The 60,948-nt window shown below is 41.2% G+C and overlaps 2 protein-coding genes across 8 annotated transcripts; one reads left to right on the forward strand and one right to left on the reverse strand.

Moving 5' to 3' along the window:
* Positions 1-25,737: 25,737 nt before the first annotated feature.
* Positions 25,738-42,100, forward strand: snphb (syntaphilin b). Of its 5 annotated transcripts, XM_035381734.1 has the most exons (7): positions 25,739-25,889; positions 33,550-33,659; positions 34,797-34,868; positions 36,732-36,848; positions 37,263-37,370; positions 37,679-37,828; positions 38,132-42,100. In XM_035381734.1, exons 2-7 carry the CDS (start codon positions 33,619-33,621, stop codon positions 39,471-39,473), a joined length of 1,830 nt encoding a protein of 609 aa, XP_035237625.1. In that variant the 5' UTR covers positions 25,739-25,889; positions 33,550-33,618; the 3' UTR covers positions 39,474-42,100. The 5 variants fall into 5 exon arrangements, with proteins under 5 accessions (XP_035237627.1, XP_035237625.1, XP_035237628.1 ...); XM_035381736.1 differs by lacking the exon at positions 34,797-34,868 and having other exon boundaries at positions 25,738-25,889; XM_035381737.1 differs by lacking the exon at positions 36,732-36,848.
* A 2,699-nt stretch (positions 42,101-44,799) lies between these two features.
* On the reverse strand, positions 44,800-60,307 carry sdcbp2 (syndecan binding protein (syntenin) 2). Of its 3 annotated transcripts, none has more exons than XM_035381742.1 (9): positions 60,006-60,307; positions 52,953-53,004; positions 52,610-52,706; positions 49,623-49,723; positions 48,626-48,784; positions 48,347-48,522; positions 46,924-47,095; positions 46,475-46,566; positions 44,800-45,748 (listed from the first exon to the last, which is right to left on the reverse strand). In XM_035381742.1, exons 2-9 carry the CDS (start codon positions 53,001-53,003, stop codon positions 45,694-45,696), a joined length of 903 nt encoding a protein of 300 aa, XP_035237633.1. In that variant the 5' UTR covers position 53,004; positions 60,006-60,307; the 3' UTR covers positions 44,800-45,693. The 3 variants fall into 3 exon arrangements, with proteins under 3 accessions (XP_035237633.1, XP_035237634.1, XP_035237630.1); XM_035381743.1 differs by lacking the exon at positions 60,006-60,307 and adding an exon at positions 53,092-53,568 and having other exon boundaries at positions 48,626-48,781; XM_035381739.1 differs by lacking the exon at positions 60,006-60,307 and adding an exon at positions 53,092-53,565.
* Between the last annotated feature and the right edge of the window lie 641 nt (positions 60,308-60,948).

A 60,948-nucleotide genomic window follows, 5' to 3' on the forward strand; every position in this document is an offset into this window, starting at 1 on the left:
ACTGGGATACTGTCTGTAACTAAGATGTGTATAAACAGTTAGTTGATTGGTTTGTAAAGCCTTCTAATTTCACAAATAGGTGACTCACATGACATCATTTTTATATGGGATCTAAAACATGCATGCTCAATGGTCTGCCAGTGAATCAAAATAAATTTTCTAAGATGGAGATGATCATACCATATTGTGTATTGTGATCAGTGAAATAAAGTTTTTCTTTAGCTGCTGAATGCACATTAGATTCAACACTGGCACTCCCATTACCTTCAACCAAGCTCAAACACATAAAGACAAAGACATAAAGTGTTATTCTTAGATAGATAACTGCTGTGGTTGGGGCTGGCGCTCTGATGTGCGTTTTACCATGCTGGGTTTTCTTTCCGTAAGAACTGCCTCTGTTTTGTTTCCACATCGTGGCAATTCTACAATGAAAATGCAAGCTAAAAATGCCACATGCACCTACAAACACCAGGTGTACTTTATGTGGCATAAAGTAAATGGGTAACCTACTGCTAGTTTCATTCTGATCATACTCCTTTATGGATTTTTAAAAGCAATTTATGGACAAAATTAGTTAAACAAAGACTTGCCACCTGCATAGTTTTTGAATTGTCTGGCTAGTGAGAATAGTGAGAATCAGGATTTTGTTCCCCTGGGCAATTCTCTCTCTCTCTCTCTCTCTCTCTGCTGATCAATAAATTAGCTTTGGCACCCACATAGATGCAACAGTCCAAGTCTATTTTATAATGTATTTGACATTCACATTTAAGTGCCACTAAAATTATTGGAGTTGACAGAAGATTATGGTCATTGGGTCTAAAAACTAAGTGTGAGATCATGAATTGTTTTTATAGTCACTATGCAGCCTAGTAAAAAAAAAAAAAAGTTTTTACTAGCAAGGAAATGTTACATTTCAAGTAGTCTTACTGTGCAGATGTCTTACTGTGGGCATTGGGTATTCTTACCGCTCACATCAGTGGTGGGCTGAAATCCCCCGCACTCAAGTTAGAGAGACAGTCAGTATCAATCATCCTCTGTGTTGCTTTAAAACCTGATTCCATCTACTTGGTTGTGTTCAAGTGTAAATATTTCAGTGCCTGGCCATGCACAGGCAATCCTTCTCCTTCTCGCTTGTGCAATGGTGGAAGATCACCGGGAAGACCCTCCAGAACTGAAGTTTGACATCCCTGGCCCATAGGGAAATTGAGTTCAGCCTTACGACTGGATAATGACTTCAAGGTAATACTGAAAAATAATATTTCTTTATAAATCATGAATAATATTTTTGTGCAGCTGTAATTCAATATTCAATGTACAAAAAGAAAATGAACACAAAAAACTCAAAAAAACTCAAACTCAAAAAAAAAATGATTAAGGCTAGTGACATCAGTGATGTTTCTAAAGATTTCTACATAGATATTATCCTGTCACTGTGGGGCAAGGTCAGTGTGTTTCAGATGAATTGTATCTCCAAAATTAATTATCTCCTCCACTCACTTCCATTACCTGTCCACTCCAAAGATTTCTGACAACTTCACAGAATATGCAGTACATTTCTGTGGAAGAGTAAAAGGCCTCTAATGTGCATTGGAAAATTACAACAGCCTGTGAGACAGGGTCTGCATAAACTGATATGTTACCATTATTCATTTGGCATCAGACAGTTAGCACAATGGGCACTGCCGTCTGAGAGGCCCCCTCTACAGTATGTCATGGAGCAGTCAGTCTACACTCATCTTGCCTTAATGTCATTCACCTCTGCTACATAACCACCATAATTGCAAATAAATCCTCTCATCCAATTACAGGGAGTTTGGAAGAGGGTCTCCTGAATTTTCAGTATCAAACCAAATCTAAGTCATAGTCATATCAGACCATGTAATATGCTGTTGACTTGTATTTTGCGAGTGTGTGTGTTTTGTTTTGTTTTTTTATTTTTTGGTGTTTTTTTTGGGGGGGGGGGGGGTTGGGTTTTTTTTTTGTCACAATGAGTGCTATTTTTTTTTCTTATGCATAATTATTTAATCTCATATTGTTTATTTAAAGTTACTACTGTGATTAAAATTTAATGAATTAGAAGGGATAAAAAGCTAAACTCAATAAATTCCTCTTAAAAATTGAGAAAAAAAAACAACTGAACTGATAAACCTCATGGATCAAAATTAAACTCAGATCTGAAAAATGTGTCAAATTATTTTCCAATATGAGAAGAGACAACCCATTTCCCCTGTGGATATTCCTTTTTTTTTTTTTATTTAAAAAAAAGCTAAAATTTATTTATTCAGCTATCTCAGCTACAATAAAATCCATGGAACAGCAGCATGAATGAGAGCAAATGAACCACATCAAGGCACACGCTGGCCTCCATCACAGTCACTCCCCACAAAGAAACTATTCCAGCAGGATGTCAGTTGTACATCATTTAAATGTATAACTGTTGCTAATGTGAAAATGGGTTGCTATTTCTTTCTGTGAAAAGTTGAAACTAAATGTTTTCATGAACACATAAATACTGCTTCTTAAAGGAATAGTCCCGACACTTAAATGAAATTGCAACACAGAGAAGGACAGAAGGCAAAATTTGTACTGAGATGAACCCATGTGCTTCATGAAAATTTAATTGAAAACATGCATTTGTTTACAAAGTCTAGTAAATCGATTGATATTGTATATTACAGTATATACAAACAAAGTTCAAAATTCAAACATAGTACGGGTTTTGTGTGTGGAAGACTGTAGAATGCTACCAGAACTGGCCCTCTCATCTCTCTCCACAGGCTACCTATATAGACTCAGGTTCAAAACCTTGGTGTTAACTTGGATGGCAACTAAAGGGACCATGGTTATATTGTTGAAAGCTCATCAAACCTTACACACCAGCCAGACCTATCCGTTCTGCAACCTCTGACACACACCGCCCATCCCACCCGCCCCCCCCCCCCCCCCCCCCCCCCCCCTTTTCCCTTGTAAATCAGGACTGCCCGATCATATCTGCTGTCTGTTCTGGAATGCTGGTGGCGGAATGAGATTCCCACTGTGGTCATAACAGCAGAATCCCTGCTGATCTTCTGATGCAGACTGAAGACCAACCTCAGCAGCACGACTCCCCTATTTAGCCAGCTTCTTTCTTCCTTGTTGTATTTCCTTTTGGAATAATAATGATATAGATATAGGTTAGCTGTGTACTAACATTTAGCTTTATTTGCAATACAGATCGATGGTTTGTTCAGTTAACTTTTTATTGATTATAAAGGGGCCTTAGGTGCCTTCTTTTTCTGAGACTAAAACACGTTATTCCTTTTCCATAATCACTCTGGATAAGAGGATCCGCAAGTAATAACAATGTAATGTCATGTAATGTCATTCTCCAGCAGCAGTGTATTTAACACAATATATATTACTAAATAATCAGACAAAACCAGGAATATTTTATTATTTACACACACACAAGTTTATACTTTTTTTCAATTAACATTAATTAGTATGGTATTTTCATTTGCCCTTTCCAGTAACGGTTGGAAGTTGGGGGATATTGATATGAAAATATTAAGTTGGAAGCAGGGAAGGTTTTGAAATGAATGACAATATTGGCCTAAACTGTGAAGATTCTTGAAAATGATAATGGTCTCTTTACCAGATGGCACTTATCTTTTCCCTGGGGGATTACATTACATTCAACACATATTGCACTAGGATTTTGCTAAAATGACAAGGCAGACATTTTGTCTTGATGGAACTTGGCCCCTGGTGCTGGAAATTTCTGGATCACAAATACTTACTCGGTTTTCACTTGTAAAATAAAGGATCTCAATGATAAACTATTAATGCCCACACAATGTTTTAACATTATGAGAAGATGAAGGATAAAATATTACCAGAGAAAAATAAAACAAAAGGCAGCTGGAAAAAAAAGAATTGTGAAAATGCAGAAATAGGCTTCAAAATAGGTAAAATGTAAGATATCACTATTGTGAAAAATGTGTTAAACTCTAGACACTCACACCATATACATGTCCATTGATGGCAGAGTACATGTGTCTTAAATTTCTGTATGTTTACAGTTCTATAGTTTCTATAGTTCTGTCCTTTTCTATTTTTAAATGTACTTCAATTGCTTTTAAGGTAGGTGCAATCCAGAACATATTGTCTTCCAATTAGCCTATTTTGTTGAGAACCAATCTATTTCTCTGTATAGTATCAGGACTGAATTGTGTCTGGTTGAATCTGTTGAGACTGTATGCTACTGTTTCATGTTCACCAGTAAAGCCAAAAAGATTCTTGTAATTTTTTTAGTGTATAAGATACATGTGCTGCAGTCATTTATAAGCATCTATGATTATGGCTGTCTCACAAATTTGTAGCTATAGAAATAATCTTTCTTTCACATTACTAAAATTGAATGAAAGCAGAGAAAGCATCTTGTACATTTAATCAATACCATATTAATTGGTTTAGCCCTGATGAATGTAACTTAATTTCATCAGTGTTATAAATGCTGTCACTGCTTAGGATCCACTTAATTAAAATGCTAATTGTTTATTGTCTCACATGGCAGCTGTGGAACCAATCCATCCACCTCATGCACTATAATTACAAGTCAGGGAATTATGTTAGGATAATGTAATACAACAATGGCTCAAAGTTACCCATCAATCTGTCTTATTTACATTGTGTATACAGATGAAGACAGGCTTGAGCCAGTGAACAAGCAAACAACCTTTCTTCAGGATCAAGGAAAAACTAACATCAATTCATCTGCTGCAATGGAGGGATCAGTTATTTATTTTATTCACCTCTCCTGCTGTTTCCTACAGATGTCTCTTTAGTGAGAGGGAGGTGAAAGTAAGTTGCTGTACATTGGGGAGCTGCATTGTCAGGCAAATTAATGTGCAAGTGGTCTTTAAAAAATACCTAGACTCAACAGTCCAGAAAAGTATTACATCAAGAAGAAAATTCTCTCTTGCTTTAAAACGTGATAAAAGTTGTGAATGATTTGCCATCTATGCTATCAATGAACTCTAGGGAAAAAAATCTCTTTTGAAAGGTATAACAAACACAGTGCAGTTATATCCAACTTAGAATTCCACACTTGATACTTAAGTTTGTTTCATCATGCAGATTCAAATGAAACCTGACCCCAGACTACATGTTTGGAAATTAACATATTGTTTGGCCCTGACACTTTGAGTGATTCTATAGATAGTGTCAATCCTAACAACAGTTATCTGTGGGTCCAATACCTGCTGCTTAGTTGAATGATAGATCAGGCTAATGCAGACGACTGGTGTACTCACAAATACTGATTCTTTGCATCACAGCATTTGAACAAAGCACAGCATCTGTGAGTGCAGCATTACAAACATACAGTACACCTCAAAAGTCTGCTCTATAACTGTGTGCAATGTGCAGAATAGAGTGAAATAAACATTGTGAGCTGCTCTGGATGCAGGGATCCACTAAGCAAACAGAAGCCATTGGGGACTGAGTCGAAATCACAGCATGGTAAAAATGCTGACAAAGAGATTGTCATGGGGGGTTGAGTTTAGGATTTTGCAACCATGCGGAGCCTTAATGCCAGTTACTAATGTGCATGTGCTCACTGATGTGACTAAAATAATTCAGCAAAGCCCATAGTACTTAAAATGCCTCTTTATCATTGAATGTCTACTAGCTACTGCAATATCAGCCAGATTTGAAACTAAATAATGTGTCCCAGCTGCAAATGCAGATGAAGAATATTTCCATTTTAAAGTCTCATATCAGGCCATTTTGTGTTGCATCTTTGTTATGTTTTCTAGGTAGAATAAACAAAGACTATTTCCATTGTAACTTGACAAAATTTTCAATTCATAAAAATAAACTCTATATCTGCACTGTAATCCTCCCTCTGATAATCATCTCCATTTAGCAATGGTGAAAGCATGTATGTTACACAAGCACACTGCAGACCACAGTATTCATGTGCCTCTAATTATCCAAGAGTCTTCATATATTGCAAACTTTATCTGTGTGTTTTTAAACCAAACATTAGTGAGGGAGAATGAATGAAGGGACTAAATGATGCAATTCAAATAGAAATATTATCTTAGCTAAATAATTCAGCATAGGAGTGACAGATAAATGTTTTCATTTAATTTACACATCCAAAACTTGCATGTTTATATGTGAAGTCTTTACTATAAAGTTTGCTGCATACAAGACTTCTTTGTCGGATTTTTTTTGATGTAATTATGAAGCCATTTTTGCACAATTTTGATTGGTACTGCAGATGTAAACACCACTTCAAATGTATCCTCATCAATCAATTTATATGAAGCTAAGACAAAACGGGGAGGAGTCCAAGGTATTAAAAAAACCCAATGATGAAGCTCTTGGATTTTTAATCTTGCAAAAGCAATGGTTTTCAATGTAATAAAGCATCCTGCAATATAAAATCCTGAGGGCGGGTTTCAGTTTTCAGTTGCTTGTCCATCAAACAGGATTGACTCTTCTGATTGTTCAGGCACCCGCAGTCTCTCTGAATGAGCGGCTTATAAAGTACATTGATCCTACACAATGGTGGACTGCAGAAAAGAAGTGGCACCTGCACTCCCAAATTTACAGAGGACAGTGAAGGGACTGACAGAGCTGAATAAAACAACTAAATTGGAAAAATCCATGTGAGATTGACTCTTTAAAGGCATACTGTGCAGGATTTTTACCTTGAAAATATTATAAACAAACCACGATAAGGCATACTGTATCTATGATGCACTAGAAATCTCTTTCTTTGTGCACTTTTACCAAATGTGTGCACCTTTACCTGTATTTGTTATTCTAAAATGTGTTCAGGACATTTCTGGGTGTGGTACTCTTTTATGTGTGGGGAGGGGTGGGGTGGCTACAGAGCCCATGGTTCAGTATTGTTTGTTGCTAGCTAGCTAGCTGCTGCAAAGAGATACAGCGAAGCAAAAAGATAAGTCGACAGGGCTCGTTCAAGAATTTGAGTTAACCTCAGTGGTGTCAGCTGAAGTTTGCCAAGGGGATGAAAAGTGATGCAGAGTTTACTTGTTTTCTGCTGGACCCGTAATTAACGTTACCACTAGCTATCCAGCTAGCTACGTTAGGTTACGTTGATAACCAAAGTGAGTACTCTGGGTGAGCGGGTGGAGTAGAAGACAGAGGAGATTACTTCTTTGAAGGTAAACACAGGACCACAGCAAGGCAAAAAAAAAAAAACTCTTGCATGCCTTAAATAGAAAAATGTGCAATTGCAACTGAGAAGTGGGCCATCCAGAACAAATACATGTTACAGGAGGTAGGGTGATCACATTTAAATTCAAATCATAAAATATGATGCTGGAATAACTGTTATTTTACAACAAATTACATTTTCTTGTTTCCTCTCTCTCTGGAAGCTTTGTCACATCCCTTTCTCTTTTCTTTCACTTTTCTATCTGTGCCTTTTATTTCTGTCTGTACAGCTTGTAGGGCTATTTACAGGAATGTTACATATCTTTCTTGATTTTTCTTAAAGAATATATACGTGTGTGTGTGTGTGTGTGTGTGTAAAATATATATAAATATATATCAGAAGGTGAGTAAGACAAACAAAAACAAATGTTTTTGTTATGCTGCATGCATCATCTGCTGCTCTGCAAAACAGATAAACCAAATTCTCTCAAAAATACATTACAGCTTTGTCATTTAAAGATATTTGTCGCCAAACACAATTCACTAGAATTACCCCCAACAAATGGTTATGAGATGTGAACATGGCACAACATTTCCAGCATGTGTATCCTGTCCTACTTTGGTTCTGTCCCCTACACCGTTTCTCTTCTTTTTCACTTTCCTTTTTCCCTCCCCTTCCATGGCTTCTCTAGTAACCTTAGCCCCTAATCGCAACAATTAACTTTTTCAACTCTCTCTGCTTTGCTTGCAAAGAGAACTTGCCTGAAAGTGAAAGGGAAATAACAGGGAATTAACAGCCCTCTTATCTCTCTGATTACCAAAATTCACTATATGGCTTAAGAGACATCTTGTGTTGCAAACTTCCCTTCACTTCAGCCTAAAAAAAACTAGAATAGTTTGTTTCTGAAGAAACACGGCTTGTACATGAGTCTGCCCTTCATGCTACAGACCCGAATATTTGACAATTATCTGCTTTGGCTGGCATAATAATGAATTAAAATGTAATTATAATGGAATGAAACTTCATATACTACTTCCTATAGAATCTGTAAGAACCAAGAATTCTCGGATGTGCTTTTTTAAAATGGAAGGCTGCTGTACAGAAGGTACCACAGAGTAACCCTGGTGGCATAAATCTGATTCTACCACAAAAGAAACATTTATGGTTTTGTGAAGGGTTAATAACAGAGACCGATGAACCCACAGCAACAAGCCTGCAATAGACTCCCATCTGTACGTCCCTCATACTTTGTGGTGGTGGTTGGCATAAAAATCCTGTTGGGGGCAGGGATCAATGGAGAGAGAGGCTGAATCATTTGTGGACGTATACCTGTGGAGTGCCTACAATCTTACCAAAAAGATTTTATTTGTGTGTCTGGGGAGAAAGCGGGTAAGAGAGAGCGCAAGTCTGCTTGGTGTATGATGGTGTATGACCAATAATTTGTCCATGAAAGCATGCCCATCTTAAATAACTGAAACAAACAAGGTATGGTATCAGTCTGAAAATAAATATGCATTGGTTATGAATTCACACTGTAGATGGTTATAATGTGACCAATCCACTTGTAATTACTCCACACCTATTCCACGTTTCATGCACTGGGGGAAAATAACAGTTAGCTTCAGAGACACATAATATACCATAAAAGATTAAGAGGAATTGTCAACTGACGATAATTCTTGAAATCAACAAACCCAGAGCAGCAGTAGCACTGAGACTGTTTTAATTCTTTCTTTTTCTGATGAGACAGTGATCAGAGATAGAGAAAAGAAGGCACAGGGACGAGAGGATAGACAAAGTTCAAACATGAGACAGATTAACTTTGGTGCTTAGCAGTTGACATCAAACATACAAAAGACAATAGAAAGGGGAAGATAATATTAATCACACAATTGTGCCTTTCATGCTACAGACCTGAATATTTAACAATCATTTGCTTTTACAGGCATAATAATTAAAGGGAGGATGTTGAAGAATGAAGGAGATGGGGCTAATGTCATTTTCTTTTTGTGGCTATGTCGCTAACCTGGAGAAAGTGCTGACCATCTGGCATTATGACAATGGAACACCAGGAAAGCACTCACCTTTCAACTGAATTATTCAATTCCAGATAAAGGGTTGTCTCTCTGCCTTTTGTCAGCTCAGACAATGCACACACACCACCTCACGTCTGCAGCCACAGGCAAGAGTAGGCAGACTTATTGCAACATGCTCTACAAATCTTTTAGGTTTAACATGGTCTGCTTCCATTTCCACTTAATACCTCAGTGATTTTATTATTATCTTACATTCCATGCCTCCCAATGTTGTGCCAAATGCACTACTTTTCACAATGAATGGAAAAATATGTCTTCTACAGTAGCAACAAAATGAGAAGAATGTAAATGCAATTAACTAATAACGAAATCAGCAAGTAAATATTAGCAGATTTTATAGTGATTATTGGTTGTAATATTGCTTTGGGAAAAGGTTTTGAATTATTTTAGTCTGACTAAAATATAAGCATTCTACATATAATTGGTTACTCTTGCTAGAAATGAATATGGCCATATATATCAATCAATTTAGTGTACTACAACAGATCTACAAAGTCAGCAGAAGCTGATGCTGATCTCACTGGTTCAAATGGAATAAGTTAGCGAGTTGAAATTATGATGAAGACACATTACATATACATTCATTTGTCAAACTAGCTTGTTAATGTCAGATTTGATCGAAAACACAATATTGCTTGATATACATCTTTGGATTGAGTTGTCAATGGTTCGGTTGGTTAAAAACATGAAAACATAACATATCAAGAGTGGCTGATTTCTCCAGTTTCATGGCTGAAAAGACTACAGTGATTATGGCAAAGTCTCATACACAACCATGTTACCATTTGCACCATATTAGTGAGACAGAATTAGGTCCAGAGGTCATGGCACATTTGTGAGTTCAAACTCCTCATAGTTAGCAAGGAACTGTGCTTGTAACCAGAAAGCGCAGGTTCCAATCCTGGTTAGGCTACTGAAGTAGCGCCTGAAGGAACCTGAAGTATTTCAGGAAATAGTGGAATTTATTGTTTACATATAAACACCACTCAACTAACCTGTGGTAGGCCTAGGCATCAACCAATCAAGAGGGCCTAAACATGTTCAGTAGCACCAGATTTGACAGTGTTCATAGGAAAGCCAGAACTCAAACCCCACAAGTGCTACTGGCTCTGACAGTCTCTGCATGCAAGGGATGGATTTGGTCATCGGTTCTTCAAATGACTGATCTCCTGTCAAGGGGGAGTCAAGCAGCTTTATGCCACATAACTCAGGATAAATTTCAATGCCTTGAGCTGCACTCTGTGATGAATAGTTGCAACTGTTCTTATTTACGGAACATACTCGTACAGGGGTTGAAACTTCAAATACCTACAAAATCTGCAAGAATCAATCAAGAATCAATGCCCTTTTCAGAGCCTCTGTGTGTGTGTGTGTGTGTGTGTGCGTGTGTGCGTGGTGTGTGTGCGTTGAGTGTACATGCATGCATGCGTACACATGATGCATGTTCATGTGAGAAAAAAAGAGAGGGTTTTAAGTGAAGGGCTAATCTATCCGTTTCTGCTACATGCGCAATCAGCTAAGCAACATTTTTAGTAATTAGTCAAGCTGTAAACCTTGATTCTATCAATAAAGAAACATTTATGTTTTTGTGAAGGGTTAATAACAGAGATTGATGATTCCACTACAACAAGCCTGTGAAAGACAACCCTCATACTTGGTCCTGAGGTGGTTGGCATACAAATCCTGTTGGGGGTGGGGATCAATGGAGAGAGAGGTTGAATCATTTGTGGACATATACGTGTGGAGTGCCTACTATCTAACCAAAAAGATTTTAAGATCCTGATGGACTGAAATCAACAGTGGAGCGTTATAAGAGCAGGCTTCTTCATGTGAAATGCTTATTTCTCACTATCTCGCTATCCAGACAACTCAAAAACTATGCAGTTGACAAGTCTTTGAGTCAGCTTGGTGTATGACGGTTGACCAGGAATTTTTCCATATAAGCATGCCCATCTTAAATAATAGAAATTAAGAGGGTATTGTATCCATCTGAAAAATAGACATGTCTTGGTTATTAATTCGCCACAAAGATAGAATGTGAACAAACCATCTGTAATTAGTCCACGCCTATTCCACTTTTCATGCACTGGAAAAAATTCAGAAACAAATGAGGAAGCTTCAAAGACACATAATGTGCCATACAAGATTAAGAGAAATTGTCAACTGATGTGACCATATATTTTTTGAAATCAACAAATCTAGCCCTGCAGCAGTGCTGAGAGTGGGAATGCTTTGATTCTTTCTTTTTTTATTTATTTTGTGAGGTAATGATCAGAGATAGAGAAGAGCAGGCAGAGGGATGAGAGAATAAAAAAGATCACACCAAACCTGAGACAAATTAACTTCTGTTGTGCTTAAGCAGTTGACATCAGAAGATAAAAAAGAGAGAAAAGACCAGAGAAAGAGGAAGATACAGTTAACCACTACCTTGCCTTGCTGGGATTTCAGCCATATTGTTGCAGTCCCATTATTTCAAGGTATTGTTTTCCTCTCCGGACTGTCAATGTGACTTCTAGTGTATTCATTTTCTGTGCTGTGCCAGCTTGTTTAATTTCAATTCAGCACTGACAACTTCTGTTCAGCTTGTAACAGAAAATACTGACGTATCAGATCATTCCAGATTCAAAATCCCTCTCAACACAATAACAATAACAAAGGGAGAAGAGCCAGAAATTCAAGAAATGTTATATAAATTTACATTTTCAAATGGAAGTATTGCACTAATGCTAAAGTATAACCACATCTTACTGAATACTTAAAGTGTTGTTTGTTTACCATTTATATAGGCATTATATAGTTAAGGACTATATATATAACTCTGTGATATATGTAGATTAAGGTATCTACTGATATACCTTAGTCACAAGAACACGTGCTAAGAAAAAAATGTCACCTGGATAATACCTTTAAGTTCGGTGCTAAATTCTGTTGTTTAAATGATGGCTCTTGTATGTTGTTGCATAATGCAATTGGATTATGATTAAGGAGAATGCCTTTGAAAACCATTTAAGAATATATTTTTATCAAACGCAAACAACAAAAAAAAATTTAATCATGGAAGAATAAATGAGCAAACTTTGTTGCATGGATTTATATTTTCCCCAAGTCCTGTCAGAGACATGAAAAAATAACTCCCAAACACAGTCAGAAAATTGATCCAGAAAGTGGTTTCTTACATAAAACAACATCTCACTGAAGCCTTAGCATTCTCTCCCACTTCCCACAAGCAGGCTATGGCATTGCACTTTCTAATCTCTTACCTGAACTACTACACATTTACGAAGTTTCTATGGTGTCATGATAAATATTCACATCACAAAATTATTTTGGGGGAAAATTCATCTAAATTCACATCCCATCAACACTTTCATCCATCACCATTTTGAGGGCCATGTTTTTCAATTTCTTGCCATTTCCTTTATTCCTTGAAATTGAATATGCTTCTCTGTTAACTCTCTTGGGGGCTAGATTACATATTTTTTGGTTTGGTTATTAAACATTTTTACATATACTGATTGATTGAGTATGTCATTTGTTTCTACAAATTGACAAAAAAAACTGTACATTCATATGTGGAAGGTGATTATTAAAGGAGTATACATTACCAACACATTACCATAATTCATACAACAGCGTGAGTTACATTTATTAGAACATAATGGCTATTGGGGGTAAATGACTATTCCTTTCATTCTAGACTTTAGTTTGTAAAATTTTATCACTCAATCTCTTAAAGTTTATTATTCAGTAACAGACAAGTACACAAAATACACTTCAAACTAATTATTGCAATGTACCATTAAAGTAACACAAATGTTCAACTATTATTCTCACTCTCAGTTGCACAAAACAGTGCAAAATAACATTACTCATGACATTGCAATTACTTACTGAGTCTGGAGAGGTTGCAGATCCGGCAAGCAGCAGCACTCTGGACAAGCTGCCGAAGGTCAATGGTGGAAGCAGGGAGACCAGCGAGGAGAGATTTGCATTAGTCCAGATGGGAAATGACCAGGGCCTGGACTGAGAGACTAATAATGAGATCACACAAACATTCACTGATAATTAGCAACAGCCATTTGCATACTCCATCAGTCAAGCACTAAACAGTGGTGCTGATTATAAATACAAAAATTAATTCACAAAATAATCAGTACCATCAGATATAGCCAGTTCTCCTCAATTTGACTATTAGGCAAGTAATACAATTCATTTTATTTGTAATGCAAATGGTGAACATTTCACAACATTATTTAAAATTGTAGGTACATGTAGGCTACACATGTACTTGCAACAAAATGTGGCAATATATGCAAATAGACAGTATATGAAAAAGATGTTTATTATTAAAACCCCAGCAATAATGTTTTCATAGCTATTCCACTGGAGTAATTCTCACCATATGAGGAGTGAAACTGGGCAGTTAGAAAAAAAATGTCATGAACTAGGCTCAGAACAGAAATGTAGATACAGCATAAAAAATCAAACACACTTTAGTGACTTGCTGCTGTCCAAAGTGAGAACTGCTGGGCCATGGAGAGGATATGTCAGTTTCTGTGTTTTGCTCTCGTTGATTACTTGTATGTAGAAATCTGAGAAATACCAAGACTGTATTCATCTTAGGAAACCTGTTTATGTGCACGAACTCAAGTCAATGCTATTCAGCATTACTAAATTTGAGCTTTTTTATTAAAAATTTTGGTGCACAATCTAGTGTAACTTTTTATGTACATTGTTTTTTACTGCTCAGACATAATTCTGATGATGGTCTATGGATCAGAGCTGGCCCTAGGGTAATGGTGACTCTAAACATGAATGCTGTTGCAGCCCAAAGTGCCCTAACATAAATCACACCCACCATGGTAAGGGATGGTTGTGGCCCTAAATGACTGCATGGAACGTTAATTCCAGCAGTCAGCTCTGATGGAACTGCATACGCAGCCCACAGGTCCCCAGAGTTGGCACTATCCATCATTGATTGTAGAGAGCAGCAGTGTGCCTTGACATCTTTGGATCTTGACCCTAGAAGAACAATAGTGTGAATTGATGCAAATTATTTTTTAAAGCAGTGCACTCACTTCAAAATCATTTATAATAGATTAATTTAATATTATTATTGCAAATGGAATGATAACCCAGAAATAAGCAATCAGTGTTAATTCATAATTAAACACTGCCAAATGTAAGTGTTTTTTTTTTCTTTTTCTTTTTAAAACGACTACTCACCGCTTAAGATATCTGGTACCCCCAGACAAAGATCATTAGTGAGCTGAGATGTGAAAGTTAATGAAAACCCACCTCTCACTAAATGCTTTCTGAAAAAGTGATGCTTCCCGCATACTTCAGGGTGGTTATGTGATCTGAGCCAAAGAAAAGGAAACTGATTCTGGGCATTTAATTATTTAAATCTGAAATATAGGAAATGATAAGACCATGAAGGGCACTGAAGCTGAGTAGCAGAATGTTGATAATCATAATTCTGTACTCCACAAGGAGGTAGTTCAAATAATCTATAATGAGAAAGATATGGGGATAAGCTTTTGCACTCATGACGAGCAGCAAGCAGCTGGGCTCTGAGCATCTTATCAATTACTCAGAACCAATTTTTAATCTCCTGCAACAAAAAAATGAAATTCAATGAGCTGAGCGAGAATCTATGAATCTGATAGGGAAAGATGGAGACAATCTCAAAGACAACCCACATTTTTCCCCAACCCATGTGTCTCCTAGATTTGGAATTACCAGTTGTGCTTCTTGGGTCAGGACTGCAACATCCGCATAAGGAGTACAACAGCTGGAACAAGTGCACTCAACTGATGCACTGCTCAGCGACACTTTTGATCATATTTAGCCATTTTCTCTTGGGCTCTTACCACTTACTTACTTTTAATTATCACATAATATATAAATATAATTGTAGCCAGAGGTCATTGCACACTTTCTAAAATATGTATATTTTAAAAATACACCCAAGAGAAAATGTACATTGTATGTGCTTCATGCAAGCACAGAGAGTATGTCTTATAAGGTATATTTACAGTAGCCTGTGGTATCCAACCAAAAACTTTCCCGGTTTTATAAAATAACCCACTTTATTTGACCATTTAACAGTGGCTTGTATACTCCACCAGGACTCCTACTGCTATAAACCGCTAATAAATGAGATACACTTCTTCAAAGTCATCTCATTCAATTGCACAAGGTAGATGATGGTAAATAGATGGATATGTGGTATTTAGCATAATTTTCAGTCCAACCCTCTGGATTTGGGTCTTGTGAGACAGGGGGGAGCTTGTTGCCAGTGATCTTTGAGGTAATGTGTACAATTCCATCCAACATTTTTTGTTTGTTTGTTTGTTTTATCTCCTAAGTGGCGGAGTTGCTGAACTGGACTGCTCTTGAGAAATTGAGTATAGATTCATCCACAGCATGATAGAACAGATGCATCACCTCTCTTGATAGTTTGAACTTCCTAAGTTGACTTAGGAAGAAAATTCGCTGGTGTGCCTTTTTGATGATGAGGGTGGAGTTGTGCCCCGACTTCAGAGAGGAAGAGATAGTTGCTCCAAGGAAGTTAAAACTACTCACCTGCTCTTGGCCATTAATGACCAGTGGAAGAAGTTGTCCTGCACTCCTGCAAAAGTCCACAACTAGTAATTTTGTTCTGGTGAAGTTAAGCTGCAGATTGTTGGGGAGGACACTTGTTGACTATTAAATAGACTTTATCTCTCTAAACTGTTTCATCATTAGAGGACAGAGAAAGAGGAGTCATCCTCTTTCTCTGGACCCAGTGACATAAAGACTATGTGACTGCTAGCTGTAGGAGCCTGTCATGGGGCAAGATACAGTTAAGTCTAACTATTACACAGAATCACAAAAAAATCAAATCACTGTCAACCTTGGCATGCAGAAAAGCCTTTGAGTGGCTTTTGAGTTTTTGCAGACAAAGGCTGTGATGTGCCTGGCTTCTTGCCAAAGAGGAGACTATGATGTAATGCATCCAAATTAATATCATTTTGAACATATGCACAATTAGACATTATTTCAACACAGGTACATAGGGATTATTACCACAGGTATGGTAGTCAATTATGGAGTTTGATTCTAATTGTTACTCTCTTATCAGTTGTTAAACTCACCATCCCTCCCAGGTCAGACAGTGATGTTCAGTGTTCTCCTAAATTACCTTACAAATTCTTCTCTTTTTCTGTCAGTTTATTGTTAGGGCATTTCAGTCTTTGATTAAGAGTCACAGACAGTTTCTATATTAAGTGTGATTTTGTGGGGTATTTTTCTCTGCTGCTCGTGAATAAAATGAGCTGAAATTTTGTATGATCTGTGTGTCACTGAGAATGAATTTCTCAGGATCCCTCAGCTATATCTAGAGCAGTGGTTCTTAACCTTGTTGGAGGCACCGAACCCCACCAGTTTCATATGCTCATTCACCGAACCCTTCTTTAGTAAAAAAACTAACTAACTGCAGACTAGACTGAGGGGTGGACCTCTGCGGCGGAGGCTCCACCGAACCCCTGAGACCGACTCACCGAACCCCTAGGGTTCGACCGAACCCAGGTTAAGAACCACTGATCTAGAGTAACAATTTTACAATTGTACAATACACTGGAACAACTAAGTTTTCATACGCCTTTCTGAGATTATTGCGCTAAAATTTAATAAGAAGATTTTTAAATGAGTGCGAACTTCTCTTTTTGATCCTTTAAACCTTTCAAATGAGCAAGTTGACGAAATCACAATTTGCACTTTAGTTGTTTTTATCGCCAGTGTAACATGGTGCACCGTGGGCTGCCTAAAAGACTCTCATTAAAATGTGTGATGCATATCTACGTGTGGTGACAAAACAGAGGAGGTTTACAGGCATAATTTTTTTCCATATTCATTCAGCTGGTCCACCTCTGTTCTCCTAGGCTTGTGGGGGGTTATCCCAAGTGTGTGTTGTCCAATGATGCTGTGAGCTGTGGCAGCACCCTCAGCCCTCCACTCAACACAACAGGGAAACAATCTGCTGATGACGCACAGAGTCAAAGGAAGACAAACACAGGCCGCAATTGGAAACAAAAATGTGACCAACATGTGATCACTGCAACCATGTATATTCACTGCACACTTCAACATAAGCCAAGATTACCTCAAACAGTGATGTGCACATGAGCAGCCTTGTGACATGTACTTGCAAAATAACCTGAGGTATATCAAGCTAAAAAAAAAAGGACAGGAAAGCTAAAGACCAGCAATACTGCCTTTAAAATGAAATAAAACTTTAGTCCAGATTACATAAGCCTCTCAGTTGTGTTGTTTTTATTGTTATACATTTTGTACTGGGTGAATTTAGTCATATTTAATAGCCAGGCTCTGGTGTTTAGGACACAGTGGATGCAGTCCATTTCCATTCAAAAAGAGATGGGTTTAATACACCAGCTCAACCTGAAGCAGCACCATTTGGGGATTACACTGAACATCTGAACATGAGATTTTAAATATTACCGTTTACAAAACTCCCATCATGCGTGAAATTGAGCGCACGCCATCGTTTTCAAATGTTGTGAACACAAGGGTATCCTCAGAATGGGTGATGCATAATAAAAGCACACATATGCGATTTTAGTGCTAGTACATTTTCCAGACATGTACCTCACATTTCAAAATCCCCAATCAGATAGAGTATACTACCGAAGAACCTTTTAGGCTTTTTCCAAGTTGTAAATTGAAAGTATAAACAAAGCAGGTTGAGGGTCACTTATGTTTTTCAGCTCTTTGTAATTTCATTCTCCCCTACCAACATGAATACTCTTCACATACTAAACTGAGTGCTCTCTACAGCAAAATCAATTAAATAATTTTGAAGGGGAAGAATGAAGAGTAGTCTTTGCCAAAAATAGTTCATGAAAATCACGTTTTTCGAGGAAATATGTTGCTGCTGTTGAACAGAAGAAAGGATAAAAATGTATATTTAAAAGGAGAAATTTGAAAACAGAAAACAGTCATGAAAACCCTTCCATGGTTTATACTCAAGTATAGTTGTTTAAGCTTTTGTTTCTCATGGATGAGAAAACCTTTTATGTTCTATTATGACATCATTGTACTAAGACCTCTCGCTTCTCCACTCATCTGCAAGTCCCCTTGTCCCCAGCAGTATTGTTTTATTCAGTGTTGTGGTTATTCTTTATATCACTTTTCAGTGTGTGGGTTTACCTCAACTCTTAATGAGGTTTGTATTGTTTTACTTGAGGTACAGTATATATGGTTGAGTAAGTGACAGTTAGCTTTTGTGTGTGAAAAATGAATAAAATAATTTCACAAAAAAAATGAGGTTGTACACAGTAATGAGCTTCTCAGTCCTGCCGTTACTCAAAAATGGGATCCATAATAAATCTCATTGTGTGCATGCCATGGTATGAGCAACTGCTGGTTCAGATTGTTTTTCATCTTTATAATAATTACCCTGTTAGTATGAAGGGGTTACAGGTCAGTGAAACAATAATGGGAAATCTGATAGTAGATTGATTTATCTATGGTTCAATATGGTCCATAATTTTTTGTGAGCAAGCATAATAAGTTGCACATCAATTTATCATGATTAAATGGATCTAAAATCATAAATGTGAAAATGTATTGCTAGTACTGTGTCAAAATAGCGTCTAAGACTAAAACTAGCATGAGTTTTTCCTGACTTTTTTATTTGTTGTTCCATGCTCCAACAAGCGGTAACCACAGGTTTCCCTGAAACCGTATGTTTAGCAAGGCATTCGTCACACACATTAATTATCTCAAATAATCATTTGATTACCATTAGGGCATCCAATATTATCCAAGAATGGCTTGTGTTGATGCAAGCTTTTGTTCTAATCCAGCACTACAATGCCTGATTCAACGAGTAAACTAATGTAGAACAATGAATACCTTGATTGGTTGAATAGGATTTAATGATGGGCTAGAAGATAGGCCTTCAGTGTTTTTCGGATAAGGACATAAAGATATAGGAGGTATATCACACATAGGTGCATCTTTAGTCTGTGGTGGAAGATAGGCAAGGACTCTGCTGGTTCTATGATTCTGGTTTATTTAAAACATAAAACTGTCCTAATGTCAAAGCATATATCCACGGGGAGCAGCATCATGACATTTTAAATGACCGACATATACAGGCTTTCTCCACATGCCTGTTATCTAGTAGAGCCACTTCACTCTGTCCATATCTGGAGACGCACAGAGGAAGGAAAGATCAATCATGTCACCTCTGTGTGACTACACTGCAATCACCACCACTACAGGAAATAGAACATTAAGAGTGCTCCACCAGTAGGTTTCAAATCACAGTTCAAAATGAAATTGTTTCTTTCCTGTTCATATCTTGTGTTCTTTCAGGAGTAATGCAAATCCGATGAAACTGCTGTCAAAGTTTATCCCATATATTCCATGTCTTTCTGTTTAAACATTTGAAGTCACCATTAAAAAAGGGAAAATATCAATCCCCCGTTAACAAAGCGTGATAATAAATTGATTTCATATGCTTCAAATAAATATGGTTGGTTAATAGGCTAGTTGCATAAACATTAGTAGGCATGTAGGTATGTGACCTTGACTGGCTTATTCTTAACCGGATAGAGTAGAACTGTTCTCCTTTCAAATATAATGTAGTGGTCTTGTAGTCGAAATCCAAGATTACTTAAACCATTGTCGAGATTATTGTAATTGGTACTTAATGAGGGAGACTGGAAAGCACATGAAAAATGTTTAATCATTGCACAATACATTTTAGAAGTGTGTATACCTTAATTATATATATTATATTTCATAAAATCAGTATCAAATATACTGAATGTTAAAGTGTGCATCATTTCACCTTACCTTGTATTCATTGCACCTACAGTTAAAATATAAATATTTATATTTATACAGATTAACTTTTTAAAAACACAAAAAATATTTACACTAATGAGAGACATGCATGGAACGAGCAAGTTTGATCAGGAAACTCCTGCTGCAGCCAACCAATGGTCGGCTTCAGCAATCACATACACACGTATTTCCATAATCAACCAATTACATGCACACTACACTCTTCTCTTACCAGTCACATGCGCACATCACCAATGGAACACCTTTTTTAAACCAACACTCAGACCTCTGCGGTGCTGCTGATCCCTTTGGTGCCAAACCAAAAAATGTACTTACATATTCATTTAAATATTTAATCTAAATACTGTACATGAGTTTTCCTGACTGAACTGAAATTCTAAAATACAAAAGGTCTTACTATCATACCTTAATAACCAACACAACAATAGACCATGAGATCTTGTTGCAAAAACATCTTTCCATCATGGTCACCAAGGAAAATACAAATAGCAATTCTCAAGGATGTTTATCAGAGAACCGCATTTGGATTTCTGAAGCACTCTGAAACACTTGTAGAGCAGTTCACTCTGACCACTGTCATACATTACAGCCTATGAATCAAACCACCTGCCGCAGTCCTTCCATGGTTCTCCATAACCAGACATTGTATCAGAAACTCATCAACATGATCCAATCCCCAAGTTCTTTAACCTGAACGCTGCTGTCTGGAACACTATCTGCCTGGTTTCAGGAAGCCTCCTCGTCTGTCACGTCTTTCAAGCACTCCTGCGTTTGTCCAAATCAGCTATGTAACCAGTAGACCAGAATGGGCAAGAACAGCATTATCTGTTTAACACTGACTTATGTTCTCAATTATTTAATGACCACATCATATGGTATTTTATTTATAAGCTCATGAATGACAGCTGATAGCTATGTGTCCCTACAAAGTATTTACTGTGTGCTAATCTGTGAGTGAACCAGCATCAGTGTTTAATTATTTAAATAAGTCAGGGTAATTGGTGGAAGCAAAAATTAGCATTTATACTGGTCTTCCAGGAATGTAATTCTCAGATATTCATACTTTTTAATGTTTTCTTAGTTTTGTTCTATTTTCTGTTGTTACATTCACAGCACAGCAAGAGACAACAGTTTTCTAATTTGGCAAAAGCTACAAACTGGTATGGAAATTGTCTTACGCCCATTAATCAAGTGTGTGATTAACTCCAGTGGAAAAGCTTGTGTATAAAGTTGTATTTATCACAGAAAATTATGGAAAAATGTGGATATGAAACTTTCTATACCAATGGATAGATATGGCACTGTGAAAACCTATGCGAGAAACATTTTCTGGGACGACAACCAAAGCACTCCCCTTTGATCAAATAGACTGATATCCTTGTTCAACCACAAATTTATGAAAAGAGAACCATTTTGACCAAAAGTATCAGTACAACACATACAGGTGGAAATTAAATCAGATTTCTGACAATAGACAGACTTGTTTCACACAGAGAAGAATAATAGAACAACTTGCCTTGGGAACAAGAGACCTTGTGATTCTTTAGAACCTGGAAACAGTAATATATTCTCTCTAGATTATTGACAAATGATTATGCAAAATGGGCTTAACAGTCTGTTCTCTTTTTGATCATTCAAAATGGGCTTAATGGTCTGTTCTCTTTTTGATCATTCAAAATGGGCTTAATGGTCTGTCCTCTTTGTTTCTGCCTTCTTTCTCCTGTCTCAGACTAATGCCTCAATCAGCGCTCAGTTATCAATAAAAACATAATTCCGTTTAATTAAACCTGATAATTAAATCATTAAATAATTAAGGAATTGGAATACTAGGATAACAAATAAAAGAGGCCATTAAGACATTTATTTTTTTAATGAGTTCTACGGACCACCGTATCCATTATTGTAACACCTGCAATTATAATTAATTGCCTTCATTATTAAATGTGCAGGTGTTAAGCTACCTGTGGTCAGGTAACATGAGGTTTCATCTTGCAGCCAAATCTTGTGATCAATTCTGTTGAAGAGGAAGTGACATGTATCTATCACTGGTAATTAAACAAAAGCTACTCACTACTAGTAACAAAAACAGCAATTATACTGGCTTCCTTTGGTCAATGTTATGGTTTTATTTTCTTTATTTTTTTTATTCCACAAATACTTTGTATTTTGGAAGCAACTGAGGCTATTTTTACAAAAGCTTTAGCACAATAATAAGATATCAGGATTGTGTGCAGCTTTTCCATAACTGGTTAGGAGAGGATTAAGTAAGTGAAGAGGAAATGTCTTGGGCTCCATCTGCTGGCAGTAAAGGAGCATTGTTCAATACCATTTTGGCTGGACCACAACAGTGGGGCCAGCCCTACAAACACGAATGTCTGTGACTGAGTGAGTGAGTGACTGAGTGATGAAGTTACACCATTGGTCGGCCGAGTTATGACGTTACATCATTGGTCGGCCGGATGAAGTGTGTTAGGTCCAGCCATACTAGGTTTTGACCTGGTCTTGTTAAGCTCTGTGTGGAGTGACAGGTGACAGAAGTAGCCCTATTCAAGCGAAGAAAGGTCTTCCACAGGAGCCCAGCCACATAACATGTAACCTGTAGGCCTACTATTTCATCATTATTTAAATATGGTCTAGACTTCATCCTGGGCTATTAGGGAGTAGAATTGTATAATATGGTGATAACACAGCATCCTCTGTTGGCTTGCACTGGTATTCAAGACCAAGAAAACAAGATATATAGAACAGGCACATTCATTCTAATGGACTTAAAAGGTTAAAAGGTAATCAGAAGAGAGAATATTATGAGTTAATAATATGAGAAATAATAAAATATCCAGTCCCTGCTTCTCCATCTAAGCCTCTGTCTGCCAGATTCATGTAATACGGTTACCAAAATCTTACAAATAAATCCTGCGTGAATAAATCCTGCATTAACTTCTGTGAAGTGACTGATGACAAAAGTGCCTTTAAAACGAGGCAAAATCAATTCCTTCATTTCACCTTGATAAGTGTCAGGTTTTAAAACTTATAAGGTATTTTAAAAGTATAAGTATTGTGTCCTTTGACATCTGTCAGCAAAGTGAGGAGTATTGAAATATTTTACATTTTCAGAACCCCACAGTTTTAACTATTTACACCCTTGTTTGATGCCCGAACAATAGTGCCTCAACAATTAAAACAGCTCATGTATCCAACATTTAAAATGTATTTATCTGATATTAATTATACTTTAGTGCAGCAAGTATTTCCTGACTGTCCCTCCCCCAATAGTTCCCAAGGGTCCACAATGACAAATGGTGAATCTGAGGTTCCTGACACATCCATAATTCCAACACCAAACATAAAAAGTTCACAGTAAATTTGGTTAAGCTTTAGTAGCAGTAAGGGATTTTGTTTTACAGTATGTAAACTGGGTTTTATGTAATGGGCTTTCTTTCATGCATACTTCATAAAACATATAGCAGTTTTTGGTAATAAGTTCTTTTTTTTCCTCTACACAATGTGATTCACAGCAGGTTTTCCACCCACACATTACATTCAGTTCTGCAAAAAAGCAGCCATTCATTGCTATATATATATTTTTTTTTTTTTTTTTTTAATCATTTTAAACTGAGTCATTTTTTTGTTGAAGAATATGGTCTTTCATCTACCACTAGATGGCAACAATATTTAAAATGAGGCTGAAGCAGTCTGTTTTGTCTTGTTATTTATCATACAATTTAAAAAAATCTTAATTTTTAGCAGAGGACAGAGATTTATATAGAGAAACAGAGAAATATAAATACACCGCAGCAGGAGTTTCCTCAGCAAACTTGCTCGTTCCATGCATGTCCCTTATTAGTGCAAATATTTTTTGTGTTTTTAAAAAATGTATCTGTATAAATATTAATATTTATATTTTAACTGAAGGTGCAATTTCAGAGTTAATACAAGGTAAGGTGAAATGACACACGCTTTAACATTCTTTAACATTCAGTATATTTGATACTGATTATATAAAATATAATATATATAATGAAGGTGTACACACTTCTAAAAGTATATTGTGTAATGATTAAACATTCTTCATGTGTTTTCCAGCAGTACAGTGCAATGGTAAGAGAACTAGTCATGTAGCTGGAGATTTGACTGAGGCACTACTAGTTGTATCCTTCAGTAAAGTGCTTGTCCTTAATTCATTAAGAAAATAGTATAAGTAATTATACTGAATAAATAAATTGTACATGTAGTGGACTGTATAAACTGATTGTAACATTTTAATGTAATGGTATCTGCTATACTGTTACCTGCAAGTTACATGCCAAACTGGGCACATATAAGCAACACTAGGACCAATTTTTCCTTACTATCCCTAAAGCAACCCGAGGTTCATCCAGGGAAGGTAATGTATACTGCTAATAAAACAAGGTTTAGCAGTACACTCATTCAGATTTTCCTTTAATATTTCTATTTGTATTTGTCAGTTAGTAAATATGTATGAGATGTAACTGTGATAAAATGATTGGAACGCCTCACTCACGTTAGTCCCGGTAGGCAAGTGTGATCTGTAATTCACTCTGTATGAAGAGTGTCTGCTACATCAATACAATGTAATAGAATTGGTGTGAGAGGCTCAGGATCAGGGAAGAGTACACAAGAAAAAGAATGGATCTCTATCTTTCCTGCCTTTCCCACAGCAAGGAAGATGCTGACAAATATGGCTATCTTTCTAGGACTCCAAGCTGCTTCAGTACAGCAATGGAGGACTTTCCACCTTGTTTTTCCATTAACAAACTATTCTCATTCTCTTCCTTGTTTGTTCATGCTCATTCCAGAATTTATTTTTATTTTATTTTTATTTTTCATTTTGACCACTAGATGGTGACAGCATATCTGAAAAGAGGAATAAAAGGTTTTCTTGTATAATCAAAAAGGCTTCTCTTTAATCTGCTGTTTCCTTCTCTGTCAGTTTGGAATCCCCAGTTGTATTTGCAGTGTTGGGGAAACAGCTCTGAAAGTGTAGTTATACAAACCCCCAATTGCTTCACAATGATAGTAGTTGAACTACAGTAGAGTTACCCTAAAGAGAAATGTCGCTTGCGAAACTACGATTAATAAAAATCCTAAATATCATGAGCATGTACCCTACACTTTGAATTATATGATGACACTTAGCCATGGCTATAGGTTAGAAATTAAAGGAAGGAAAATGTATCTATGCTGAATTTGGTCAAATAAGTAAATGAATGAATGAATGAATGAATGAATGAATGAATGAATGAATGAATGAATGAATAAGAAAACATTTTGATTGCTCCTTCATTACGCCAAAGTATTCCAAATCCAATTATCTGAAGCAAATGGGACCAGTGACTATCAGTCTGTAAAGTCTATATAAATGTGACCGATTATCCTCTTTTCTGTTCAGGTTTGGTTTTTGTTACATAATAGCGGTGAGGATTTCGTATGAATATAGCTTTAATCCTACCGTTGTTCCCAGTCAGCTAGATGTATCTCTTTAAAAAGGAACGACGTAGCATTACGCATCTGCTTCCCACCCTCCACCGATGCGCCGTGTCCTGTCACTGGTCTCCAACAGTCGTCACTCTAGCATTAATATAAACCAATCGCATCGTCCACGCAAGCAGAGGTGCACCGCTTTGGCGGAGTCCTTACCGGGGACGAGCATCGCTGAATAAACAGAACGAAACTGGCGGCTTGAAAATGGAAACTTAAACTATATCGGCAGGGGGAAAAAGGTAAAATGACAATCTTGCTGTTTAGCAATCACTGGTAAACCCCCGGGTGAAACTTGCTGCTATGTGTGAAGGATGCATCATCTTCGCTGTCGTAGCTAACTACAATTGCAGTGTATGTAGGGCACATCAAGGACTGCCATGAATGGAAGTCAATCAGGAATCCAAGGGGCATTGCATTCTAGCATACAGCGTTATATGCTATATAGCTTTTTTGCACAATTGCGATACATGCGATTATACGTTTTCTTTCTGGACTTTGTTTTCAGGGCAGTGCATTTTTTTTTGCTGAGTAGTTGCTGCTGCAGTGGTGATGCAGTGTCGACGTATGCGTGTGCGCGCGCGTGTGTGTGAGTGTGTGTGGTTTGTGTTCACCAGGTGAGCATTCTTAGGACACAACATACAAATGCCATTGCTAAACGTCTTGTTTTAGATCACGCATATGTTATGCATTTAAACAGAAGTGACACAGTGCATGAGGATTTGGCAACTGTTACTCCCTGACAGTAATCGTTAATTGGTGTTTACTTTTTAAATCACGTTGTAGATACTCTTATTGATCACTCTTACTGAATTATTTACGTTTTAGCCTTTTGAAGCATGTCACTATGCATATTTCACGGTGAAACAGTTGCGCCCGTAGTATTTAGCTAGCACCTTGTTTTTAAGAACGTAATTAAGGAAAGCACAATTATCGAGTAAATATTTAAACATATGTGTGGTATATTGTTACTAAGTGTACTTTCCAAGAGATTGCTCTTTTCTTTCGATATTCCTCTGAACGTAAATGCCTCCATACGGCCCACTGTTTACAACGCGCACAACGAAGTTCACGTGCCCCTTCGTTCTGACTATCTTGGCTCTAAAGTAGAGATGTTTCATGTGCGATAATATTTTACACCCTAAACCACCTCCCTCTCAAGCAAAGCTCTAAATCCGGCTGTTGATCTTGAAACACAATACCTCTGTGTTTTTCTTCAGAATATTTTCTAATTGCATGTTAATAATTCTGTTGCTAGAGGTCTGTTGCTTTAGAGTAGAGGCCTGGTTGTTTCCATGGAGAATAATCCTTCATTTATAAAGCTTGCTGTATTTCTGTCTTACATCACAGTTCATGCCTCTTCCTGCCTCAAGTCATTCCCATGATGTTATCATATCACTTTCATTATACCTCCAGTTTCTTATTGAGAGTAAATGGTACTAACACAGAACATTTATATATAACTGTCATGATGACAATGGTGATTACATTACTCCATGCAAAGAGCTGGCATTTACACAAAGCAATCGTTTCAGTCATATTGACTATCAATTTGTTCTGGGTCATAATTTCTAATCATTAACCTTCTAGTTCACTGCGAAGGAAGAAGCCGCATTCTCTGTCAGAAACATATCCAGACTGAAAACCAACTGACGTTTCTTTGGCCTCTACTGCCCAATAACATATTATCTTACCTTGCTGTTGTAGTGCCAACTTAGGGCCCAAACAAACATCTCAGTTCTGGATCTTTGTGTCCCCCGATTTGGAAAGCCCATAATTGTATAATGGTATGTGTGTACCAATGTGTTCTGTGCTGTACTGTACTATGCTATGCTATCTAAACTGACATGCTGTCTTTGTGCTGTTGTAGACAGTCTCACAGCACTGGCCTGTGTGGCACTGTACACAATAACTGTCTTCTGCTGTAACCTCTCTGAACTGACAGGATGAATTTTCAGTGTGCTACGTTACTGAGTCTTCTGTCCTGTGTTTATTCCATACTGTGCTATTGAGTAAATACTGAGACTGACAGATGTATCCCAGTGTAATTTGTGATCACTGAAACTGAATAGTACCAGCCGTGTACACCTTACCTTTGATTCCTAAATCATTTACACACCTGTGGTGGTCCAACCAGCCCTCTCATTACGAAGTCATCAAATCTTCTGATTTATAGTCTTTATAGCCTAAAATTGTGGAGTGGTTGCTGTTTCACAGGTTTGTGTACAAGACAACACTTTTGTCCTCACCTTAATCTGTTTACTATTTTGTGTAGAGGCAGTGAACACCTGCTACAAAATATAATGTTCCCTTCATGTATCTTTAATAAGAATGCTGCTTGTTCCCTTGATTGAGGACCTTGGTCTTTAGCTTAGTAGACTAATTGTATCTCTGTTTTGCCCTGTGGATAGTGAAGGCTGCAGATCACGCCCTGACACTGATTTACCCTTGTTATATTTGGCCCTGTTTAACAGGCCAGGTAGGCATTCAGACAAGCACCACTGCACTGTGTGGTACAACCTATATATACCCCTGCTTCCACTTTTTGACATCCCGTGCATGCATAGTCAATTATTACAGACATAATCGGGTACCCTCTTTCCAAATATGCTGTGAATAGATTAATCTGTAATTATGATAAAACTGAACACTTTGGTATAAAATTGGCTTGTTGAATATGTATGCTTGTATTGTTGTATGGACAAATACAGTATGAAAGCAGCCCAGTCTTCTATTAATTATTCCTTTTTCACAGGTTACCCCTGTGAAAGTGAAAGAGCAGTATGCCAGGCCTTGCTGGAGAATTAGCCTTACAATTTAAATGCAACAGAAACAAAAGAAATACAAAGTGATAATGAAACATTATAACTCTCAACTGAAACTCTAAAGTAACCCAACCTTCCCATCAACAGCCATAAATACTAAGTACCGGGCAACAGAAAACTCCTAAATCCAAACCTTGAACAAAAATGTAATTATAATATCCTGCACATCTTATTTACCAAGGGTAGGTTCACTGAGCATTGATGCTCTTTTGCAACGCCCTGCTTCACACTCATACACATTCACACCTGGGCCTAGTACAACCGCAATCCTCTATTGTTGGCCACTGAGCAGCTCCACTAAAATGAAACAAGCTGTCATCAGTTATTGGTGAAGATCCACAAAATCATATGATGTGTGATTCTGATAATTGTTTCTGAAAAAATAAAAATGTTTTACTTGCAGCAGTTACCACAATCATCCCACCTAGTTTGCTAGTGCAGGTTTATGTGGGAAAGGAGGCTCCCTATCTGCTTCTGGATTTCATACCAACTTCTGCTTCTGTTAATTAGTGCTTTCATTTCATTTGAGTGATCTGACTTTTGGCAAAAATTTCCTAAGCTCATGAATGACAGCTGAAGATTGTTCTTATGCCCCTATATGAAATGTACTGTGGTCTAATGAGAGAACCGCCATTATTGTATACAGGTACTTAGCTAATAGAGAGGGCAATTTGTGAAAGCAAAAACCTGCTTACACATCCAGCATAAACATTCAGTGACTGATCACTGAATTCCTCGGAGTAATGTTGCCCCTGTTATTAGTGGTTTATTTCTTGTTGCTGTAATAATGCTGCATTCTTCTATGACTTGTCAAACCTTCAAAAAGTCAATTCATGAATTCCCCTTTCAGTATACTGTTTGAGACAGTAAGACTGAACAAGAATGCCTTTTTTATTATCAATGAACCGTAAAACTCATTTTCATTGATGAAAATGAACACTGGAATATGTCCGGTAGCACCTGTTAGTGGGAAGATAACAGGAAGCAAACTAGCCTGACTATCCACCAGTACTGTGGGCTACCCTCCAGGTCTGGGGAAGTCTGCCTAAATAAATTTAGCACTTAATTTGAATCCATATTCTGTTGAACCTTGGATGCATAACCTTTGCCAAGGTATGACTTTCTGGCTTGGACCCAACATGAATGCATTCGAAAGAAACAAAGAGATTGGTCTACATCAAAATCATGGATAAGCATGGCAGAAATTCAGTAAAAACACATTTTTCTTTGAAGAAAGTGCTTTAATGACATTGGAGACATGTTCTTACAATGGTGCAGTATGGGTATTGGGCTGTGTGTTGTGAAGATGCTATAGCAGCACCGGGTCCTGTATGATGTTTTGGGACAGTTTTCTTAAAGCTGGGCTCGGCATAATACCACTGTATTTAAAAGGAAGCAGTGCATTTTGTTGATTTTCTATATATTTTTGTGCTTTAGATGCTTTAAGCATGCTGAAGCCACACTGTGATGAGTTGTTAAGGTTCTATAATTGTGTTTGAGGAAGTGGGGCTATGCTAGGTACTGCTAGAAAGCTCTTTGTCTGTTTGTGATGGTGTTTTAATAGCACTATACTAGGCCTGAAACTGTTCTGTCTGTTGTGAGGGTGCGGGTGGCATAATATCACTTGTATTGAAGCTGTGCTGTGCATTGCGTTGGTGCTGTATTAGCCTCAGGGCTGTGCTGTGCTGTGCTGTGCTGAGGCGTTTGTGTGCTGACTGTGCAGTATGTCCAGAGACGACTGAGTCATCAGCCGGGCAAAATGGTAGCATTCATAATTTAACTCAATGTAAGACTATTTAGCTTGGCTGTGTGGGGAAAAGGGGAGGGGATCTGACGTATTATTATGACTGCAATTTACTCAATTCAGTTTCCTTAGTTATTTATGGTTTTTGAATTGTAGGTTTGCTGAGCCTTGCTGGAGTAGAATCAAACCTCTAGTAGAATCAAATGAATTGATGCAGGAATTGAAGATCTTTCTATTCATGTCATCATTGTACACCAGAGAAAGGATTATTTTAGCATGGCAACAGATAACATTAGTATTTATTGTAAAAGCATACAGTATGTTTTAGTGTGTGTGAGTGCATGAATGTGTGTACAGGTTTGTGTGATAGAGTGATTTTGCATGCTCAATGGATGTGGCTGTGTGAGTCTTCATCGCTGTTATAAGCAGTAAGTCGTGAGGTGCCTCTACTGCAGTTCCCTGCTCCCCAGTGGGACTGACACACACACCTACATACTCACAGACAAACACACAGTGTTGTGCATGTATGTACAAGCTCATGTGCACACAACAAGAGTCATGCATACAGACCTGTCCAGTATACATATAATGCACATGCACGCACACAGTAGGCATGTTTATGGGATTGTACATATGACAACACATACACAAATCGCACGCATACGTACACGCACACAGACACACTCACATCAGTCGCACACCCACACTGGCATACATGGGCGGCTGTTTAATAAGGAAACCCTGGATCTCTGGGAGGGATTATTCAAGGTGACCTTTCGTGGGGATGTGTGGAAGAGGGTGAACGGTGAGGGAGCTGCAGCATCACTGCAGATGAGCAATGGAGAGAAAATATGGAGGACAGGTACAGAAGGCCTGGGACAGCACTGTATCTGAGTGTACGACAGTTCAAGCAGTGTGTTTCAGTGGCAGGAACAAGATTTGTGTACGTCTGCATGTGTGTGTCCTTTCTGTCATTTTCCATTAAGGATATGCATTGTTCTTATATCTCCCATCGTTTATGTACTACATGATACGGATGCTTACCAGTTCTGGTGTAAAATACACAAGTGAATTTAAGTAGATTGAAAATGCACTGTCCCTTGATGGGCACTTAACCTAGGGCATGCCTGTGTTGATAGCTCTGTCTTTCCTCTGTCTGTTATCTTCTACCCAGCAACACTGTGTGTGGTAGTAAAGCTTTTCTGCTGTAGTTTTCCAAATTATAGTTGCAGGGATTTGTTTTACTGCTTACTAGGAGTGTGTGTAAGAGTGAAGACTGTGAAAATATGGATGTTCTCCTGTTTGTCTCTTCTGGATTTCCCTGGATTCAGAATTTGAGGATTTTCAACTTAATACATTCACTGACCCATTTGCACTCCTAGATATTCCTGTAGGGATTTGGCTGCAGTACTTGGTGTACTTTAACAACAGCAATTTCCCACCCAAATACAATGCTATGGTAGACCATAGGGTGCTGGAAATAAACACAGAACATATTTTATGTTAAGCATCCTGTATTACTGCAGTGCTCAAATTGATGCAATGCATGCTGGGAAACCCAGATCAATTTTAATGTGCTGAAGAGTATGCCTCTGTGTACCTTCAGCTCAGAGTAGAGCTTCAGAGTATATAAACTGATCCCTGTTTACATAAGTGTGTCTGTTGTAGTATATTTGTGCATGCCACAGTGAATAATCTCAACCATTACAGAGACTGACTAACATGAAGTGAGTTTCACAATAACGGAAATGAAATGAGAACCAAATGTTTTTTTTCTTTGCCTGAATTATTTCAATGCCTTATAACAGAACTATCCCAATAGATGAATAAAATCCAAAATGTTCAGTGCAATTATACAAAAGTAAATTCTCTGTCTCGCCTGACTCACCAACCGGCACTGCAGCCAGCTGTATTTCCCCAGCGCTGAATGGGGCTTCGTCAGCAGATTAGCTTTAAACTGGACAGTCTAAAGGATTTAATTCATTTCAGTTTAATTTCCCTCTGTTGGCTTAGCACTGTCCTCTCATCCAGAAAAGCAAGAAGTGATACACAATAAATGAAATGAGTTCAGCAAGCTCCAAAATACAGGACCAGGCTGCAGAGTGCACAGTACCGCTTGCTTGTGTGTGTGTCGGTGTGTGTAATGAAGTCTGTCACTGTCCCATTACATAACAGATCAGACTCTTTCCATGGGACAGGCTGTACTGTGAGTCCTGGGGGGTGGTGAACTAAAGCTGAAGAATAGGGAATTAGGGAGGAAACAGCTGTGCCAACTCTTCCTGCTGAGACATCCCCTACTACTCCTCCTGCACCACACCTGCTCCACCCCCTGTACCTAGGCCTCAGTACTCTACTCTTCCCTACGATGCCATTGCTCAAGGCACTCTCCACTGTACTTACTAACCAGCTGTACTCACTACACAGCTCCACTACTTATATGTTCTGGGCTCTTGTACTCTATGTCACTGAGTCTTTGTACCTTTTCTCCTGCACTGTATACTGAAGGGTAGTCTGCTGACTGAAAACCCCCAGCATTTGCCTCATGCACAGATTAACTGACAAGCCAGGGGTGGTGGATGGAGGCTCTGTGGGAAGACACTTTCAGAGCGGATTTGAGAGCAGAGCTACCCCCCCCCCCCCCCCCCCCCCCCCCCCCGCAGTTATTAATTCCCTCCTCCACCACACAGTGATCTTTCTTTCCTCTCATTTTGTTTTGTTCTTTCTCACCTACTTTGTCAGATGTACAGTGTGTCCTCAGCGATTTGGTGTCCCTAGTTATCTCTCTCTGGTACACTTGCAGTCCACCTAAAAACGTCTGATCAAATAATCTATTTTTGTGAAACCTCAAAAACAAGCGCTAGTTGCTTTGTGCAATTCATTAGCCACAGAGCAGCTTGATGCCCTGTGTGAGGTAAAGAGTCAAGTCATTATTATCAGGGCCCTGTCTGAGCAGCCGCCCGCATCTCGTCGGCCTGGTGCCAGTGCTGTGCCCTGCCAGTATGTGTCAGCACGGTGGTGACGTTCTCGTAGTGCTTGCCAAGGCTATAAAGTCAAGTGTCTAGGGGCAGAAGATCCCATTAATTTTTTTATCCTCTAGATGGCACCACAGAGCCAGAGTAGGGGCAGCGTTGATCGTACAATCAGGAGCCATGAGACCTAAACACTTGTGGTTCACTTAGAATCAGCGCTTTGGGTGTGAATGGGTGGATTAAGGTGGGTTTTTTTGTTTGTTAATGTATGCTTTTGAAACAGTGTGAGCTTCTGCCTGTTCAATTTATTTCTCACTTTGATCATTTTGCTAACTGGGTCTGTCTGTCTGTCTGTCTGTGTCAGTGTGGTGTTCCTAGGCACGCCACCGTAGAAGACTTACAGCCAGGTGTGTGAGAGAGGCTATCTGCCCTCATGTCTTCCCCTGCCAACCGCAGATCTGCAGGATCACGCAGGTACCTTCCCTCCTTCCCCTTTTCTGCCTGTACACCCTCCATCCTTCCCCCTAACACAGCATCCCTTTCTCGCTGCCCTGTTTTCTGCTGTCCCAAAGCAGCCTGACTCTGTGCCAAACCCTTTGCTTCTCATTTTGCCCCTATAGAACCAAAACCATATGCCCTACCCTCAGCCAGAGTTCTTCCTTTCACTTTTAATGCTTCCGCTGCTAATGCTAATAAAACAGTGTCACACTGTCCCACAACAGGCCCTCAGATTCTGGAAGGTTCTGTTTCGAAGCTCTTAATTTGCAAGGTGCACTGTTTCACCTGCCAGGGGTTCTGGCTCGCTGCACGGGTGCCTGCGTCAGTTCTGTTGGTCTGTCCATGATTTACCCCAGCATTGATTTTACTGAGCGATTGCTGAACTCGCTCAAACAGCCAAGTGGGGAAAGCAAGAATTGTTTCAACAGCAGCCTACAGAGAGCAAAGCTACCAGTCATTTTGGCTTTCACATCGGACACATCTGAAAACTGTAGGACAAGCTTCTCGACAGGGAAAGCAATTTTCACCGAAATTGAAACATCCCACCTCTCTGTGTGCTATGAGTAGTAATAGAAACTCAGAGCAGAGCCATCCCTCTCAACAGAATTTGTGCATTAGTGTTATTGTAGCTTATTGTAGCATTGTTACTTATTCATTTGTAAGTAAACAGTGGACTTACATATCACGCAACATTTGTCAAATTTGTCCTAATTATGATAGCATATCCTCACTTGACAACCATTTTAAATGTCTTTGTTTAACTGTACTGCATTAATACTTTATTTCCATGGATTGCATCGAGGACAACAGCAAAGGATCTTGGACCCCTGTTTTGAAAATCACTGAGCAGGATTATTTACAATATTATTATGTCCATTCAACCAGCCACCCCTAACAGTTAAAATAAATGGCAATGATCATCAACATTTTTGCATAGACCGCAGTACTATGCATTCATCTCTAGTTTTCTGAGAATTTTTAATTGATACTACTTTCTTTTGTAGTACTAATGTAGATCTCCATTAGAAGTAGCATCAGTACGTGGCGCTTGGAGCCAAAGTGGCATCTGTGCTTGAGCCCAGCACTTGCCCTCTCTCTTGTTTCTCTCTCCAGATTCAACCCCCTGAAGGCTCTGCAGCCGAAACGCCGCCTGCAGCAAATGTCGCCAATCCCCTCCCCTCCAGCGTGAGAGACATTCTGTTACTGTCTCACAACAAACGTGCACTTGGCAGTAGGCAGTTTCACCTTCGCATACACTCATATAAACGTACACACTCATGCATGTACAGAAGAACATGTGCACATGCACAAAAGTGAAGCAGCAGAAGACACCATACAGTACAATAAAATCCAGTCCCCACACTCACCTTGGGTCTTTAAGTGTTTCCGGATAAAACAGGCACACCTGGGCTGTAGTTTTCCTGCCCGCTCACTCAAGCTCACGTGGTCCCAGAGGGCTGCATTATCCAGTGCTTTTCATTTGTGGGTTAGCCTTTCAAAGGCTGAATGGTGCTTTTCTGAAATGCACAAAACATGTCAGCTTGGACATAATCAGTAAATATGTCAGTCAACCTTGCAAGTCCACCTACTCGGCATCTGCCTGGTCTGACCAACCGCTTATCCTCGTATTAATACTTTGGAGAATTTGGGCTTTTTCTTATGCAGAAATTCCTCATCTCAAACAGAAACTGTAAACTGTAAATATGAATACAGTGAAGTATTCATATTCATATTTCAAAAACCCAGCTATGACCATATTAGGCATGAGGTTCATGCTGGATTGTATCCCTCCAGGATCAGGGTTCAAGGGCCTGGCTTTATCACATATCACATGCAGAACCACTGTCTCCCAGTCCCTCCCTGTCTCACTGGAGCCCAACACCCCCCCCCCCCCCCCCCACCTCCATGCACTCCAGTGTGGCCAAGCACAGGAGAGTCTACCTGGAAGGCACACCATGGGCAGTGCTTGTATAGTGCCAGTGCTTGCCACCCGTCTGCCTGCCTCCTGAATGAATGACATGTTCATTTTATTTCCTGGCTCTATAGGCTTGTTTTTGCTGTTTTCTTCTGCCTTCTTCTGTTGCTTTCTTGACCTACACCATCTGCCTTCTCCATCCAACCCTCATCTCTCCTAAGATGTGGCTGTGATGTTGACTGGTTCTTCCACTTTGGAACCCTTAACTACTCCGATGCCGGAGCCCAGTGATTGGTAACGCTCTAGTCCTCCCTCACAAAAGGTTTCATTTGGTTCACTGGAGTCACATGCTCAGGGCTTTGGAGGGGTTATGGAGGACTAGGGCTGCCCATCACTGATGTGACCCCTCATTCTACCTCCTCACTAATGAACTTAGTAGTGTTCTTTTGTTCCCACTTTTAAGAGATCAGACAATGCATTTCACTTTTACTTTTATATTTTAGTTAGCGTTTAGTGTTTGTTTTTCCTCTGTTACAGTACATGATTGAGAGAGGAGCAAACCCAGACCAATCTGCCATCTCTAATTGTATATATTTTGTTTGCTGATAGGATTAGATGCACACATAAAACCATTACCAACTAAACCTGTTTGTTACTCAGAAGCACAGAAAACAGACTTGATGTGAAAATAAATTTCAGAAATCACAGGAAAAGTTATTAAGTCGCTTGGTCTCTCATAATAGGAACTGGTTTAATAACTCCAGGTGTTTGCAAACAGATCAGTTAATAATGAATCCTTTGGTCTTCTTTTGTTCCAGTTTTCATATCCTTAACTAACTCTTCCATACAAAAATAACACCCTGTCTAAGGTACTATCAAGTCATTAAGAAGTCATACAATAATCTATTTTCCACAACTTTTTGCAGTTCCTTTATTCAAATGATCTGAGAGCAGTGTAACTGCCATTTTCCCACTTGGCAGTTGAAGTTCTACTAAATGGAGTGCACCTTTTTTGTACTTTGATGTAAAACATTTAGTCTGCTTGGATTTGTTGCACTCCTCGGGCGTACTCCAGTGCTGACCATCAGCTGTCATCCCCCATGTGTCTGTAATGGCCTCTTATCTCTGGTCAGTTTTGACTATTGCAGGTTCATAGAGCTAGACTACATTCCCATGGAGACAGGCTTTATGGTTTCAATGCGCCAAAGTCGTGGATTTCTCACCCCACAAACGCCGGAGCGCCACAAGCGGTTAGCATCTCCCACTCGACCACTCCCGTCATCCTGTCAGACATCCAGAACCACACACAGGCTCACCCGTAGCTCCAAGGAATGCCGTCTTCATTCCAGACATTTTGCTTTGCCATTGATTGTAGTTTTCTTTCTTTTTTTAGTAGCCTAGAAGTTCCGTGCAATTTTGTTTGTTTTCATATTTGTCTGAATGGAACATTATATTATTATTATTTTGTTGAACATATCTGCACCCATGTTTTCCATTTATTTTTACTGACCGCTATGGTGTGATGTCTGTCTTCAACTGAATGTATTTTGAACATACATTGTGGGAATCTGTAGAATGTTAACAGTTGGGATCTATTTGCTGTTGCCATCTGTTGGCTGTGTTGGATTGATCCAGCAAGGCTGTTTGTGTCATGTTTGCCCCAGACGGACACCTGCCCCAGTCAGTTCCAGGGATCCCTATGGCAACTCCTGTCTCAGCAGCAGCAGCAACTCTGGGTCCTGCAAGGGCAGTGATGGGAGTCCTATAGCCAGGTAGGAACCTCCCCGTAACAAGGTAACATGTAGGTCCCAGGTAAAACCCACCCCCACCTGGTTAGGACACAGCCAGCCCCAAAATAAGACTCCAGTCCCAGCAAAGACTCACCCCAAAGAAGGGGCAGTCTGGTACATTCAAGTAAAATAATTTCTGCTCCATTCACTGGCTCAAGGAGCAAGCCATGATAAAAAGAGAGTGTGTGTCAGGTATCTACCTACCTTTCACATTTTTACTCTCCCCTACCCTTTATTCTGCTGTGTGTCATGCTCCCCTCCACCCCACCACCCCACCCCCACCTCCCCAGGCGTCACACGAAGTACACGTCCTGTACTGATAACCATGGCATCCGGCCCCCCCCTCCCGAGCAGTACCTGACACCCCTGCAGCAGAAGGAAGTGTGCATCCGCCACCTGCGGGCCCGGCTGAAGGAGACCATCGACAGGCTGCAGAACAGGTAACCAGCAGCGCCCTCTCCCTGCTGCGATGAAGTGGGAGAAACGTGTTTGTCTCGAATCCTTTTGAAAATACTCTTGATTGCTATATATTCTACCCAAATCACAACCTTTCAATACCAAGAATTGGATTTTAAATTTGAATGGAAATCACTTTTTACCCACTATGAACAAATAAAATCAGATAAAATTATTTAGCAGCAATTATTCGATCTACTTACTCATAGTGAATTAAATTGTTGGTATCCAGTACTTTGGTGATAGCCTGATTGCTGTACCTCTCTCTCTCTCTCTGCCTCTTTCAGAGACACTGAGATTGACGAGCTGAGGACGCAGCTCTCCCGCATGCAGGAGGACTGGATCGAGGAGGAGTGTCACCGGGTGGAGGCGCAGCTGGCCCTGAAGGAGGCGCGGAAGGAGATCCACCAGCTGAAGCAGGTGATCGACGTGGTGCGGACCAACCTGAGCGACACGGACACGGGCGCGGTGCAGAAGTACTTCCAGGACATCAGCGTGCAGAACCTGAAGCTGGAGTCGCTGCTGTGCAGCATGGAGCTGGCGCAGAACGACTCGGGCAAGGAGGACGAGGCGGCGGGGGGCGGGGCCAGGGCGGGGGAGGGGCACGGCCTGCCGGGGTCCTGCGATGGCTCCCCGGCCTGCTCGGTGACCCGCAGCTCCACCTACACCAAGCTGAGCGACCAGGCGCTGGCCGATAAGAACGGGAACGCGCCCGACTTCCCCAGCCTGTCGGGGGGGGAGGAGACCCAGGACAGCGGCTGCATCTGCGGGGACAGCCGGGCCGACCTGCTCCTGGAGGCCGCTTTCCTGTCCGAGGAGACGGCCTCCTTACTCAGCACCTACTCCCGCATGCCGCACTCCTCCACCTACGAGAAGCTGTGCACCGTGGAGAAGGTCATGCCCCGGAGGTGTAGCAGCAGCAGCAGCAGCAGCAGCCACCCCTGCCTCTCCCACCACCACCTCTTCCTCCACCACCTCAGGGAGCAAGCCATCCAGACGGACTGTGGCCCGGCGTACAACCCCGACCTGGACCCCATCAACGAGAAGGTCTTCAGGTCCCAGGCCTGCAGCCCCACCTCCACCTGGATCTCCGAGGAGGGGGAGGACTTTGACACCATCACCATGGCGACCACCACTGCCGCGGACCCTGCGCCGCCCCCACTGCCCTCCTCCTTCTCCTGCACCTGCATAGAGCTGCCCCCCCTGGAGGACGAGGAGGCGCCGCCCCAAACCTGCCAGCCCAGGAGCGTGACGCCGTCATCCGGGCAGGGCGGAGTGACGGTGGTGGAGGTGGAGGTGGAGGAGGAGGAGGAGGAGGAAGTGGAGGGTGAGGACGAAGAAGGGGCAGCAGGCGGCGCAGAGACAGGCGAAGGCTCCGCCTCCACCGCGGAGCCCCCCCAGCGGAGCTACTGGAGCCGACACTTCCTGGTGGACCTGCTGGCGGTGGCCATGCCCGTGGTGCCGGCCATGGCCTGGCTGTGCCGGGCTCCCCGCAGGGAGGGCCAGCCCGTCTACAACATCGGCTCTCTGCTGCGCGGCTGCTGCACCGTGGCCCTGCACTCTCTCCGCCGGGGCGGCAGCACCTGGCACTACCCAGCGGGCACCGGAGGCAGGGGGGCGCAGATCTGAATCCACACACCAACCCTCAACCCACAGCCCACCGCTCTTCATCACCAAATCATTCCACTTCTCTACTTGAAAGGAGGAAGGGCACCAAATTCATGTCTGTCTGATAGTGATCCTGTGCTCTCTACATATGCCCTTCCTGACCCCAGGCCCTGTTGACCTTTGACCCATCTCTCATATGTCCTGGACTGCACCCTCTTGCCAGCCCCTCCCACCTCCAGGTCTGCATGGAGACCAGGAAGTGGTTCACTCCAATCAAAGCATTTACTAATGTACAGCGATACAGGTCTGTCTTTCTAGTTGTTGGTCTGTGCCAGTTCACTTACAGTGAAAGTGTTTCATGTTCAGCCTATCCCTGTGAGCGTGCGAGTGTGTGTATATGTAATTTCAGGCTGAGAATTATGTAGCCAAAGCAACCGGGTGACAATTAATGAATGTTGTTTCTGTTGTTGTGATAGTACTGACTGATTGACTGCACTTTTTTGAGTCTTGGGGTCACTGAGGATACGGAACACTGTCACTCCATCTTGGTCGTTGGTTTTTCAGCTTGTCGATCATATTCATAATCTGTTGCGTCTCCAGCAGTCAATAGTCCATTTGTGAGCCAGACAAAATCCATGATGTCAGAAAATACATATAGGCAAAGCATTTTGAGTAGGTAAGCGCACGCACCTATGTTGGTGCATATTATTGATGACCGAATGTCAGCCTTTATTTTTCTTCCTATTGATCAGGAAGGAAGGAAGGAGTGAAAGAAACAGTTATAAATTATTATTTTAGTGAGTTATAAGGCTGTCAAGCACCAAGTGGCCAGTGTTTGCCTTTTTTATTGTCACACTTTGTGTGAACATAAATGTAGATGTAACGCTAAAAAATTATTTTGACGTCCCTTCACCTTAACTTAAATTATATTTCCGTTTCCATGTTGAATTAATTATGAAGCCATCTGGGTTGAAGCCATGCTGGGCCGAAATCACTCCAAAAATTGATTTCTGACATAAATGAAAAGGTAAAAGAAAAAGCTGGCATCATCAAATGTCACTTTTCAAAACCTTATCAAAAATGTTTTTTTATTGAATTGTTTGGTTTGATTCCTTGATTGCACTATAATTCACTTTATAAAGCTAGCTATTACTTGAAGTTTAAATTGCTTTAGATATCACAAAATATGTTTCCACCAACAGTGGGATGGGTATGTTTATGTGTAAAGTAATAAGATGAATTATTTACATTAATAAATATACAATAAAGCAGTAGTAAAATAATAATAAAATAATAGTAACAATGGTAGATTAATTTATCTTGTAATTGTAATTGCACTGGATATTCATTCAAAGCTATACTGTATGTCTGTAGATCTATCTGGGTAGCTCTTCCACTTATTTTTCTCCTTTGAGAACTAAATTGGAGTTGCCATTTTGTTGCCGATTCATGTCGCCTTTTTTCTGTTGACAATCATCTCACGCCTGAGCTCTGTGAACTCACAGTGTGGTTGATCCATTCCTGTTGTTTGTCACCAATACGCTCTATCGCTAATAGCTACTAGCACTTACTAAAATGTAATAAAACGGGCGTAACAATAATTAAACTGCAAAACCTCTTTCACTTGCCTCATTCATCTTGTGATAAACGGTTATTTTCATTTAGAAATCTTTTTTCTTTTCTTGCTGTCCTATGTGATAATTTGTTGAATAGTTATCTTCAAATTAATGAAAGCCTAAAGTCTATTATTATACCACTCATGAAAATAATGTATAATAATGAGTGATGTATGAGGTGTATGCCATTTTTGAAAAGCCATATTGTAATACAGGGGGCTAAGACAGTTGAGGTGTCTCATCCATATTATGGCAAACCCAAGAACACTATGGATGAGCGTTAGTGTTGACTGTAAATCCTTGAGTTCAGTCTCACTGCTCCACAATTCCTGCAGCTCTGTCTCAGCCCAACAGAAGGCACTGTGTGTCCGGGGACTTGTTGATTGAAACTGCTGTGTGTGACTGGGAAAGCCTCAACTAGGCTGGACAGCAAGTGTCCTATTAAAAGAACACCGACTGCCTTCTGCAAGGAGACAAATGGTACTGACATGAATGGGAATCATTGCCATCAAGTTTTCTTCATTGTCCTCTCGACAGTAGTAGCATTTCTGTGTGTTTTGTTTCTTTAGAAAGTCTGAAAACAGCCAAAGTCATTGTGATTTAATGAATGAAGTGTGATTGTAGCCATGGTGGTATGAGTAAAAGGGAGCACTCGGTATCTTCTAGATCAGGGGTGTCAAACTCCAACCAGTGTCTGCTGGTTTTCGGTGCGTTTCAGCGCAAGTGATTAATGCAAGTCATTCATTGGCTAGAGTCCAGACCTTGTTCTCAAGGCCTTAGTGGGTTGTTGATTGAAAGGAATCGCAAATGCTTGCAGGCACTGCACCCCTCCAGGACTGGAGTTTGACACCCCTGTTCTAGATTTGGACTGAATGATAATGCAAATGCTGTTACAGATTATTGAATTCCCATATATTATCTCCCTTGTTTTGGCCATTAATAATCATTAGTGGTGAAAGTAATAATAATTACCATTAATGTGAAAGAGTAATTGGAGAATTCACAGAAACAAATAAAGACCATATAAACACATGGCTGTACTCTTCTTTTACTAATTTTATTTATTAATTCTTTTTTATTTATTTATTTTTACTTTGTTCCAAATAACTGAAGAGGATTACTTTTTTTTAAGGCATCTCTAAAACAGTCGTGTAACATAGCAACTGGCCTGTTGTTTATTTAGCTTTTAGCCTTTGTGATGCCTGTTGGCATCAGTCCTGGCTGAGGAGCGCACAGCCGGTCATATCAGAAGGTCCACCTCAGCGGAGCCTGTTCCCTCAGGCCAGCTGCACACGGCACACACGTCCACACTCTTCATGCACACGGTCTCTGTCCTGCACCTCAGCGAGAAGTGAAGAGCAGTTCAGCTCTGTTGTCTTCAGAAAATACAAGCAAACTTTGGTTCCAATTTTGTGCAAGTGCAGATCAGCACACTCTTATGCAACTTAACCACGAGGTTATCTACCAAACTGATATCTGTGTGCATTTGTATTTGGGGTATAGGAGATTTGAATATTTAATTTGTGTCACATGGATTCCAAATGTTTTGTGCATCACCTTTGTTATGATTAGAATTTTTTAATGATTTGTTCTATTCTTATTTTTCGATCATCACAAAACCCATGGCAATATTTAAGTATGCCAAAAACTTGATTTACTTGATTACCTTTTCTTGTATATTGTATCAGTACACACACCCTTTGACCAACATTAAGAATATTTGTTTTACAAAAACATGATATCTTGATACTTGAGAAAATAGAAATTATGGTTCACAGTCACACAAGTTGAAGTTAGGAGTAATGGTTTAGTGTTTGCCCTCACAGGAAATGACTCTTGTCCTGTCATCTCTTGAGGATTTCCTCTCTTTTGTGCCAGCCAATCGCACAGCTTTCTATAAACCCTGTTTACAGAACTTGTTGCTGAAGATTTGCAAAGCAAAAATGACACTACTCAGCCTCTGCAAAACAGGAAGTGCAGGACAGGAGAGATTGTCTGTTTAAATTTGTTTCCGGGTTTAAATAACTCTGACGACTTGCAAGAAAGGAAGTATACTTGTATAAAACGGATCTGCATCCTTAGGTAGCACACACAGGTGCTGTAAAGAACTGCCTTCAGTATGTTGAAGCAGTTTTCACCCTAGAGAGAAACACTGCATTCTATTACTCTGTTTAAATCCTGCTCAAATATTTTGATATTTGTACCAGTTGAGTCCTCTACAAGAGATGATGTTAAAAGCAATTTCATCTTTTTTGTCCACTGATTTGCTGGTCAGCCAAATGCATCTAATGGAATAAAAGCCAGTTCTTGAAACTGGTATGGGATATTTTTGATGTGCCTGTGAAGTATATAAGATAAGTCTGCTGAATGTACCGTGAGTGCACTTGACCATAGACAGATGCTGTATAATGATAATAATGGAAATATTAATCATCAACAAAGCCAATTAACACATGTTCACGTGCATTTCTCCAGACCGTGCAGTGTTTTTGTCTGGGCCTGTCTCTCTGTGGTACCTAGACATCACTAGTTTAATATGAAATACGCACAACCCCACACCAGAATCACTCTGCTTTCTGTAGCAAATGGTATCTGTACTTTAAAGTGCTCAGTCCCCCACCCCCAATCAACACTCGAACAGTGTGGCATTCCTCTTAGTCCTACCTCTATCCCTTTAACTTTGTTTCAGTAGGTAGCAACAGTCCAAGACCGGTTGCATTACTGCTGTGTATGTAATAAGTGACTGAGTATCTGAAAGCTTACACAAAGTTCTCATTGTTGGTTTCCTTTGTGATGCATTATCAGTCATATGAATGCACTGTGGCATTACTCTGTTCTCCAGTGGTAACAAATGAAACTGATTTTTTTTCTGAAGGCGATCAGAAGCACTGTGATATAATGAAAATGGAATTTAAAAGAGCATGGGATATATTTACCCAGTACACCCCTCCTGTTTTAAGGAGGGAAGAGAGGAAGAGAGCAACCAGTGTGAATATTGATAAAGCACTCAAATGTGAAAAAGACTTAAATGACATTGTTATGTACTGGCATCACTCGCTGTTTTCACTACACCATACTGTAAAACAGAACCAGAAGCCTACATATTAAAGCATGGAGAAATTACTTGACTCATTCTATCCTTTATTAAATCATCCATTGTACTTATATCCTTGGAGTCTTTCCCAACTGGAATTGACACGGTGGTCGTATGAATTGCTGTATTCTTTACCCATCATAAACCGTACCCATCATAAAATCTTTGCCCAAGAACACTGCCTGCTCTATGAAAAGTATCAGGTATTAGGAAACATCCAAAGTGCATCTGTATGACATTTCAAATTAATAAAAATATTTCAACTTGTCCAGCTGACCCTACCATATTTTATAATCCTTCACCTTCTTATTCACCTGTATTAATTTATTAATGTGGGTGATTTTAGGTAAGGAAAATGTTTTACATTTAAAATTCAATTACTGACCTGTGCTTTCAGTGCAAAGAAAGTATTTTACATATTCCGAACTGATTTTCAGGTCTGCTGTCAAAACTTGGTCGGGTGCTGAGGTTTGGGAATTGCTATGCATGATCAAAAATATGCTGTTGTCCAGCCACTGTCAGCCACTGCCAGCCAATGCTGACCTTAAACGTGCTTGCTGATGGAGCCATTTCCCCTACAAACCCAAACCCAAATAGTCATCTGTTTTCTTCATAGAACAAAATAAAGACAAAAAACTGATTTTAACCAGAAGGATTTTTTATTCTTATAATTATTTTGATGTTATATCCACATTTTTTGTAAGCTCTAAAATTTTACTTGATGACTGCAATAGCTGTCAAAGAATTTATACCTAAAACGCACTTTAAAACAAAAATATGCTACCAATTAGAATACAGTTTTCTGGGACCCACTATGGCAAAATTATTTATTTCTATCTTGTCCCGTACATCTGAATGTGTTCCAACCTTAGAGTCCACCTTTGGCTATTTGCAAAAAACAATTACCTGGGGAAAAGTTGTTTTATGGGACACAGTCAGATTCATAGGAACCATGTATGTGACATGCTTTGTGTAGTTCTGCATACGACTTTCCAAAGAGAAAGCTTATAACTCCACCTAGTACCCTTTAATGAAAAGAAAGCTCAGCTTGACCTGTCATCAAAGGGACACTTGACAGATAATGCACTTACAAAGAAGGACTCAAGGACACTTAGCTTTACCCCAGGAACTGTCAATCAGATCTTGAACAAGTATTACGTTACAGTTACCCTGTTGGTTATTCAGTTTTACAGCACTGGTCCCGCAAATTGATGGAACGATGAATGCCAAAGCTCTAAACTCTGGCCAAGTAAGGATGGGTCACATGAAATAAAAAAGGTGCACTGTCAAATAAAAAAGACATAATAGTATACTTGGCTATAATGGTCGATTATATAAAAAATGACAAAGAATAATCAACAAGCACAAGAATAAGCACAAGAACTTGTGTACTACGATAAAAAGAGGCAACTTGTGTTATGATGACGATGGTGATGATTGTGCTAAAGGAAGTGTTTCAGTACAGGGAGAGATCCCCAGTGAAATATAAACCCATTGGGAATGGCCAGAGAGGATGGTTCTGCTCACATTCTCACACCTCAGGCACAGAGTGGTCCATCGCTGACCTCAGGAGACCACTGGACATTCTAGAACACGGGACAGTTCAGAAGAGATCACAAAATGGCTGGACACAAAAACAACAATGCTATACTGAGATCAAAGTCAGGCTGCTATGCCTTGATTGGACAATGCTTAGGTGTCCAGAGCATGCAATTGACCTTTGGCCTGTATGAAGCATCATTCAATATTAGTATTGCCTATTGGTCTTGGCTTTTGCAAATGTAACCTGCTTGCCAGGGCATCTAAAGTTGTTCTGCATACTATGTACTTGGGTATCGCCACTGGCTTTGCGGTTAGCTTGACCAAATCATAAGATATTTTTTATTAATATAAATTCCAAATCAGTATACCACAAAGCACTAACATGTTGAGGATTGAAGTTTCAACTAAATTCAATACAGGGGTAAATATGAGTTCAATATTTGGTCAGTTATACATGGGTTAAATCCCTGGGTTTAAATTTTTCTCTAATCAAATTCTGTGATGTCCTTAAAATGACTAAAAATTAATAATCTAACAAACTGTACCCTTCGCTCGCCATGTACCATTTAAATGTATTTTTCAAATTGCAGCCAATTCTAAAATCTGCAGTGCCCCTGCATCATTTTGGAGCCCAAACTCAAAGTACTCTACAGGATACCCTTGAAGCTGGTGACAGCAAATTAAACTCGTTTTACTCCAGTCAAAATTTACACAGATGATTACTCTTTATAACCTGCCCCCTTGCAGTCCTCCCAAACTCCCCAACTCACCTCTTCACCATGTGCTCATAGATGAACTTGGGCATGATGGTAATGGTCATGGTATTTGGGGAGGTGGTCAGGAGGTCCTTAATCTGGGAGTCCTGTGAACACAAAACCAGCAGTCACAATTAGACCACTCCATTAGACTAGGTTAATAATCTTTAGAATGCCTTACCAGTTTGCAAAGGGCCAAAGCGTACACAGAATTCTCTTTGCTTCCATTAGCTCCGATATGTCGCCATGCTTTCAAAAATGTATTTCATATGCTTTCTGAGCGTGTAAACCCCCAAGATCATTTATAATTATGTTATAAATGAGCCCTGAGGTTTACAGACTAAGAGGCCTGTAAACAGAGTTTCATTCAGACATTATTACTGTTCTTTATATGTGCCACGTCTCTTCAGCAGTATGAGGGCAGGTTTAACCCCGTCACCCAAGCGGGGACGCGGCGCTCTCACCTTGAGCCCGATGACGTTCTGCCCGTTGATCTCGCAGATGTTGTGGTCGGTCAGCAGGCCGTTGCGCGCGGCGGAGCTGTCCTTCACCAGGGACGAGATGCGGCCCGACTTGAAGACGAATCCCACGTGGCCAGAGCTGTCCTTGTGCATGGTGATGGTGCGCTGGAACGGCCTGTAGAGGACACACCGGGGCTGATCACCTGCCCATCCTTTACAGAGCCCAGCGTACTAAAGACCAAACCACTCTAAGGTCCACAACAAAAGGCTCATGGGCTAACTGGCTCCAGAGTCACTTTACATTTCGTTTCCTTAACACAACCAAATCTTATATTTATGCATATGTATGTATAATCACCTTAAAAGACCATTAAATCCCAACCTTTTTAAAGAGTAGCTAGCTGTCCATCACACATTGCAATGAAAAGAGCAACTGAATCCCGGTGCCAAAACCGGTAGCTCCTTGGTAACCACGGCAACCCGTGCCTGCTGTCAGCAATGCAACGTTAAAGGAAGAAGGGCTGAAAGGCATGTCACTCATTGACATGAGTGGTTCTGGTCCCATTCTGGCATAAACAGTCAAACGCTCCTTTTCAGAGACGCAAGGCTGAATTAATCTCTAAGAGCCCTGTGGTGTGGAGATTTGTGCAGACTGTTGTACAGGCAGCTGGCCAGCAGGAGGCACCAGAGACAGACAAAAAGACTGCAAACCACATCAAATCCACAGCTTCCATAAAGGGAAAAAGCACCTCCCATTTCCACATCTACACACGAATTTCATTTCCAAGAAATGCCCTTTCCAACAGGCTTACATTTGCAGATGGCACAATTATGGATGCATATGGATATTATTTTTATTGTGCCTTACTTAAAAAGGTAAACTTATTTCAGTGCATGGGCTGTCTGCCACAATATCCATTTGCTTAAGAGATGCCCTTCCCCTGTTAAGCATTCAATGGACATTATGTAAAGGCCATTCCTTTCTTTCTGCCCTCCAGAAGTGAAAAACAAGGGTCTGAACAAAGCTTACAAATACTTTCATGCACTGTCAAATTCAATCCAAATTCAAATCGATCATTCTATCCATTATACCCATCTATCAACACATCAGGTACCAAAAACACACAATATTTACAGGGTTATACCAATGTTTTCTAGAAGGTTCTAACTATTTCTGTGCAAGCCCTATAAAGAAAATCATATAAATCACCTTGCACCTGGATGGTAATATTATACCTGAGATTCTAGCCCAGGAGCCTAAGATAGAAAAGTCTTGGATAATGTTGACACCTCGTTTGCAGTACACCTGCTACTGATAAAAAACGGAGCCAGTCTGTGCCTAAGCACTGGCCCTGATAAAGGGACTGTTTGGCTGTAATGATGGTGTGCAGTGTTGAGCTTTACGCGTGCGGCCCCGCTTCCTCACCGGTCCCTGACGACGAGCTCGATGCGCTGCTCGGCGGCGGCCTTCAGGGCCTTGTGGGCCTTGTCCAGGCTCCAGCCGGCGCAGTTGTGCCCGTTGATCTGCAGGACCTGGTCCCCGAAGCGCAGGCCGCCCAGCGCCGCGGGCGAGTTGGCCTGGACCAGCTGGATGAACACGCCCTGCGTGAGCGGGACAGGAAACGCGCCGTTAGCACGCGCGGCTACGCGTGTGGCCCGCGGACGGCCCGGCAGCCCCCCGGCGACGCCCCGGCGGCACACTCACGTTGTCGATGGCCCGCAGCCTCAGCCCGACCTTCCCGTCCTGGTCCTTGCACAGGATGACCTCGCGGACGCCCGGCCGGATCTCGGCCCTCCGTAACCCCACGTCGGCCCCCGTCACCGGCCGCACCATGCCCCCCAGGCTGGAGGACACCGACACCTGCTGTACACGGCAGGGAGGTCACACAAGAGTGAGTGCGGGGGAGGGGGTGAGCTGATCTTGTGTACCCAGTTGGGGAAGGTGAACAAGCACCCAGAGCCACGGCTACACGCCGAAGACACTGAGAATTCCACCCACAGCCCGTGATTCATTCCATCTGCCGCACCACACACGTCCCCGCCGCCTCTCCGCATCTCTACAGGCCCACAGTCAGGATTAGGCTGGAGAATCCACCCTCCACATTATCCTACACACTGCTCCCATACCAGCCATCAGTGCAGCATTCAGCATGGCTGAGCCACCTAAATACATACGAGAGGCAGTAGGCTTTAGTAATAACACAATCCGTTAGTTAACTTTGCTAACCGTCACTTATTTTGTCATCCAAAAGGTATAAATTGAAAAAAATTTAACCAATAGTCACTTTAATTTCTCATTTTTGGCTTTTCTCCATTTCCCCAGCAGGGATTGTGGAACTCTTCCTTCATTCAAAGCCACTGAATGTCACTGGGATGCTTTATTGGAAGAGGTTAACAGGGACATGCTGAGCAGCGATGTGAATGTCAGACAGATTAAGCAGTGGGCATCTTACATAAACCCCTCCTCCCAGCTCATCCCCCACCAGTAGTCCCCACTAACTCTCACCAGCATACACTGCTATGCCATCACTGTTTCAACATAGCCAATATTACATACAGACATACACATGCTCACAGCCATACACACACAAAGACAAGTCTACAAACAGGCACAGAAACAGATGCACAGCACACACACACACGCATGCATGCACACGCACGCGCACGCGCACGCACACGCACACACACACATAAACACTTACACTATCTGAAACAGGCACGAGAGCCAGATTCCTCTGCACCTCCTCACTGTTGAGGCTCAGGCCCATGTAGTCTCCCAGATCCTGGAGGTTCGGGTAGAGACCTGGGGACAAGTCACAGAGAGCCAGTCAGAGGCCTGTACAGCTTTAGAGACAAACCGTTAACTGCCAACTCAAATAAAAGTATAGCACCACTGTCAAAAAGATGCTGATATGGAAAAAGACGTTCACTATTGAACTCATGAGTGTCACTGAATGATTGCTAGTGTTAAGTGCACTAGCCAATATGAAACAGAGGGAGCGATTGCAGACCAGGATGGTGAGGGTGGGGTGGGGGATCTACCAACCAACATGGATGCAATTTGGCATCCCCTCCATAGGTGGCACACTAGTCGACTGCCCTTCTAGTCTACGCCTAGAACCGGCTCTGTGGTCATATCCCAAAAATAGAAGAAACAGCCTGCAATATCCACAGCAATATCCCAAGGCAGGGGTATGGAGCAGGGGGAAATGAAGGGAAATCACTGAAACTTTCCCCGAGGTTTACCATCTCAGTGTTATTCTCCAGCTACAAAGGGGGAGGGGGCAGTGGGGTTTCAGAATAACCTGAGAATGGGGGTGTCTCTGCAGAGCACTGTCCACATGCTCATTACGAGCCGCAGCGTCGGCGGTTCGAGTCCGACCGCGCGACCTTTGTCGCACGTCTCTCCCTCTCTCTTCCCGTCTCTCTACACTGTCCTGTCCAATAAAGCTGAAAGGCCCAAAAAAAAATATATATATATATATATATTTAAAAAAAGAATAACGTGAAAATGGTTAGCACAACTTGCCCCCTCCTGAACTTCACAGTAATGATTTCCAGGCATTAGTCACTTCTCCCATTTGACTGATATACTCTGAGCCCCTGCTGTGGGTGGTGGGTGGGAGATGTGGGTGTGTGCCAGGCCACAGTGCACAGAACACGCTGTGCTGAGAGCAGAGAGAAGAGTGACAGAGCAGCTGAACCGCCGCACACAGCACAAACTCATCACTTATAAACGCGCTTACGAAAACACGCCTATGGCGAGGAAACAGAGCCCAGGACACATCCAGCACACCCACGGGCGCACAAATCATACACCGAGAAAGACTGAATGCCAAAATGCACAGGGGCTCTCACACAGACGCACAAAACAGCCTCTGTTACATTTACATCTCTTCTCTCCCAGAACATCCTGTATTTTAACACCACCTACATAGCCCCTAAATGCACTCACATACGCCACAACTGCTGTTTTAATACACACTGATGACAAATCGACACAGAGAGAAGAGATCCACTGTAGCTTTCACCTCAGCTGTAACCTGTTCAACCCATTTTATTTGCCATCTACTACTTTACACCAGGCTGGCCAGTGGAGTATAGGCTCCCCCTCTATATCCGGGTTCCTCTTGATATTTCTTCCCATTGGGGCGTTCTTTCTCACCACTGGGAGTTTTTTACCTTATGTACCTGCTATTTGGGGGTTCAGGCCTGGTGCTCTGTCTCTTGCCTTGCTACTCTGTAAAGCGTCCTTGTGACAGCTCTCTGTAAAAAGTGCTATACAAATAAAATGTAATTTTATTTTATTTGATTGTGTAACATCCAAAAAGCAGCGCTCGCACATAAACCATACACAAGTCCAGTGCTGTCTTCCAGCCCTGCCACCAAGAGCAGCAGCTAATCTCAGATTTTGGCTAATGTTAGACGCTCGGGCGCTTTCCAGCCAGGCCGTGGGATTAAACAGCACCAGCTGGTAAACGAGCCACTGGGCAGCACCAGAACAAGCCCAGCCTGTGTGCTGCACATAGCACTGATCCAACATGGCGCCGGGAAAAGGAGACTTTGAGGGACCACTCCTTGTCTTGAATAACATCAGCAGCAAGAGCTGCAGAAGCAGGAAGTGGTTTGTTCCTGACATTTAGCATTTGATTCATTTGCTCATACTCAGCTCTGCCAATAACTATTATTAGCTCTGGAGCAAGAGCAGTGTGATCATTCCTGTTTGACTGTTAGTCCCTCTATAGGCGTGTGAACAGGATAATCATAAAAATCTTGACAGGTTTCAGATGAAACTTTGAGAACACCCAGGAAACGGCTATCCTGCAGGGCTACTACGACGACTCTAATGGGCGGTGGACGCATGCTCTCTAGTTAATATGGCAGAAAATAACTGCAGGCCATGGCGTCTGGAGAGCTGGATCCAGAGAAAGGAGGTCAGAGTGAGGATGAAAGGGATGGGGGATGGGGAGAGGGCCGGGCTGCCAACCAGCAATGATGTCAGACCGTTTCCTTCTCCTCCTTTCCTGCCTGTCCCTCACGGCCCTGGGGCAGAAGGAACAGTTCCAGCAAAAACACAAACCGCCCCCCCCCAACCCCCACCCGCCGCTTCCAGGACAGTCTCCATGGCAGCGCTGAGCTAGTCCCACTGAAAGAAAACAAAAGGCTGGGGGCTCGGTGCGGCCCACCCCGTGCGAGGGAACGGGGGAGAGTGACAGAGAGCAGAGAAGGCATGGCTCAGTCTTCCCCTTTCCTCCCACTCTCTTTCTTTCTCTTTCATCTCAGTCTATTTTTGTCTCCAGCTGCTTTTTTCATCTCTCGCTCTCACTCACTTCCTTTAGTTTCCGCGTCTTTCACCCACTTTGCGACCTTCTCAAAGGCTGGGACACACCGCAGAGGAGAACGACAAAAGGGGACCCATATTCGCTTGGGCCGTTTCAATTCTGCAGCCCCCCACCCCCACCCCCTCCCCCTCCCCACGCAACAATGCCAGGGACAGCTGAGGACCAAAATAAGCGCCATCTCTTGCTTTCAACCTCCTTTCACCATCCCACCACTCTCCACCTCCCCGCAGCCCGCGAGGTATTTTCAGCAGAAAGAGAGCTCTGCTCTCTATACGGGACGGCCCCTGATGGAGGTCTGCAGAAGCGGCGGACAGCGGGAGAGCGCCCTTCAGCAGCCCGCGGCTCACCTGACACTGCCGGACCCGGCCCGCCATCCTGGGGCTGGTAGGCCTCTTCCGCGATGGCCGGGGTGGAGGAGGTGCCCTGAACAAACTGAGATTGGGCCTGGCGGGGGAGAGAGGGAGATTTTAAAATGCGACGCATCACTCACTCACATTTTCAGAAAATTCACAATCCGTGACCTTGCGCAAACATATTAGATCCACATTTTCAGTGGTTACAGGCAATCGATTAATAAATCCATAAATCCATTTTACTTCCAAGACTTATAATCTGGGCAAAACTTCCCAGAAGCATTATTTAAATAAAAATAAATGTATGTTTTAAACTGTGAGGATTCAGTCTCCTTACCTTCAGAACCTTGTCCACCTTGAGGTCCTCCAGGGATGGATAGAGTGACATCCTGTAGAAAAATAAGAGAGAATCTGAATAACTCCAGTGTTTCATAACCGAAAGCGCAAATGAAATGGAGAACTAGGCCAGAACTCACATTCCAAAGGGTTAGGGGAACTACTAAGATCACGAGAAGGCTGTTTGAGATCTGATCAACAGGCATTAACGTAGACCGTTCCCTGCGCCGCTAACGCACACCTTTCCCTACGCCGTTAATGCAGACCGTTCCCTGCGCCGCTAACGCACACCTTTCCCTATGCCGCTAATGCAGACCGTTCCCTACGCTACTAACACGGACCGTTCCCTACGCCGCTAACACAGCCCGTTCCCTACAGCGCTAACACAGCCCGTTCCCTACAGCGCTAACACAGCCCGTTCCCTACAGCGCTAACACAGCCTGTTCCCTACAGCGCTAACACAGCCCGTTCCCTACAGCGCTAATACAGACCGTTCCCTACAGCGCTAACACAGACCGTTCCCTACAGCGCTAACACAGACCGTTCCCTACAGCGCTAACACAGACCGTTCCCTACAGTGCTAACACAGCCCGTTCCCTACAGCGCTAACAAAGACCGTTCCCTACAGCGCTAACAAAGACCGTTCCCGGCGCCGCTAACACAGCCCGTTCCCTACAGCGCTAACACAGCCCGTTCCCTACAGCGCTAACACAGCCCGTTCCCTACAGCGCTAACACAGCCCGTTCCCTACAGCGCTAACACAGCCCGTTCCCTACAGCGCTAACACAGCCCGTTCCCTACAGCGCTAACACAGCCCGTTCCCTACAGCGCTAACACAGACCGTTCCAGCGCTAACACAGCCCGTTCCCTACAGCGCTAACACAGCCCGTTCCCTACAGCGCTAACACAGACCGTTCCCTACAGCGCTAACACAGCCCGTTCCCTACAGCGCTAACACAGCCCGTTCCCTACAGCGCTAACACAGACCGTTCCCTACAGCGCTAACACAGACCGTTCCCTACAGCGCTAACACAGCCCGTTCCCTACAGCGCTAACACAGCCTGTTCCCTACAGCGCTAACACAGCCCGTTCCCTACAGCGCTAACACAGACCGTTCCCTACAGCGCTAACACAGCCCGTTCCCTACAGCGCTAACACAGCCCGTTCCCTACAGCGCTAACACAGCCCGTTCCCTACAGCGCTAACACAGCCCGTTCCCTACAGCGCTAACACAGACCGTTCCAGCGCTAACACAACCTCAGAGACATAGGAGTCCAGCCACAGTGACAGGAGGCATGGAACTCCAGGGCCATAAGCCCATAATGAGATTCAAACTTTAATTAAGTGTTTCACCACTAATCCCCCATGATCCTCTTCTGCACACACGTTCACAGCATCACAATGTGTTATTGAGAAGAACAGAAAGGGGGAGGAAAAGGGGAGAGAAAGAGTGCAAAGAATGTTAAAAAACGGAGGGGGGGGGGGGGTCTGGTTGGAAGAGTGGACTGAGTTCCTAATGAAGAGACTTCCCCGATTTCAGACAACCCGCTCCTCTGTAACCCTGAGCGACGAACGAAATAAGTGCACCCTACAAAAACACTCCACAATAAAGACAAACAAACCAAATGAGTGGATAAGAGGAGGGGCATCGTCCTTCCTCACACCGATACCACCAGCCTCTTCCTTTAGCCCAAATAAGCAGGCCAGAATCAAGCCATCCATACAGTACATCCCTGAAAATGAACTCCCCTGCACTTACTGACACACTCATGCATACGCCTTCCATAAATGGAGAGCCCTCCACTGGCGCACACACATCATGACTCACACAAGCACTCCTCCCACACACTCTTGTGACTGTTACAAAACACATCGTGGATCAACCTTTATCACACCATTGGACCACACATTTTTAAAATTTTTATCTTAACCCTTTTCTCTGTGCCAAACAAAAGAAACTGAAAGATGTGGTGGAAGTCAGGCACACGTAGGCGCAGAAGGAAACCAACATCACATGAGGAGGAAACCAATCTACTACAGCAAGTGAAGTGGAAAACCATTCCTTGGATGACAAAGCAGCTTTAACAGGAAACAAAACAGAGTGCTCTATGTAGAGCACTCCCATAAAATCAATTAGAGAACAGTCAGTAAGTCACATGACTGAAAGAGCCCATCCCAGGAAACCAAGCAAATATTATCCTAGCTGTATTGTAGGCACACGCATGGTAAAACTGTCCCAGAGGGATACAGTGCACTCCATTTACATTTGACTAGTTTCAATGGCAAATTCTGGTACCCCAGCATACTCATGCAAGTCACGCTGCTTGTGCTCTAAACACGAATAGAAACAGATACTTGAAATGTAGTCCTATAACCTGACATTAAACTGACACAGAGTAAAGCTAAACATGTTGAAGCACCATTTTCCGTGAAGCAACCATAAAGTCTTCAGCTTCCCCCTTTTGTTGGAAAACACATGACAGGCTTCCTGTGCATAAAATGGGAACCTGATATGAGTTAAAATGCAGGCGCATAAGGGCCCATATGTCCAGTAACACTGTAGCATACAGGCCCAGACCTACAGAATACATACTGCATAACCACATTTACAAAACAAACGCTGACCACACACATCAAAACCACACACAAACACTTCCGACAGAGAGATCAGCTCCCCTATGTCATAAAGCCACTAGCGCAGAAACAAAAACATCATACCTCGGATCACACAGGCACTGAATCTACTGCAATCAGTTAGCACAAAAAATTAAACAATTAAATTCCACAATCAAACGTCCAGAGTTAAACAGGTTCGTATGAGAATAAAGACCTGACATAGGTCTATGCCCCATAAGATTGCAGTACACTGCTGATTTTTTCTGCAGATACCCTTATCAAAGGAAATGTATAATAACTTCAGTACAGCATCACATTATGTAACTCTTTAAAGATGAAGGTCACTTTCTGGGTTTTTAACATTTACTCAATCAGGATGCTGGTACAATTAGGACCCCTCCACGCACATGCACACACCCACACGCACGTGTGCGCACACACACCACCAGGTACTCTGGAGTGTTGGTTATGCATATTGTGCATCTCCCTGACAGATTTTATTTTACAGACAAAATTCAGTGAACCAAAATGATCAAGGAACAGGATGCTCCCTTTGTCCCAGTAAATGGGAATACAATAAACTTGAGTTCAGAAGAAACAGCAATGCAGAGACAGCACTTTGGTGTGAGATATTAGCTAAATGATCGCAAGACAAAAAGCTAAGAAGATTATGGTGGGAGGCAGCTTAAATCCATAACTGTTGTCTTGTACCGCTGAACTACATTCTCTCAGCCATCCCCATTGCTTTCATGCAGCAGACAGCAAATTGCCTGTCTTCATAACTGTTCATTTCCTCATCACCGAAAGCCAAACATTGCAAGCACACTTATTGCACAAGCCTACAGCACCAGGTAGCAACACCGGGACGGTTGCTTGGCTTGTGCATTTCATGTCACACCCCCTGGGAGAACTCCCCCAGAATCCTGACAACAAAGTGCATATCAAGGAGTCCCATCTGCATTTTAGGAAATTAGCAGAGGGACTTACACACAGCTTACATTATTTCTTTTCACCTGCCCATTTATACAGCTGGATATCGTTACTGGGCATTGTTATTGTGCAGGAACTGTGACTGGATATGTACATTTCTAATCACATTTCACAGGCAGGCAGCCATCAGTATCCATGGGCCCAGAACCAAGAGTTAGCCTACATTATGAAAGGCAGACCAGGAATAAACCAGAGAGCACAGTGGCGTGTGTGTTTTTTTCAGGTCTGGGTGCCAGGAAATAGAGCCCGCCCACTACAGCAAGATGGGGTTGATTAGTTCTAAACTCACACAGTTTTTATCAAACGTGTCACGCGCTAAAACGTCCCCAGTGACCGACGCACTGAGCGCGATCGCAGATCTTCCCAGGGTTCTTTGTTCTCCAATAGAAAACAATGGCTTCCAGTTCGCCGTTCACTCTCGGCCCTTGATAAGACGTCCAAAGCAAAAGATCAGTGTTCACAAGGCCTTCCTCTCGCTGGCTACTTCCAGGCTAGGCGTTAGCTTCAGATATCCCAAGTCAGCTTGAGGAGTGTGAGGTGATGCTTTGTGCTCGTGATGAAACCACAGACTGGCCTGCCCGCAGACTTATTCCAGCAATAGGTCACCAGCCCCTCACTCCACCCTTACATGACTTAATAACCAGTTGTGCAAATATAGAGTTATTCTTGAAAATGGAGGGTAATAATGTTTCTTGTACACCTGTAGTGGTGGTCACCTTAAATACAAATCAAAACTTGGAGTGAAATAAGTGAGACAAAGTGAGATAAAAGCAAGTACAGCTTGTCCATCTGGTTTTGCATAGTTTTGATGAAGCATTAATGACCTTGCTCCGCAGCTGCAGAGCTATATATGTTTATTATAAGTAATGTACAAATTAAAATGTCCTGATGTGTTAATTTGACATATCATAAACATTTACTTCTGTTCAGCCCGCTTTCACACTTTAAATTCTGTACAAACAGGCAGCATTTACTGGGGCTCAGATTCATTTACAGGGGCCCAGTTCAATTTACAGGGGCCCAGATTCATTTATAGGGGCCCAGGTCAATTTACAAGGGCCCAGATTCATTTATAGGGGTCCATATTCATTTATAGGGGCCCAGATTCATTTACAGGGGCCCAGATCAATTTACAGGGGCCCATATTCATTTACAGGGGCCCAGATCAATTTACAGGGGCCCAGATTCATTTTCAGTGGCCCCGATTCATTTACAGGGGCCCAGATTCATATACCTAAAACTTCACACAATTATTTTACTGATTACAGAATAAGCACACCAAATCAGAGAAAGCTGAACATGAGCAGTGCCAGGGAGAACATGATTTTTGGAAGTACACTGTATAAATAAGTACTGAAAGAATGAAAGGTATGTGAAAAGCATTACCAAAAAAAGATAATAACAAAAGTATGTGTTTGTCCTGGGAGAAAGAGGAAGTAAATACTGCTGCTACTGCAACAAGGAGCAATAGTAACAGGAATAGCTTTGTCATAGTGTCTACTTCCTTTTCCAAGGTACATTAGCTTTCATGCAAACGTTAGTTTCCACATTGTAAATGAATGAATTCAGGAAAACCCCAAGGCAACACCAGCAGTCTATCTACACCTAAATGTGGCTAGTGATGATGAGGCAGAAGTAAACTGAGATTGATAAACCTGACTATAACCCTGTATTTACCATTCTAAGGATTGTAAGAGGCAGAGATTAACCTAGAGTAGAAAATGCACCTCAGGTTCTGTCCAATGCAATCATTTTACTACTTTCTTTCAATGTCAAAGTCAGTTTGCAGATTTTCAACTGACAGTGCAACAACATCCAGAAGGAACTTGATTAGACATGCTTCATGCTTTGCTGGAGAGACTACAAGAGACAACAGTACACTTCATCAGGCTCTTACTGGAAATGTACAAGGAAAGCCCCCAAATGCTAAGATATGAAGAGAAAGATTAACTATATGGGATCATTCCTATGCCAAATGATTGTGTAATCCCAGCTGTAAACCACACATGACGAACGGGTGTCCTGGACAACACAATTACACAAATATGTTTTTAAAGATCAAAGGACTGGTTTACTAAATTCCAGTTACCATTATAATCTTATTAAGGGGTCGTTTTCAAAAGTTCCATTCTCTCAATTTCATAATGAGGCTGAATCTCGGAGTACAACGATACCTCGCATAAAGCACCTCAAGGAACAGTTAACATGTTTTCCACTTTTCAGTGAGTTTCATTTGTCTGGGCAGCTCGGTCCATCCACTGCATTGGGGGCTACATGCCATCACAGTTGCCAGAATTCAGTTTCCTCCTTTGTAAATCACACGTCCCTGAGATATAAACAACAGTAGCCAAAACAGTGACGTACTCCTTACTGCATGCATTAGTCCCATCAACAGGTAGGCCTAAAGTGACTGCTAAAGTAGAAAAAAAATTATGGAATTACTGTCACTGTAGAACTGTTCCGCGATAATCTTAGCTAGCCTAATCCAGGCTTTATTCCTGCCAGTAGGGATCAATTTAACAGAATGTATAGGCCAATTACAAGTGAGGGTAAAATAACAACGTTAAGTTAATTTAAATTTGCTGGACTAGTAAATTAAACTGCTATTTAGGTACTGCTACTACTTACTACTAGCTAACAGAATTCGTTTTGCTTTCTAAATCTACCCTCCAAGTGGCTACCATTTGGACAAATTACTGCCCAACTTTAGTTAAGGTTAGCTTTCGAAATTGTTCACGGCAAATATTTACACGCCCGCAACTGGGTTACTCAGCCTGCTAAACAGTATCCATTCAAGATAGCGCTAACCCTTAACTAATATTTCCGAAGGCCTGTTTGTCGGATCCCTTGTTTGGACTTCCCGTTAGCAAGCCACAGATGTTCTAACTTGGTTAACGGTAGCTACCTCCATACAACGCGCAAGAGATGTTAGCCAACAAGCTAACTATGTGTTGTAGTTTAAAGAAAGAATAACATTTATCCATAAACAACCACAAATCGGAAAACAGAAGACGAAAGATAACTAATGTGTAACATCCACACTAAGCAAACAGTTAAGGAAAGCGGACATAATTCAACTTTGAAAAGAGCTTATTTTTTAATGGATTTAAAAATGCCAGATGGTGCCCTGGTTGACGACATCAAAGGACGTCAAACAATCGCCTCAAATTATAGGAATATTTCCGTTAAACTAAAATGACTAAAGTGAAAATTAACGAAACTAGCTAAATCTCACATATTTAACACCAGGGGGAACTTCATCCACAGTGAACGCCTTTGTTCCCCTGCTAGCTATGCTAGTTCCTTGGCTGGTTAGATAATGTTAAATACAAGCACAAGAAAACTAGGTAGGTAACACGCTAGCTAACTAAAGGTAACGTTACCAGTTTGTTAACTGTCGATATTTATTATAAATTTGTGCCGGAAAGTGGACCGTGTAGTGACTTACCTTACAACTTTCAGCGATATCCGAATCAAATTAAAGTGAAATTTCAGGCTGGACAACTGCTCTCGCAAAATTGCGGATTGTACACACCGAGTCTTTCGCAGTAAACGACAGTAAACGAAAGTAGCCCTAGCGTTGATTTCCCGTTCGAAACTCGATCAATGACGTACTTGAGTGTGACTGCCTACAGTCCATCAGCTGTGACGAAGATATTACACGTACACTGGAATGTTAGCAAAACAAGTCAACCTGAAAACTCCCTTAAATTCGCGAAGAATCAACGGTCTATAGTTCTGCACTTAAGTTCCACTCGTCAGAATGAAAATGTGAGAAGGGAACAGGTGAGGGCGTGGCAGGTAGGTAAAGTGCTCATTATTTAGTGCTGTTCTGGGACAATATAATTTTATTGTATTACTTTAATAGGATTAGACTTTTTAAAGTATAATATAGATAAATAAATATATTGTAATTATTATTGTCATTAGTAGACTCTTCTGACGTAGCGAAAATGGTCTCGTATCCGTAGCTGTGTATTAAAAACGGTGCTTGCCTGCCCCCCCCCCCCCCCCCCCCCCCGGTTAAAAAAAACCAGGAACAGGTTATTGTCGTACTCTTATCTGGGTAAACAAAGACCTACGCCCTATACCAGTCTTTCGTATAGAGTGAATTGCATTTAGGCGTAGTATTGTGATCCAACTTTCGGACATTTGCAAAAAAATATATATAATATTGGAAAAATTGGGAAAGCAAACACTATGCACATCTTATGAAAGTTACGGCATTAATAAATTCACTGCGTTTCTCTCAGTATGTATTGTACTGCTTCATGTTTCATTGATATGCCCCTGGATCCCCCCATGTACATGTTTGTGTAAATAGTAGCCCAGGCCAAAATGATGAATTAAAAAGTGTGCGATTTTGGTAAACTTTTCACGTTCTATTTGTA

This window comes from Anguilla anguilla, chromosome 11 (genome assembly GCF_013347855.1).
Source record: "Anguilla anguilla isolate fAngAng1 chromosome 11, fAngAng1.pri, whole genome shotgun sequence".
Taxonomy (NCBI): Eukaryota; Metazoa; Chordata; class Actinopteri; order Anguilliformes; family Anguillidae; genus Anguilla; species Anguilla anguilla.

What these genes read in the sequence shown, in the direction of transcription:
- snphb (XM_035381734.1), top strand. Translation starts at nt 33,619, where the DNA reads ATGTCTTCCCCTGCCAACCGCAGATCTGCAGGATCACGCAG. An exon ending in CCAATCCCCTCCCCTCCAGC is followed by an intron (nt 34,869 to 36,731) that starts GTGAGAGACATT and finishes ATCTCTGGTCAG; the next exon opens with TTTTGACTATTGCAGGTTCA. An exon ending in ATCGACAGGCTGCAGAACAG is followed by an intron (nt 37,829 to 38,131) that starts GTAACCAGCAGC and finishes TGCCTCTTTCAG; the next exon opens with AGACACTGAGATTGACGAGC.
- sdcbp2 (XM_035381739.1), bottom strand. An exon ending in AGGTGGACAAGGTTCTGAAG is followed by an intron (nt 52,707 to 52,952) that starts GTAAGGAGACTG and finishes CTCCCCCGCCAG; the next exon opens with GCCCAATCTCAGTTTGTTCA. An exon ending in GGCTGCGGGCCATCGACAAC is followed by an intron (nt 48,523 to 48,625) that starts GTGAGTGTGCCG and finishes CCGCTCACGCAG; the next exon opens with GGCGTGTTCATCCAGCTGGT.